The 72,089-nt window shown below is 44.0% G+C and overlaps 2 protein-coding genes and 1 long non-coding RNA gene across 3 annotated transcripts; all 3 read right to left on the bottom strand.

Annotated features, from left to right (window-relative positions):
- Positions 1-39,897: 39,897 nt before the first annotated feature.
- LOC120320752 lies at positions 39,898-42,031 on the bottom strand. The gene is made up of 2 exons (XR_005560293.2): positions 41,124-42,031; positions 39,898-41,064 (listed from the first exon to the last, which is right to left on the bottom strand). It is a non-coding gene; the product is annotated as an uncharacterized LOC120320752 (long non-coding RNA).
- Positions 42,032-57,137: 15,106 nt separating this feature from the next.
- LOC120320788 lies at positions 57,138-59,532 on the bottom strand. Its single transcript, XM_039371350.2, has one exon. It carries the CDS (start codon positions 58,654-58,656, stop codon positions 57,691-57,693), a length of 966 nt encoding a protein of 321 aa, XP_039227284.1. The 5' UTR covers positions 58,657-59,532; the 3' UTR covers positions 57,138-57,690.
- Positions 59,533-67,960: 8,428 nt separating this feature from the next.
- On the bottom strand, positions 67,961-68,401 carry LOC122319512 (protein lin-28 homolog B-like). Its single transcript, XM_043206854.1, has one exon. The coding sequence runs from the start codon at positions 68,399-68,401 to the stop codon at positions 68,045-68,047; it is 357 nt and encodes a 118-aa protein (XP_043062789.1). The 3' UTR covers positions 67,961-68,044.
- Positions 68,402-72,089: the final 3,688 nt, after the last annotated feature.

Raw genomic sequence — 72,089 nt, 5'->3', positions numbered from 1 at the left:
CTAAACTAATCTACATGTGATGTTCGCCGATCTTTCTCTCTTCGACGATTACGCTATATTGCAGCTATGCTGCTGCTCGCTTAACCTCCGACTTTCAACTGCTTTTGCTTGGGCTGCGCAGTCACGACAAATCAGAGGAATGGCAAATTTGCTTTCTCGTTTCTTTTGCACCGCTGGGCAATAACTTTGAAATTAAGCGGGTCGCCCAAAATAAACTTTAATTACTCAGAAGACTTTCGACCAGCCAATCTTTTCCCCTGAACTACAATGAGCCGACGACCCGTGACCAATAAACACAATGCGAAAATGCTCATGCGGGTGATGAACAGCTTGGGTGGTAGTCTCTCCGGCAATAACATTTGTTTTCCAGCGGCCCTCTATCCGGTCGCTGATACGCCAAACCCTAAGAAACAAAAAAAAACAAGAGAGAACGCTATAGTCGAGTTCCCCGACTATCTGATACCCGTTACTCAGCTAGTGTAAGTGCGAAGGACAGTTTTTGGCGGTTTGTGGGCGTTAGAGTGGGCGTGGCCAAAAGTTTTTTAGCGAATAGATAGAAATTTACAAGACTAATACAAAAATGAAAAAATATCAAAACATTTTTCAAAAGTGTGGGCGTAGCAGCTTTGGGCGGTTTGTGGGCGTTAGAGTGGGCGTGGCAAAAAGTTTTTTGGCATATCGATAGAAATTTACAAGACCAATATAAAAATGAAAAAATATCAAAACATTTTTCAAAAGTGTGGGCGTATCAGCTTTGGGCGGTTTGAGGGCGTTAGAGGGGGCGTGGCAAAAAGTTTTTTGGTAAATCGATAGAAAATCACAAGACTAATACAAAAACAAGAGAGAACGCTATAGTCGAGTTCCCCGACTATCTGATACCCGTTACTCAGCTAGTGTAAGTGCGAAGGACAGTTTTTGGCGGCTTGTGGGCGTTAGAGTGGGCGTGGCCAAAAGTTTTTTGGCAAATAGATAGAAATTTACAAGACTAATACAAAAATGAAAAAATATCAAAACATTTTTCAAAAGTGTGGGCGTGGCAGCTTTGGGCGGTTTGTGGGCGTTAGAGTGGGCGTGGCAAAAAGTTTTTTGGCAAATCGATAGAAATTTTCAAGACCAATACAAAGATGAAGAAATATTAAAACATTTTTCAAAAGTGTGGGCGTGACAGTTTTGGGCGGTTTGTGGGCGTTAGAGTGGGCGTGGCAGCATGATTCGACAAACTTGCGCTGCGTCTATGTCCCTGGAGTCTGTTTACTTAATCTCAACTTTCTAGCTTTTGTAGTTCCTGAGATCTCGACGTTCATACGGACAGACGGACAGACGGACAGACGGACAGACGGACAGACGGACAGACGGACGGACAGACGGACATGGCCAAATCGACTCGGCTATTGATCCTGATCAAGAATATATATACTTTATATGGTCGGAAACGCTTCCTTCTGCCTGTTACATACTTTTCAACGAATCTAGTATACCCTTTTACTCTACGAGTAACGGGTATAATGAAAAAATTTCAAAAGATTTTTCAAAAGTGTGGACGTGGCAGTTTTGGGCGGTTTGTGGGCGTTAGAGTGGGCGTGGCAAAAAGTTTTTTGGTAAATAGAAAGAAAATTACAAGACTAATACAAAAATGAAAAAATTTCAAAACATTTTTCAAAAATGTGGGCGTCGCAGTTTTGGGCGGTTTGTGGGCGTTAGAGTGGGCGTGGCAACATGAATCGACAAACTTGCGCTGCGTCTATGTCCCTGGAGTCTGTATGCCTAATCTCAACTTTCTAGCTTTTGTAGTTCCTGAGATCTCGACGTTCATACGGACAGACGGACAGACAGACGGACGGACAGTCGGACATGGCCAGATCGACTCGGCTACTGATCCTGATCAAGAATATATATACTTTATATGGTCGGAAACGCTTCCTTCTGCCTGTTACATACTTTTCAACGAATCTAGTATACCCTTTTACTCTACGAGTAACGGGTATAATGAAATGCGCTGCGTCTATGTCCCTTGAGTCTGTATACTTAATCTCAACTTTCTAGCTTTTGTAGTTCCTGAGATCTCGACGTTCATACGGACAGACGGACAGACAGACGGACGGACAGTCGGACATGGCCAGATCGACTCGGCTACTGATCCTGATCAAGAATATATATACTTTATATGGTCGGAAACGCTTCCTTCTGCCTGTTACATACTTTTCAACGAATCTAGTATACCCTTTTACTCTACGAGTAAATATCAAAACATTTTTCAAAAATGTGGGTGTGGCAGCTTTGGGCGGTTTGTGGGCGTTAGAGTGGGCGTGGCAAAAAGGTTTTTGGCAAATCGATAGAAATTTAGAAGACTAATGCAAAAATGAAAAAATATTAATATTAAGTTAAATAGTTAGTTAAAAATTCGCCAAGAAACGAAAAACCAAGCTCCAAAGTCTGGTCAGAACCATTTGCCGATTAAACGTGTGACTAGACCAGACTATGCTGATTTTAAGGGAAGAACTAAAATTTCGACTCGAAAACATATATCTTTCAATTAATAAGGCAAATCAATTACAAAACAAGAGAGAACGCTATAGTCGAGTTCCCCGACTATCTGATACCCGTTACTCAGCTAGTGTAAGTGCGAAGGACAGTTTTTGGCGGTTTGTGGGCGTTAGAGTGGGCGTGGCCAAAAGTTTTTTGGCAAATAGATAGAAATTTACAAGACTAATACAAATATGAAAAAATATCAAAAATATCGAATCTAGTATACCCTTTTACTCTACGAGTAACGGGTATAAACAGATAGAAGAAAGAAATTTCATCAGTCTTTTCGAAACTTAGGTTCATAAAAACGCCAGCATTCCAGCTATCAAAAAATGTTACCATTGAATATTCAGTCTCTCTGGTGAAGCTTTAGGAACAATTAAAGCTTACCAAGACAGCGAGGACAATTACGAAGGGAACAGGCCACTTAAAAAAAGGTTTACGATAACGATTGTATAATCTTTATGAGTAATATTTCAACACTGTTTAATGTTCCGAAAATGTCGCAAAGTATGCATCCTCCTTGAGAAACCTTATCGATACTGTTTCGTCGATTTATGGTTCTCTGCTATCGATATGAGACGATACAGAAGTTTCCAATGCAATGTTAATTTATTTCGACCCAGTGACCAAACAAAAATGATACGATTAGGTCGATTATTAAACTTTGCCGCTACTTGTAGCTATTGCAATGCAGCTCTCAGTGATGCAAAGGTTTGAGTTTATTAAGTCTGCCTTCATATGTATTAATTGTCTGCGAAAAGGCTATACTGTTTTTAGCACACACATTTTTCTGCATAGACACACAGTGACTTAAAACAGTTTAGCGTTGCCAAAAAATGAAAAGTCAAGAGATGGTTCATGAAGCGGATATGAAGTTTTATCTCATAGTGTGGAGGTGTACCCTTCTGAATCCTTAAGATTATATAAGCTCAACACCGTCACATATGGTACGGAACCAACCCCATTTCTGGCTATTCGATGCTTAAAAAGGTTGAATGAATCTGCAAGACCCTAGAGCTGTCGACGTAATTGGATCCGATTTTTAAGTCGATGGTGAATGCGTAGGCGAGCTAATGACAATTAAGTCTGAAAAGTCTGACAAAGTGATTTTCAAACTCACCTGAGGTCACTGCATCTGAGAGCACAGTTAAGTCGATACCTAACTCGGATTCAGATATAGATATATCGTGGTTGTATAGCGAAGATGCCTTCAAGTCATACATACTGTCAGTGACATCGAAGCTATTTGACCCCCTCAGCTTATTTCATTGTGATTAATGGAAAGACTCTATTGCAGAAATTTTGGCTTAATAAGTTAGATTGGGATAAGTCGATTCCGAAGCATTTGGAATAAGCTAAAAAGCAATCTGTCTCAACTGGATGAGATATTTATCCTGTGTTCGTGCAAACCGACTCGATGTCCCCGGTACAGTTACATGCCTTTGCCGACGCATATATGAGGGCTTATTGATCACCTTCTCGCAGATCTCTACCATTGAATCAAACCCTTATGAAATGTCCCTACCGAACGAATTGAATACTGGTCGGACTCTGATGTTACTCTTCACTGGATTCAATCTCATGCATCTTCGGTGTCGACATACGTTTTTAACAGTGTAGCTTTATAAGACTATAACAAAAGCCACTAATAAACTTGACCATGTTTCCCCTGGGAGTCTGATGGCCGACCTCAATAAGCTGCCTGACTTGTATGACCTGTGCTAATTCACATCCGCCGATACGCAGAAAACGTGAAACCATCATACAGATTGACTTCTCACAAAACCAACTGGCTCAGGTATAAAAAATATATAAGTTCACACATTGAGCTAAGCCCAAAACTGGATACTGAATCTGATATAGAGAGCTGCACGTGTGCATTGCAATCCATGCTTACTGCAGCAGCTCTTACTGCAACACCCAAAATACCAAATACTACAATTAATTCAAAAAAGACCAACGCACAAATCGAGCAACTCGTCCACGTAAAAAGATGCTTACGCAGAGAATGGCAATCGTCTAGAAATCCAACTGCAAAACAAAAGCTTAAAGTAGCCACACGAAAACTGGCCAACGCTCTAAAACAAGAAGAGGAAGACGATCAGCGCCGATACATAGAGCAACTCACACCAACAGGCACGAAACATAAGTCACTGTGGAGAGCCCACTCAACTCTTCGCCCACCGACTGAAACCGTTTTGCCGATAAGGAATTCCTCAGGCGGCTGGGCCCGTAGTGATGCAGACAGAGCCACCACATTTGCCGCTCACCTACAAAATGTGTTCACGCCAAACCAGGCTACTAGCACGTTCGCGCTACCGTTCTCACCCGAAAACTGCCATTAGCAACACACCCCAATCGTGTTTCGTCCTAAAGAAGTAATTAAAATAATCTAAGACAATCTCAGCCCGAAAAAATCCCCGGGCTGCGACCTTATAGCACCGGAAATGATCATCCAGCTGCCTCACTCTGCAGTTCGCTACATAACCCAGCTCTTTAATGCCATCACCAAACTTGGTTACTTTCCACAACGATGAAAGAGGTCGATTATCATAATGATTCCAAAGCATGTTAAGGACAACACAGTCCCTTCATCTCACAGACCAATAAGTCTGTATTTCGAAACTATCCCAGCCCATCAATCTGGATTACGCGAATGCCACGGAACCATTGAATCGTATAACAACGAAAATAAGAACTGCATTCGAAAATCGCAAATACTGTACAGCAAATACTGTACAGTATTTTTAGACGTATCCCAAGCATTCGACAGAGTCTCGCTCGACGGCCTAATGTTTAAACTTAAAACAGCCCTACCCGAAAGCACACACAAACTCCTAAAGTCTTACCTCTATGACAGAAAGTTTGCAGTGCGGTGCAACACTGCCACCTCCACTGATCATGTAATTAAGGCTAGAGTCCCCCTAGGCAGCGTTCTTGGGCCAACGGTATCCACATTTGCCGACGATACAGCTATCCTTAGCCATTCAAGGTCCCCTACCCAAGCTATAGCACAGCTGGCATTGCACCTCACCGACATTGAGAAGTGGCTCTCTGACTGGCGAATAAAGGTAAACGAGCAAAAATGCAAGCACGTGACGTTTTCGCTATACAGACAAGACTGCCCTCTGCTCTTATTGAACAATATACCACTCCCGAAAGCAAATGAGGTAGCGTACCTAGGAGTACAACTTGACAGAAGACTCACATGGCGCAGGCACATTGAAGCCAAAAAAACTCAACTGAAACTAAAAGCCAACAACTTACACTGGCTCATCAACTCTGGTTCTCCGCTCAGCCTAGATCACAAAGTATTACTCTACAATTCTGTATTGAAAGCTATCTGGACCTATAGCTCACAGTTATGGGGCAATGCCAGCAACAGCAATGTTGACATCATACAGCGAGCACAATCAAAGATTCTAAGAACCATCACTGGGGCACCATGGTACGTTCGGAATGAAAACATCCAAAGAGACTTAAATTTCCCTTCAGTTATCAATGCAATTACGGAACTTAAGGAAAAATACCATAGCAAGCTTTACTCGCCTAGCGAGAGGTTTAACCCAGCTCAGCAGCCGTTCCCGTCTCCGGCGAAAAGACCTACCAGCCCAGCGAAGAAATTTTTAGGGCCGTTTAATCATAGAACAGTTGGAAAAATAATGCAACTGTTCAGAAAAAAAATACTTGTTATAGTTAAGATTTTTAAACTTATTGTTAGTTCTTAAACAAGAAGATTCAATAAATAAAAGCAAAGTAATATAAAAAAAAGGAGAAGCTACATGGCGGCATGTTCCCACAAATCAGAACGCAGCAGATATTGTTTATAGGGGTTATGACGTCGACAGAACTGGACAGTCAATCTAGTTTACTGGAGCACTACTTTCTGAGGGACAACGAGAAAAACTGGCCCAAGAAGTTAAGGAACACTGCAGTCGGATTGACCGCTACTGTGCAATCTTCCTATTTGCTGAATGTCAATCGAGGGATTCTCGTCACACCTCAAACTGCTTAAAGTTTTCGCCTATATAAAAAAATGCTAAGACAAGAGTATAGTTTTCGAAGAAACTTTGTCACTGACTGGTTATAATAAAGCTTTCATAAAATTATCGAAATAGTTTAAAAACACTAGTATAAAATATAAATTGAAAAAGTTCGTAGGCGCTCCAAAGTTGGCCCAGGTCTTCAACGATTAAACTTATTCATTCATGAGGACACGGCCACTTGCTAATGCTCCTAAATCATACTATGTTAAGTTTCCCATGCCAATGACGATATGCTCCCAATTTGTACAGAGCTACGTCAGAAATCTGCACCATTCAAACTTTCGTGTCGGCCTTTGAGCGCTTGAAAGCATCCTACGACAGCTTAAACGCTAAATAACTCTGGAGTCAGACTGTTCTATTTTAAATGTAAGCCTCGACTGATGACACAAATTATGAGAAATCGACACCGTGCTCTCCGACCATTTGCAATATGAAGAGTTGATTTTTTTCGGCCAATTGATTTATTTTTATTAACTTTAACCTACTCCTACGAGCGATGGGCAACCTGCCGCCTCAACAGGGGCTGCTGCGACGCACGCAGACGAGGTACGGTCAAAGTCGTCGACTTTGTTTCGGAGGGCGATCCACAATTTGCTTAAGCCGTGGAGGCGTTCAATGGTGCCGGTGTTGGCTAAAGTAAGTGGTTTAGTTTTAGTGGCTTATTGTTTTTTTTTGTATGGAGTGATAAATTTGAATTCTAAGTTAGTTAAGGCGGAAACCTTCGCCAACGAGCTTCGTTAAGCTAGCCTCTAAGTTTGTCCATGTGGAAATACAAGTTAACCGACAAGCGCACACGTATTCTCTTCGTCGCCGCCGAATTAATTAAGTATTTTTGTCCCAAGTTTATCGGTATTTTAATAAACTTATTAAAAAATTTAAACGTCATGCAGATGGGACAGTACACTGCGACATCAACTTACGTCGACGAAGGAATCATCGTCATAAAAGACAGACATGCACTTGTTCGTGTGGACCACGGTACCATCGCTCACTTAAGAGGCACGCACCTGATATTATATTTGTTCTACACACCGCGAATATCAGCGATATCAGCACTACCAGCTATCCACCTCCTGGCATTGAATTGGTGGTAATCAGACTGGCGCAATAAAGTAATCATCAAAGCCAAGGTGTTATTAATTCGTGACGGCGACGATCTAGCCACAGAGGACGAACTGAGAAATGCCCTGAAGTCTCAGGCATTTAGTCTCCATCATTAGCGATTTGAGAAGCCCAACTAGGCCCCAAGCACAGCCAAGAGTTTAAATCAGGAATTCGTACAATGCGGGAATCCTGGACACGCAGATACTCCCAGAGCATTTTGTACCTTTGATTAGTAGAGAAGTTGCAGAACTGACGGCGGATGCGCTGATGACCCAGCGTGCGAGAATGCAAATAAACAGAACTCATAACCGACACACGGCCCCTGTCTGCTGCTGGAATCAGGAGAATAAGGCGGCTCGTCACGGCTGCCTCCTCGCCAGACGACGCTATCAACGCTTTAGAGCGCGAAGTCGTTTGCCGAACGTCAAGCTGAGTACAGAGCCCTTCAGATGGCAGGCAAGCTAGCTATACGGGTGTGAAAGCGGAAATACTTCCTCTGCAGAGAAGCTCGGCAGTGTTTCACTTGCTTGTGTGAGTAAAATCAATAAGAAAGTAAGTATGTGAGCGTAGTTGTGCTAGAAGACGATTTACGAGCAGAAATCAATTTAAATCTATGAAACGAATTTAATACCAGTCGACTTAAAATTTTAAAAGCCTTTAGTTTTCCAAAGTCCGCTTCTGGATCCCTTGACAATATATCAAACAAAATATCTTCTCGAAAATTGGTCATTCATATGATTTGTAATTTGTACTAATAAATATACTAAATCATTACAAAACTTCATATACAAAAACAAGTTATTATAATTATGGTAATTTAATACATAAATTAAAACAAGAGAGAACGTTATAGTCGAGTTCCCCGACTATCTGATACCCGTTACTCAGCTAGTGAAAGTGCGAAGGGGAGTCTGCAACACTGACGGTTTTTGGCGCTTTGTGGGCGTTAGAGTGGGCGTGACAAAAAGTTTTTTGGGAAATTAATAGAAATTTACAAGACTAATACAAAAATGAAAAAATATCAAAACATTTTTCAAAAGTGTGGGCGTGGCAGCTTTGGGCGGTTTGCGGGCATTAGAGTGGGCGTGGCAAAAAGTTTGTTGGCAAATCGATAGATATTTACAAGACCAATACAAAAATGAAAAAATATCAAAACATAGTTCAAAAGTGTGGGCGTGGCAGCTTTGGGCGGTTTGTGGGCGTTAGAGTGGGCGTGGCAGCATGATTCGACAAACTTGCGCTGCGTCTATGTCCCTGGAGTCTGTATGCTTAATCTCAACTTTCTAGCTTTTGTAGTTCCTGAGATCTCGACGTTCATACGGACAGACAGACGGACAGACGGACGGACAGACGGACAGACGGACAGACGGACGGACAGACGGACATGGCCAAATCGACTCGGCTATTGATCCTGATCAAGAATATATATACTTTATATGGTCGGAAACGCTTCCTTCTGCCTGTTACATACTTTTCAACGAATCTAGTATACCCTTTTACTCTACGAGTAACGGGTATAAATACAAAAAGAAATATTTTATGAAAATAATTTAACTTAAAAAAAATATATATATATACATATGTATATAAGTTAGCACAGACGGTTCTCACGGAGAGAAACTTCCGAATGGCTGGCCACCATATCCGGTGGCTTGCACGCGAGTTACCATAACAGCGACCCCCTTGACTTTCATCACAAACGTCTCCTCCCTGTGCACATCAAACAACGGGATCATAAGCACCGACGAATATAAATAGCGACATACACAAACATCCATAATCTTTCGACTCTACTCTGCGACCATCGACTAACGGGATAAAAAGCTCTAGCATAGAAGCATACATAATTATTTTTCCAATAAAGCTATTCATTCTGAGTTGTACCATTAAGTTGAACAGTTGATCATTTTAATAGTCGCAAAAAAAACGTCCTTACATTTAAAGGGTATATACAAGTAAAGAGGGGAAGGGAAATATATGCATATGTATATGTGTAATTCAAATGTACAATGTATTTAAGTAGTGCAAGAAGCGTAGTGCATATGTGGATATATAAAATAAGAGAAATGCATTACAAAAAAAAAAGGGATATAAAACAATAAAAATTATTGTTCAAATTTCACAATACCTTTGACGGAGTGATTGGCATGGATATACTTCAGCAAATAGGAGCAGCAATTAATTTGGTAAAATCACAATTGAGAACGACATTAACTCACTTACCCATTTGCTTTTAAAACAAATCGAGTCCTCAATTATATGTTTTAGAACCCGGGAGTGTAAAGATCATTCCAATGACAGTGAATTTGCAAAACGGCACATTTCTTACAGAACAAAAAAAAATTGCTCCGGATCTGTTTTCGACTAAAGGATTGTACCAGGCCGCAGATTACATCAGCTACATTGAAGTAGTAAATCATTCTGATTCCTTTAAACATATCGACTTGAGCACGCCAATAGAATTTGAAGAATGGGAACAAGACAATGTTATAGAATTTAATTTTTCCGATTATGTAATAATACAAGACAAGCCGGATACAAATTTTTTTAAACAATTACATCTAGAACACCTTAATACGGAAGACTATAAAGAATTAAAGAAACTTTGTTCAAAATTTAAAGACATATTTTATGATGAAGACACCAAATTAACTTTTGCCAATACAATAAAACATAGCATCCCAACTACGGATGACATCCCCATATACACCAAGCCATTCAGATATGGACACTTCGAAAGCACAGAAGTTCAAAACCAATTAAGAAAGTTATTGGACATGAAAAGTTCCCGCCGTTCGTTGACGTGTGAAGACGTGTTTTTAATCGAGCTCCGTTTCGGTTAATTAGAGTAAAGTGAATGGTGATTAATATAACAAATAAATAAATCGAAAGCGAAAGAGACGCTCTGTGCGATGCACCATCGCTCGAATACATATTCTGTGTTTGAAACAAACAAGTAGTTTTTTTTTACATCCTCAAACAAAAGACCGAAAACAAAAAAAAAAGCATATAAAAACAACAACTATGAGTCAGAACGACGTTCGCGCTCAGCGTCAACGCGAGCAAGACGACCGCCGGCTCTCATTGCAACGAAACAACGCTTACTTCTCATACGTCTCCGCGACTTCTGCAGACAGCGAGCGGTCAATCACCCCTAACCCGACGAATTTACTTTTGCCAACAACTCAAGAAAGAGCGCGTTCTTGCTCTCCCTCATTACTAGCTTCGTCACAAAACCCGCAAGCACCAAACACTTGCAAAATTTTATTACGCTTGCCTACGGTGACTAGTACTGTGACAACAACAACCACTGCAACTGCAATCACAACAACAACTGGAACGGTATCATCGGCTCGCTCAATTGCGTCGACGCAAGTACTTGCTTGCCCTGAGCCAGCGATCAAAACAAAAATGCAACTTAACGGTTCCGCTGTGCTAGCAGAAAACCAAACTATAAACAAGAACGCTGGGGCGACCATACAGACTGGAATGGATCGCTACATAACAATTAAAAGAAAACTCAGCCGTCAAAATAATAAAAATCAACAATCCGAAAATAAGGCAAAAATTACACGAGACGGTGTCACTAATAAAACGCCAGCAAACACCAACAGATTTGAGCTTCTGGCAAATTCTACTAATGAAAGTGCACAAACGGCAAAGTCATCTAAAGAGGAACCTAAGAAGGTTAAGCCTCCTCAATATACATTCGCGAAAAAAGCTCAAGTGCCTTAGTGAACAAAATAGCGACATTAATAGGAGAAAACTCGTTCTACATAATCCCCCTAAGAAAAGGGAACAATAATGAAACAAAAGTTCAAACTCAAACCGAGCCTAGCCATCGTCTCCTAACCAAATTCCTGGACGATGCAGGAAAAAACTTTTATACATACCAACTAAAAAGCGCAAGGGGCCTACAGGTTGTTCTCAAAGGGATTGAGGCAACTGTTTCGACCACTGAAATCGTAGGTGCGCTCAAGGAAAAGAACTTTAATGTAAAAATGGTCATGAACATACTTAAAAAAAATATGGAACCACAACCAATGTTCAAAATCGAGTTGGAGCCAGATAGCCAGATACTAAAAAAAAATAAAGTTCACCCAATCTACAAGTTACAGCATCGTACCAATCCTAGCGTTTCCTTCGCTACTGACTTAAGATCGGGAATTAAAAGCGTGATTCCAATAACACAAAAGTAAACTACTACGCGGGAAGAACAGGAAATAACTACTTCGAACGATCAAACGCAGCATATATCAACTGGCATTAAAACGATGATGATCTCACTCCAGCAAACCCTAAAAGAATTTATGACATTTATGCAAACCACAATGCAAGAGCTTAAGCAAAACCAAAATATGCTGATACAGCTTCTCGTGTCATCAAAATCAACATAATGTCTCCATTAAAAATATCTATGTGGAACGCGAATGGCTCGAACTTGCCCAGTTCCTATCCGAAAAAAATATTGACGTCATGCTCCTCTCCGAGACACATCTAACAGACAAGCACAACTTCCATGTTCCAGGATACCTATTCTACACCACAAACCATCCGGACGGAAAAGCCCATGGCGGCACTGGCATACTTATCAGAGGTCGCATCAAACACCACCTTCATAATAGAACTGAAACGGACTACCTGCAATCCACTTTCATAAGCATGCCATCTAGCATCGGCTTCATCACTCTGGCCGCAGTCTACTGCCCACCTCGTTTTGCAGTTTCTGGGGACCAATTCTTGGAATTTTTCAACTCACTCGGTGAGCGATTTATAGCGGCTGGTGACTACATTGCCAAGCACACGCATTGGTGTTCACGCCTTTTAAACCCAAAGGGCAAACAACTTTACAACGCGCTCATTAAGCCACGAAATAAGCTCGATTATGTCACTCCGGGTAGGCCTACATACTGGCCAGCAGATCCAAATAAGCTCCCGGATCTTATCGACTTCGCAATAATAAGAAAGATCCTTAGAAATAATATTACGGCTGAGTCACTTGCAGAACTATCATCAGATCACTCACCAGTTTTACTTGCTCTCAGGCATCGACCACATATAACTGAGCACACCTACAGGCTGACAAGCAACAGAACCAACTGGGCAAGGTACACGAAATATGTTTGTACTCACATGGTACCAACTCAAACAGTGTCTACCCATGAGGATATTGACCGCCTGACCGAATCGATGGAGGAAAATCTTGTTGCTGCAGCCAAGGCTTCTACCCCTCCAGACACACACAAAATGACAAATCATACCAAGACAACTCGCGAAATCGAACCGCTAGTATTTGAAAAACGAAGACTAAGAAGAGAATGGCAGAATCACAGATCCCCAAAGCCTAAGGAACAGCTAATAATAGCAACACGTAGACTAACCAGGGCACTTAAGCTTGAGGAAGCAAAGCCCACCAGCAAGAAGAACCCTTTGTGGAAAGCACACAAAAATATTCAGCCACCAGCAGAAAGAGTCGTTCCACTGCGAGGCCCCTCCCTGACCTTCAAGGTGTATTCCAACCAAATACTGCTAGCAACTCATTTGTCCTACCTGTAGCAATTAAAATCCAGCCACCAATAAATCCTATAACATTTAGTCAACGTGAGATAGCATCTATAATAAAAGATCTAGAGCCCAAAAAATCACCTGGACACGACTTGGTGACACGGTTCTGACCTTATGCATTCTCTTTAACGCTATTACGAAACTTGGATACTATCCCCAAAGGTGGAAAAAGGCGGTCATAGTGATGATTCCCAAGCCAGGCAAAGACAAAACGCAACCCTCATCCTACAGACCAATCAGTCTCCTATCGTGTCTCTCGAAACTGTTTGAAAAGGCATTTTTAAAACACCTAGCTCCCTACTTAAGAATGCGAAACACAATACCATCCTATCAATTTGGTTTTCGCAAAAATCATGGAACGATCGAACAGGTCAATCGCATCACAAACGAAATTCGTACTGCTTTTGAGCACCGGGAATACTGCTCAGCAAAATTCTTAAGCATTTGACCGAGTCTGGCTGGAAGGACTGATGTACAAAATAACAAAACTGCTTCCGCAGAATACCCACAAAGTGTTCGAATCTTATCTCTTCAAAAGAGTGTTCTCAATCAGGTGTAACAGTTCGACTTCATACGACCGCGTCATCAATGCTGGAGTTCCCCAAGGAAGTGCGCTGGGCCCCGTTCTTTACACTTTATATACAGCAGACATGCCTACAAACTATCAGCTCACAACCTCTACGTTTGCTGACGATACCGCAATACTCAGCCGATCCAAATGCCCATCAAAGGCAACAGAAAAACTTGACTGTCATCTTAAAACAGTGGAAAGATGGTTTGCGGACTGGCGCATTAAGATAAACGAGACCAAAAGCAGACATGTAACATTCACACTGAATAGACAAACCTGCCCACCATGTACCCTAAACAATACACTCATCCCACAATCAGACGTAGTAACATATCTCGGGGTTCACCTAGATAGACGGCTCACCTGGCGGCGTCATATAGAATCTAAAAGGACTCATATGAAGCTTAAAGCAGGCAATCTCCACTGGCTTATTAATTGCAACTCTCCGCTTAGTCTGGAATACAAAGTACTTCTCTACAATACCGTGCTGAAACCCATTTGGACATACGGCTGTGAATTATGGGGAAACGCGTCCAAAACCAACATTGAAATTATACAGCGAGCTCAGTCAGCGATTCTGCGAACTACGCAGCGAAAGCATCCATAGAGACCTCAACATAAACCTCGTCAACGAGGAAATCCAGATGAGAAAGAGTAAACATCAAGCAAAGCTCGCCGCACACGAAAATCCTCTCGCGAAGTCGCTCACGCGTGTATGTAGTCACAGCAGACTAAAGCGCAAAGATTCTCCAACCCAGCAAAGAAATCCTAGGGCCGTCTCTAACTAATACAACTATTTAATATTGTACTTAAACTAATTTATATAATAAGATTTGAATAATTATTGTTAGTCTCATAATAAGAGAAGATCCAATAAATAACGCAATAAGTTGGGGAAAAAAAAAGATTGTGCTTGCTTGTCCAGGTATAGGGTATTAGCGGCATGATGAACTTTACATTTTTTTAAAATACTTGGACTGTTAATATCTAGTTGACATTTATTGTAGTTTATTTTGGTATGCATTTTGTTTAACTTAATTTTGTTTATGTCTTCGAATAGATTTGAATTATAGCTTTTCTGATTTGTTTATTTTTTACCTGTTCAGTTGAAGATTTTTGTTGATAGACATTAAATAGGTTTTGATTTACAGATAATGAAATAATCTTAATATTAATAATAATTTTAATAAATGCAATTTATTTTTGCTTGAATATTGGTATTTAGAGGGGAATTTCATTATTCCACAATTTTATCTTACTTCTAACAATCGAAACAGTATTTCGGTATGTAGTATAGAAATATTTGGAATCTTTAACTTTTTTTTTTTTTTTGCTTTTAGATAAATCTGAATCTTAAACATATAAATTTCTTCATTTTTCTTTTGTTCATTATACCCTTTTTTGTTTTTAACGTAAATTTAGATTACAAAATAATTAAGGTTACATTTATACTAATATTATATTATTTATATAAACAAGTATATTTAAACGAAATGTATTATATAATATATGTATTTATGTGTTAATGACTTGTTTTTTGTTTATAATAATTTAATTTCATTTGTTTTTATTTCTGTAGTTGTCAGTTTAAAGTCTTATTTTGTTTAGGTCGTGTTCGATGTTGATGTGGAGTCCGGATCTGTAATTTTGCTACCCTTGTTGACTATTTTATTAATATTTCTTCTTATGAAGTTGATTTATGAAGATTTTGATTTTTCTTTGTTAGCAACGTTGGACCTGCGTCAGCGTGAACTATTTGTTGAGTGAATCTTGCCGTTAATTTATTCCTTCTATTTTCTTTTCTGTGTATAGTTTGATTTGCGGTAACCGGGAGGGGTAATTTTTGCCTGGTCTACTTGTTTCTTAATTTTAGGATATAGGTCTTTACGAAATGTATTTAATTTAGTCAAATAGTCATGATATTAAAAAGATGGGTGCTTCCCGAGAAAAGTTCGAATGGAGTTAATTTAGTAGCAGAATGGACTGCGTTGTTATATGTGTTTAATGTTTCTGATAAAATTTCCTCGTGATTGCATTCGAGCCTTTCTTTGGACTTTCGATCTATAATGATACTATAGATTTCGGTCAGTGTGGAATGCAACCGTTCAACTGACGCATTACTTGAAGATTGCTGAAAAGAAGTAGTGTGTATATCTATATTATATTGTGAACAAAAACTTTTGAAAAGCTTAGATTGAAATTCGGCACCTTGGTCGCAAATCAGTTTTTTTGGTATACCAAAATTTTGAGTAAATTGTAAAATAACCCTGTGGTATTTATACTATCCCTGGTTGGGATCGTATAAGCTGCTGCAAATTTCGAGAACTTATCTATTATTGTAACCACGTATCGGCCGTTAATAGTATACAAGTCCGTGTGTACTATATTTAATGATCCATCCGGGGTTTCTGTTATTTGATAGGCTTGATTAGGTGGGTTTCTGTCATATTTCAAACTTCTGCATACATTACAGTTTTGAATAATCTGTTTTACTTTTTCTGTTTTGAGTTTTAATGTCACTTCGTCCGCCCCTCTATGATTTGAATTTTCATGTTGCGTACGAATTTTTTCTTCTTGGTTGTCGAGGCCAATCAGGTCTGTTAACAATATCTTGCATTTAACAAGTTTATAAGTGTTACTGTGAGCAAAATATTGGGAGCACGCCTTCTGAATTAAATGAAATATTCTGTCTGTTGTATATACTGCGCAGATTTTGTTGGGTTTTAGAAAAATTTTTAATGTTTTGGCTATGCTTTCTAAGTTAAACTCTGGGTTTATGATTGTCCGTCGTACTTTATTTTTAAAATGGACTATTGTAAAGGACTTGGAGTTCGGCCCTTCTCCAAGGATCAATTGAAGTCTGAAATCATTAAGTGGTTTCTGTGAGATATGAATATTGTCGTTTGGTTGTTCTGAATGAAAGGTAAAACCCGTTGTGCCTTCCAGTGATTCGATGTCATTGCAGGTAATTTTGTGAACCTTTTTTATAAACCATTTTAAACTCGTATTCTAGTAGTTAAAGTCTCCAGCGGACAAGTTTACTGCCCGGTTCTTTAAAATTCATTAACCAAATCAGGGCTCGATGGTCCGTAACAATTTTGAATTTTTTACCAAATAGATATGGTCTAAAATATTTCATTGCCCAAATAATCGCCAGCATTTCCTTCTCTACTGTACTATAACTCTGCTCGGTATCGTTCAAAGTTCTGCTGGCGAAGGATACAGGTTTGTCGCTTTCTAAACTGCTTTGAGACAGTACCGCTCCCAATGCTACATTGCTAGCGTCTGTCGTCAGAATAAATTGTTTAGAAAAGTCTGGATATTGTAGGATAGGGTTATTACATAAAAGAGTTTTGTATGATTCGAATGTATCGACGAAATTTTGGTCAATTTCAACTGTCTTCTTTCCTTTCAATTGTGCTGTTAAGGGTTTGGTTATCCTTGCGAAATCACGAATGAACTTTCTGTAGTACCCTAGCAATCCTAGAAATGATTTAATTTCCTTCCTTGTTTTGGGGAGTGTAAATGTTGTATTGCTGTTAATTTGTTTGGGTTAGGACTTATGCCATCAGCTGATATTACATGTCCAAGGTATTCGATTTCTTTTCTTAAAAATTCGGAGTTTTTAACTTGCAGCTTAAGGTTTGTAGACTTTAGTTTGGAAAAAACCTTATGTAGATCCTGCATATGCTCTTGCAGTGAAGATGAGAAGATTATAATATCATCTAAATATATTAAACAACATTTGCCAATTAATTCCTTAAACACATTATCCATCATTCGCTGAAAAGTTGCTGGAGCGTTCGTTAACCCGAATGGCATTCTGGTAAATTCGTAATGGCCATGGCTTCCGCGGAAAAACCTGTTTTTGCCATGTCTTCGGCAGCCATTTCGATTTGGTGATAACCACTAGCCAGATCTAAAGCGGAGAAATATGTGGCCTTTCGTAGTTTATCGAGAACATCGGTAATAACTGGCATGGGATATCTATCTTTAACTGTTTTTTCATTTAGTTTTCTGAAATCTACCACTAATCTCCACTCTTTTCTTAAGTTTTTATCTTGCTTTTCAGGGACCAATCAAACCAGTGCGCTTCATGGGGAATAACTATCTCTAAAATTGTTTTTTTTTTTCGAACTTATTGCGTTATTTATTGGATCTCCTCTTATTATGAGACTAACAATAATTATTCAAATCTTATTATATAAATTAGTTTAAGTACAATATTAAATAGTTGTATTAGTTAGAGACGGCCCTAGGATTTTTTTGCTGGGTTGGAGAATCTTTGCGCTTTAGTCTTCTGTGACTACATACACGTGTGAGCGACTTCGCGAGAGGATTTTCGTGTGCGGCGAGCTTTGCTTGATGTTTACTCTTTCTCATCTGGATTTCCTCGTTGACGAGGTTTATGTTGAGGTCTCTATGGATGCTTTCGCTGCGTAGGTACCATGGTGCCCCAGTGATAGTTCGCAGAATCGCTGATTGAGCTCGCTGTATAATTTCAATGTTGGTTTTGGACGCATTTCCCCATAATTCACAGCCGTATGTCCAAATGGGTTTCAGCACGGTATTGTAGAGAAGTACTTTGTATTCCAGACTAAGCGGAGAGTTATGTGAGTCCTTTTAGATTCTATATGACGCCGCCAGGTGAGGCGTCTATCTAGGTGAACCCCGAGATATGTTACTACGTCTGATTGTGGGATGAGTGTATTGTTTAGGGTACATGGTGGGCAGGTTTGTCTATTCAGTGTGAATGTTACATGTCTGCTTTTGGTCTCGTTTATCTTAATGCGCCAGTCCGCAAACCATCTTTCCACTGTTTTAAGATGACAGTCAAGTTTTTCTGTTGCCTTTGATGGGCATTTGGATCGGCTGAGTATTGCGGTATCGTCAGCAAACGTAGAGGTTGTGAGCTGATAGTTTGTAGGCATTTCTGCTGTATATAAAGTGTAAAGAACGGGGCCCAGCACACTTCTTTGGGGAACTCCAGCATTGATGACGCGGTCGTATGAAGTCGAACTGTTACACCTGATTGAGAACACTCTTTTGAAGAGATAAGATTCGAACACTTTGTGGGTATTCTGCGTTTTGTTATCTTGTACATCAGTCCTTCCAGCCAGACTCGGTCAAATGCTTGTGCGACATCTAAGAATATTGCTGAGCAGTATTCCCGGTGCTCAAAAGCAGTACGAATTTCGTTTGTGATGCGATTGACCTGTTCGATCGTTCCATGATTTTTGCGAAAACCAAATTGATAGGATGGTATTGTGTTTCGCATTCTTAAGTAGGGAGCTAGGTGTTTTAAAAATGCCTTTTCAAACAGTTTCGAGAGACACGATAGGAGACTGATTGGTCTGTAGGATGAGGGTTGCGTTTTGTCTTTTCCTGGCTTGGGAATCATCACTATGACCGCCTTTTTCCACCTTTGGGGATAGTATCCAAGTTTCGTAATAGCGTTAAAGAGAATGCATAAGGTCAGAACCGTGTCACCAAGTCGTGTCCAGGTGATTTTTTGGGCTCTAGATCTTTTATTATAGATGCTATCTCACGTTGACTAAATGTTATAGGATTTATTGGTGGCTGGATTTTAATTGCTACAGGTAGGACAAATGAGTTGCTAGCAGTATTTGGTTGGAATACACCTTGAAGGTCAGGGAGGGGCCTCGCAGTGGAACGACTCTTTCTGCTGGTGGCTGAATATTTTTGTGTGCTTTCCACAAAGGGTTCTTCTTGCTGGTGGGCGATAGTTGTTCGATATATAGATGCTAGGCGTTTGCTTCCTCAAGCTTAAGTGCCCTGGTTAGTCTACGTGTTGCTATTATTAGCTGTTCCTTAGGCTTTGGGGATCTGTGATTCTGCCATTCTCTTCTTAGTCTTCGTTTTTCAAATACTAGCGGTTCGATTTCGCGAGTTGTCTTGGTATGATTTGTCATTTTGTGTGTGTCTGGAGGGGTAGAAGCCTTGGCTGCAGCAACAAGATTTTCCTCCATCGATTCGGTCAGGCGGTCAATATCCTCATGGGTAGACACTGTTTGAGTTGGTACCATGTGAGTACAAACATATTTCGTGTACCTTGCCCAGTTGGTTCTGTTGCTTGTCAGCCTGTAGGTGTGCTCAGTTATATGTGGTCGATGCCTGAGAGCAAGTAAAACTGGTGAGTGATCTGATGATAGTTCTGCAAGTGACTCAGCCGTAATATTATTTCTAAGGATCTTTCTTATTATTGCGAAGTCGATAAGATCCGGGAGCTTATTTGGATCTGCTGGCCAGTATGTAGGCCTACCCGGAGTGACATAATCGAGCTTATTTCGTGGCTTAATGAGCGCGTTGTAAAGTTGTTTGCCCTTTGGGTTTAAAAGGCGTGAACACCAATGCGTGTGCTTGGCAATGTAGTCACCAGCCGCTATAAATCGCTCACCGAGTGAGTTGAAAAATTCCAAGAATTGGTCCCCAGAAACTGCAAAACGAGGTGGGCAGTAGACTGCGGCCAGAGTGACGAAGCCGATGCTAGATGGCATGCTTATGAAAGTGGATTGCAGGTAGTCCGTTTCAGTTCTATTATGAAGGTGGTGTTTTATGCGACCTCTGATAAGTATGCCAGTGCCGCCATGGGCTTTTCCGTCCGGATTGTTTGTGGTGTAGAATAGGTATCCTGGAACATGGAAGTTGTGCTCGTCTGTTAGATGTGTCTCGGAGAGGAGCATGACGTCAATATTTTTTTCGGATAGGAACTGGGCAAGTTCGAGCCATTCGCGTTCCACATAGATATTTTTAATGGAGACATTATGTTGATTTTGATGACACGAGAAGCTGTATCAGCATATTTTGGTTTCGCTTAAGCTCTTGCATTGTGGTTTGCATAAATGTCATAAATTCTTTAAGGGTTTGCTGGAGTGAGATCATCATCGTTTTAATGCCAGTTGATATATGCTGCGTTTGATCGTTCGAAGTAGTTATTTCCTGTTCTTCCCGCGTAGTAGTTGACTTTTGTGTTATTGGAATCACGCTTTTAATTCCCGATCTTAAGGCAGTAGCGAAGGAAACGCTAGGATTGGTACGATGTGTAGGAAGGCGGCCCGATTGTGGCAGAGTGTGACTGATGTGTGTGGCCTGAGCTCGTGTTGATTCTCCATGTTTGTTAAGACGGTTCTTTAGTTTCTTATATATTACACAGCCACGCCAATTCGCTGTGTGACTTCCACCGCAGTTGCTGCACATTTTAACAGAGCTGTTTCTTCTTGTTCTTATGACAGTTCGCTGTGCTGTGGGCTTCACTACAGACTACGCAGATAGAGTTCAGTGTACAGTAAGCCTTAGTGTGGACATATTTTTGGCAGTTAGTGCACTGCACTGGGCGGTTGCGCTTGTGTGGCTCTTCTACTGTGATACGCCGATGCAATAGGAGCTGTAACTTGTAGATTGGGTGAACTTCATTTTTTTTTAGTATCTGGCTCTCTGGCTCCAACTCAATTTTGAACATTGGATGTGGTTCCTTATTTTTGTTAAGTATGTTCATGACCATTTTTGCATTAAAGTTCTTTTCCTTGAGCGCTTTTACGATTTCAGTGGTCGAAACAGTTGCGTCACTTCCTTTGAGTACAACCTGTAGGCCCCTTGCACTTTTTAGTTGGTATGTATAAAAGTTTTTTCCTGCATCGTCCAGGAATTTGGTTAGGAGACGATGGCTAGCCTCGGTTTGATTTTGAACTTTTGTTTCATTAATGTTCCCTTTTCTTAGGGGGATTATGTAGAACGAGTTTTCTCCTATTAATGTCGCTATTTTGTTCACTAAGGCACTTGAGCTTTTTCGCGCATGTATATTGGAGGAGGCTTAACCTTCTTAGGTTCCTCTTTGGATGACTCTGCCGTTTGTACACTTTCATTAGTAGAATTTGCCAGAAGCTCAAATCTGTTGGTGTTTGCTGGCGTTTTATTAGTGACACCGTCTCGTGTAATTTTTGCCTTATTTTCGGATTGTTGATTTTTATTATTTTGACGGCTGAGTTTTCTTTTAATTGTTATGTAGCGATCCATTCCAGTCTGTATGGTTGACCCAGCGTTCTTGTTTATGTTTTGGTTTTCTGCTAGCACAGCGGAACCGTTAAGTTGCGTTTTTTTTTTGATCGCTGGCTCAGGCCTTGCAAGTTGCAGTGGTTGTTGTTGTCACAGTACTAGTCACCGTAGGCAAGCGTAAATTTTGCAAGTGTTTGGTGCTTGCGGGTTTTGTGACGAAGCTATTAAGGAGGGAGAGCAAGAACGCGCTCTTTCTTGAGTTGTTAGCAAAAAGAAAATCCGTCGGGTTAGGGGTGACTGACCGCTCGCTGTCTGCAGAAGTCGCGGAGACGTATAAGAAGTACGCGTTGTTTCGTTGCAATGAGAGCCGGCGGTCGTCTTGCTCGCGTTGACGCTGAGCGCGAACGTCGTTCTGACATTAACAGTTACCATAACAGCGACCACCCTGTCTTTCATCACGAACTCGTCTCCTCCCTGTGCACATCGAACAAAGGGATCATAAGCACCGACGAATATCAATAGCGACATACACAAACATTCATAATCTTTCGACTCTACTCTGCGACCGTCGACCAACGGGATAAAAAGCTCTAGCATAGAAGCATACATAATTATTTTTCCAATAAAGCTATTCATTCTGAGTTGTACCATTAAGTTGAACAGTCGATCATTTTAATAGTCGCAAAGAAAATCGTCCTTACATTTAAATATAATATACGAATAAAAATCATATTTATACAAATAGTTGTATATGTATGTGTATGGATGCACATCGTAGCCTCCCACCATCTCGACCTAGGGCAATTTGGTAACTCGCGCAGTGAAAGAACTGCTGATCGCACATTCCAAGGGCAATTGCCCGGAGCCCGGTTGGAGCACTCGCGTAGCGAGTGACTGACACCGGATATCGGAATGCTGACCTGGCGCTTTGGAGACTACGCTGCAGCGAGGCAGAGGCCTCAAGCTGGGAAACGGGTAGCTCTTTAAGTAAGTCTAATTTTGCACTCCGGGGTTTAACAGTCTCTATAAATCAATTTAAACCCTTGCCTTAACGGGAGAACGGATAATAAAGGTAAAACTACCAACGAAGTAATTTGTTAACTGGCGCCCAACCAACTAACGATACCCACGCGACGTGTTAAAAAGTGCGAAAATACAGCAACAACACGCGACTAAAAATAAAAAGTGTAGAAGAACATTAACACATACAAAACTACAAAGGAGAACTACAGGAGGTCTCACAACAGAAAAAAACATCAGCGGTAACAGCTACAGCAACAACAACAATACCAGCGGTACCAGCGGCAACAACAGCAGCAGTACCAAAAACCAAAAGCCGGACCAAAAACCAAAAGCCGTCGGCAAACAAACCGCCACGATAAAAAAAAACATACAAAACTACAAAGAGGAAATGCATGGCCAAGCTATCGGAACTCTGAAAATAAAGGCAGAGGCCCAGCGGCCGCCGTGATAGTCTTATTTAACACTGTGTTCAATTTCCATGCGATAATGGCACGCTTAGACTTTATATAAGCGGACAAGACTCCGACACATGTAATTAAACAAGAATTAAGCTTATCAAGACAGGGAGAATTACCCTTACTCAAATATTACGATGAGGTAGAAAGGAAGCTAACAAATAAAACAGTTATGACACATGACGCGGCCACAGCAGCCGTCCTCAATGAACAACACAGATATGACGCTTTACATGCGTTCATATCTGGCCTAAAAATATCACTGAAAATAGCCGTTTTTCCGGCACAACCACAGGACTTGCATTCGGCATTGGCACTAGCTCAAGAAGCCGAATCGAGTAACGATAGAAGTGTTTTCGCGGCAAACTTTGCCCGGCATAATGAGGAAAAAAATTATAAACCGCAAAATCAGCGGCAGGCAGGGTGGAGAAACCCATCACAGCGAAATTCATATAACTATATTGAACAGGATCAACATCTAGGGGCAATTAGAAAAAATCGCCATTTCATAAAAACCCAAAGGGAAGGAAATCATCGAACAGGCTCGCTTAGACAGCAGTCTCGTCCGTATTTGGGAAACGCCAGCTTCCCCCACCCGAACCAATGGAGGTCGATAACTCATCTCGGTCCAGGCAGCCTGCTACTTGGCAAAGGAGCCAATCCACACGGACTCAACAAAGAATTAAGTATATGCCAGAACAGGGGTCAGGAAAGGAAAATTATAACCAGGTGGCACATGAGAGGGTTGAACAAATAGAAGACGACCTCGACACAGACGACGTCTGCAATTTTTTATGGTAAAATCCCTGCTCCCGTATATCACTCGTACGTTAGCAGGGAGGGAAATCAAATTACTTATTGACGTTGCACCATTCCCAGGGCTTAAAGGCATTGCGGCAGTAGAAAAACCATTTAGCGTTAGGTCAATTTATGGCCATAGAAGAATAGAACAAAAGTGCCAAAAGAGGACCATGTCAAGGACATACAGTTGATCCTCGGAAAACTGCTTGAAGGAGGCATGAGGGTATCTCAAGAAAAGTCGAAGTTTTTCAAAAAGAGCGTCGAATACTTGGGATTCACCGTGCCGCAAGGGGTTCTCCGAACTTCATCTGAGAAGGTAAAAGCCATAAAGGAGTTCCCCGTGCCAAAAACTCTTTTTGATCTCAGATCTTTTCTTTCTTTTCAAGTTACTACAAGTGTTTTATCAAAAACTTCGCGTTAGTCGCAGGCCCCCTAACGGGAATCCTTAAAGGCGAAAACGGAAAAACAAGCAAGTATCAGTCAAAAAAAATTAATATAAATATGACTGAAGAACAAAAAACAATTTTTAAGAGGTAAAGAGAGATACTGGCATCAGAAGAGGTTCTTCTTTCATACCCAGACATTAAAAAACCGTTCGACCTAACGACGGATGCATCTGGGTACGGAATTGGAGCCGTATTATCCCAAGACAAGCGCAACCAACGGGCGAGAGCTTCTCGCCATAGTTTGAGCGCTTAAAAACCTTCGTAATTACATATACGGCGTAAAATAATTGCGCGTCTACACCGACCACCAACCACTCACTTTCGCCATCTCGGACAAAAATCCTAATGCGAAGCTAAAGCGTTGGAATGCGATTATCGAAGACTATGGGGCGAAACTTATTTACACGCCAGGAAAAGAAAACCTGGTGGCAGACGCGTTATCTTGTCAGAACGTAAACGCATAAAAAGACTCATACGAGTCAGATGCATTATCTTGCCAAAGCAAAAGGGTGTGTAAAGACACAGACGAGTCAGACGCAGCCACAATACATAGCGACGAATCACTGACCTATACCATTGACACAATAGACAAGCCAATTAATTGTTTCAGGAATCAGATCATTATAGAAGAAGATATAAAGTCTCCAGTGAGTAACCTTATTCTCTTTAAAAAAATGAGGACCTTAATAAGATTTTCCGACCGGAAAAACCTTATAAACAACAGAGAACTGCAAGAGTGGCATTTTTTGCCACCCTAATCACACTCATCAAATTTGAGTGCGGGTGCCACTCACACCGGTCATCGCGGGAACTTACAAACACCCGCTCAAAATATTCGGGTGTCTGCAAACAACCTGGTGCCTGCGCACCCGAATCAATGCGCCACCCTACGTCGCGGGTGCCGGGCAAAACACCCGGGTGCCGGGCAAAACACCCGGATGCCGGGCAAAACACCCGGGTGTCTGGCAAAACAATCGGTTGTCTGGGTGTCTTGGGTGTTTCCATTCATCCTTCATTTTTTTAACCGTCATTTTGTTAACGTATAGTCGACACCCCAATAAACATAAAATCGGACAGACGCCAATTCCCTCTTATGCTGGAGAAATACTCCACATCGATATATTCTCAACAGATGGGACCCTCTTCCTTACGTGTGTCGACAAATTTTCAAAATTTGCCATTGTACAGGCAATCGCATCAAGGGCAATCGTGGACGTAAAGTCACCAATATTAAATATAGCCAACTTTTTTCCAAACACAAAAACCATTTATTGCGACAACGAAAGGTCACTAAATTCAGAAACAATCAAATCAGTCCTCCTCAACGATTTTAACATTTCTATCGCAAACGCACCACCTTTACATAGAACTTGCAACGGACAAGAAGAACGGTTTCACAGTACACTTGCGGAAATAGCCCGGTGCCTGAAAATAGAAAAAGGGGTAAACGACACGTCAGAGCTAATTCTATTACCAACTGCCAGGTATAACAGAACCATACATTCGGTAACGGACAAGAAACCAATAGAAATAATACACCCAACACCAGTAGAATTCGAGAAAAACAACAGCGAGAAAATTCAACAAGCACAACATAAGGGCTTGGAAACATCTAATAAAGAGAGGACAGATAAAAATTACCAAGTAGGCGATAAAGTTTTCTTATAGTCAAACAAGCGCTTGGGAAACAAACTTTCTCGGCATTGTTCTGAACAAACCATCGAAGCAGACCTGGAGACCACGGTTCTCATTAGGGGAGGGTGGTCCATAAGGGCAATCTACGCTAAACACTATAGCGAGATTATTGACATTTTTACATATTCTTCTTAGGCTACGAAATTATCTTTTATCTTTTTTACTTACGACTGGTAGAACAAACGCGACAATAAGACTCAATGACTACACGAACGCGGACTACATCCCAATAGAAGATGGCGAAATTGTCATCTGGGATTCTTACGGATACCTAAAGCACTCGACGAACATGACGACTTATGAAGACTACGCTGACCGGACAGAATGACGAAGGCATTTACGGACGACCACAGGACAACGGTTATAATGACGGAGCTAACACATATTCGCAAGTTGATCACAACTTTAAAATTTCACCATATAAATACTAGGAGCATAAATTTAATCAGGACTGCACTAAAAGTTATCGCCGGTAATCCCGACTTTAACGATTGGGAGCAGGTAAAATTCAATCAGGAACAGCTGTTAAGAACGGAGAAAGGGCAAACACAGTTAAACTTGAAATTCGAACAGCGCCTAAACGAACTTGCAGCTGCAACAAATCAAATCCAAAAATTCGAGGCAGACAGGGAAACCCACCTTTTAGAGATTATTTTAGCTAAAAATAGGATTGTAATTACAGATCTTGAGAATATTTTAATGGGCCTAACCCTGGCTAAACTTAACGTTGCAAGTCCAGCGATACTGGACGACTCCGATATTGGCGATTTTAAAGACAGACAGCCTACTGACATTAGCGTAATAGAATTATTAGAAGTATCTATCATTAATGTTTTTCAAAATTCTAAAATTTTACATTTCCTCATTAAATTCCCTAGTCCTAAGCTTAGGTGTAAAAAGATAACTGTCTTCCCAGTTCAGCGCCATAAGAAGATTCTAGACTTCGAAAGAGGAAACCTGGTAGCTGAATGCCTGACACGAAACATCAACATCGGCCAATGCAGGACGACAGTCGGTGCGACCTTCTGCAGGGAGCTACAAAACGGCACCCGCGACCAGCAGATAATTTCCGGAGCTATTGCGCACGGCTCAACGCTTCCGGGTCACTTGGATCCAATCACCATAGTTGACCACGGCACCCTCATCATAAACGAAGCCAATATGACCGTAAACGACGGTCAAGAACGAGAGCAAAAGGTATCAGGAACCCACCTGGTAACCTATTCCGATAGAGTGGCACTCACAGGAACCTGGTTCATCAACCACCTGGGATACTTGAAAAAGAAACCCGCTGTCTCGGCCATGGCCACGGTCAACATTACGGCCCACCAGAACCAGCTGGGTCTCCGATTTCTCCACGAGTTAAGTTTGAGGAACACTACAGAACTCACTTCAGGCTCCCTCCTCAGCAACTCACTCGCCGTACTCATCGCCTTCCTACTGTGCTCTACCGTCCGGCTCGGATACCACCACCTGAAGGTCAGGAGGCGAACAAAACTGGCACTGATGTGGAGCTAGCAGGTCACCGGGACGGCGACCACTTAAAAAGGGGAGAAGTTAGCACAGGCGGTTCTCACGGAGAGAAACCGCCGAATTGCAGGCCAACACGCGAAGCACTCGCGGAGCGAGTTACTGACACCGGATATCGGAATGCTGACTACGCTGCAGCGAGGCAGAGGCCTCAAGCTGGGAAACGGGTAGCTCTTTAAGTTAGTCTAATTTTGCACTCCGGGGTTAAACAGTCCCTATAAATCGACTTAAACCCTTGCCTTAACGGGAGAACGGATAATAAAGGTAAAACTACCAAAGAAGTAATTTGTTAACTGGCGCCCAACCAACTAACGATACCCACGCGACGTGTTAAAAAGTGCGAAAATACAGCAACAACACGCGACTAAAAATAAAAAGTGTAGAAGAACATTAACACATACAAAACTACAAAGGAGAACTACAGGAGGTCTCACAACAGAAAAAAACATCAGCGGTAACAGCTACAGCAACAACAACAATACCAGCGGTACCAGCGGCAACAACAGCAGCAGTACCAAAAATCAAAAGCCGGACCAAAAACCAAAAGCCGTCGGCAAACAAACCGCGACGATAAAAAAAAACATACAAAACTACAAAGAGGAAATGCATGGCCAAGCTATCGGAACTCTGAAAATAAAGTCAGAGGCCCAGCGGCCGCCGTGATAGTCTTATTTAACACTGTGTTCAATTTTCATGCGATAATGGCACGCTTAGACTTTACATAAGCGGACAAGACTCCGACACATGAATTAAGTTTATCAAGACAGGGAGAATTACCCTTACTCAAATAATACGATGAGGTAGAAAGGAAGCTAACAAATAAAACAGTTATGACACATGACGCGGCCACAGCAGCCGTCCTCAATGAACAACACAGAAAGGACGCTTTACATGCGTTCATATCTGGCCTAAAGCCTGAAAATAGCCGTTTTTCCGGCACAACCACAGGACTTGGATTCGGCATTGGCACTAGCTTAAGAAGCCGAATCGAGTAACGATAGAAGTGTTTTCGCGGCAAATGAGGAAAAAAAATTATAAACCGCAAAATCAGCGGCAGACAGGGTGGAGAAACCCATCACAGCGAAATTCATATAACTATATTGAACAGGATCAACATCTAGGGGCAATTAGAAAAAATCGCCATTTCATAAAAACCCAAAGGGAAGGAAATCATCGAACAGGCTCGCTTAGACAGCAGTCTCGTCCGTATTTGGGAAATGCCAGCTTCCCCCACCCGAACCAATGGAGGTCGATAACTCATCTCGGTCCAGGCAGCCTGCTACTTGGCAAAGGAGCCAATCCACACGGACTCAACAAAGAATTAAGTATATGCCAGAACAGGGGTCAGGAAAGGAAAATTATAACCAGGTGGCACATGAGAGGGTTGAACAAATAGAAGACGACCTCGACACAGACGACGTCTGCAATTTTTTATGGTAAAATCCCTGCTCCCGTATATCACTCGTACGTTAGCAGGGAGGGAAATCAAATTACTTATTGATACTGGCACTTCAAAAAATTACGTTGCACCATTCCCAGGGCTTAAAGGCATTGCGGCAGTAGAAAAACCATTTAGCGTTAGGTCAATTCATGGCCATAGAAGAATAGAACAAAAGTGACTAATTTCTTAGTTTAATGTACGGTCACATTTTTTTATACTTAAAGTTCTTAAGGACTTTGATGGAATCATCGGGCTTGACTTACTTAAACAAGTGATTGCAAGACTCGACCTTACCAAAAAACCTTCAAAATATTTCTCAACGCTCGACCCGCTTCACCAAATCGAGTTAGCATAGAAAGACCGAGAGAAAACAGCTTTCTCGATAAACAATGGCAAATATGAGTTTTGCAGATTACAATTCGGGCTTAAGAACGCCCCAAGTATTTTTCAGAGAGCTATAGATGACGTTTTAAGAGAAGGAATCTCGAAGATATGCTACGTGTATGTCGACAATGTTATTATTTTCTTAAAAACAAAAGAGGACCATGTCAAGGACATACAGTGGGTCCTCGGAAAACTGCTTGAAGGAGGCATGAGGGTATCTTAAGAAAAGTCGAAGTGTTTCAAAAAGAGCGTCGAATACTTGGGATTCATCGTGCCGCAATGGGTTCTCCGAACTTCATCTGAGAAGGTAAAAGCCATAAAAGAGTTCCCTGTGCCAAAAACTCTTTTTGATCTCAGATCTTTTCTGGTTTTAGCAAGTTACTACAAGTGTTTTAGCAAAAACTTCGCGTCAGTCGCAGGCCCCCTAACGGGAATCCTTAAAGGCGAAAACGGAAAAACAAGCAAGTATCAGTCAAAAAAAATTAATATAACTATGACTGAAGAACAAAAAACAATTTTTAAGAGGTAAAGAGAGATACTGGCATCAGAAGACGTTCTTCTTTCATACCCAGACATTAAAAAACCGTTCGACCTAACGACGGATGCATCTGGGTACGGAATTGGAGCCGTATTATCCCAAGACAAGCGCCCAATTACAATGATATCGCGCACTCTGCGCGATAACGAAAAAAATTTTGCAACCAACGGGCGAGAGCTTCTCGCCATAGTTTGGGCGCTTAAAAACCTTCGTAATTACATATACGGCGTAAAATAATTGCGCGTCTACACCGACCACCAACCACTTACTTTCGCCATCTCGGACAAAAATCCTAATGCGAAGCTAAAGCGTTGGAATGCGATTATCGAAGACTATGGGGCGAAACTTATTTACACGCCGGGAAAAGAAAACCTGGTGGCAGACGCGTTATCTTGTCAGAACGTAAACGCATAAAAAGACTCATACGAGTCAGATGCATTATCTTGCCAAAGCAAAAGGGTGTGTAAAGACACAGACGAGTCAGACGCAGCCACAATACATAGCGACGAATCACTGACCTATACCATTGACACAATAGACAAGCCAATTAATTGTTTCAGGAATCAGATCACTATAGAAGAAGATATAAATTCTCCAGTGAGTAACCTTATTCTCTTTAAAAAAATGAGGACCTTAATAAGATTTTCCGACCGGGAAAACCTTATAAACAACAGAGAACTGCAAGAGTGGCATTTTTTGCCACCCTAATCACACTCATCAAATTTGAGTGCGGGTGCCACTCACACCGGTCATCGCGGGAACTTACAAACACCCGCTCAAAATATTCGGGTGTCTGCAAACAATGCGCCGAATCAATGCGCCACCCTACGTCGCGGGTGCCGGGCAAAACACCCGGGTGCCGGGCAAAACATCCGGGTGCCGGGCAAAACACCCGGGTGTCTGGCAAAACAACCGGTTGTCTGGGTGTCTTGGGTGCCAAACATCCGGGTGCCGGGCAAAACACCCGGGTGTCTGGCAAAACAACCGGTTGTCTGGGTGTCTTGGGTGTTTCCATTCATCCTTCATTTTTTTAACCGTCATTTTTTTAACGTATAGTCGACACCCCAATAAACATAAAATCGGACAGACGCCAATTCCCTCTTATGCTGGAGAAATACTCCACATCGATATATTCTCAACAGATGGGACCCTCTTCCTTACGTGTGTCGACAAATTTTCAAAATTTGCCATTGTACAGGCAATCGCATCAAGGGCAATCGTGGACGTAAAGTCACCAATATTAAATATAGCCAACTTTTTTCCAAACACAAAAACCATCTGTTGCGACAACGAAAGGTCACTAAATTCAGAAACAATCAAATCAGTCCTCCTCAACGATTTTAACATTTCTATCGCAAACGCACCACCTTTACATAGAACTTGCAACGGACAAGTAGAACGGTTTCACAGTACACTTGCGGAAATAGCCCGGTGCCTGAAAATAGAAAAAGGGGTAAACGACACGTCAGAGCTTATTCTATTACCAACTGCCAGGTATAACAGAACCATACATTCGGTAACGGACAAGAAACCAATAGAAATAATACACCCAACACCAGTAGAATTCGAGAAAAACAACAGCGAGAAAATTCAACAAGCACAACATAAGGGCTTGGAAACATCTAATAAAGAGAGGACAGATAAAAATTACCAAGTAGGCGATAAAGTTTTCCTACAGTCAAACAAGCGCTTGGGAAACAAACTTTCTCCGCATTGTTCTGAACAAACCATCGAAGCAGACCTGGGGACCACGGTTCTCATTAGGGGAGGGTGGTCCATAAGGGCAATCTACGCTAAACACTATAGCGAGATTATTGACATTTTTACATATTCTTCTTAGGCTACGAAATTATCTTTTATCTTTTTTACTTACGACTGGTAGAACAAACGCGACAATAAGACTCAATGACTACACGAACGCGGACTACATCCCAATAGAAGATGGCGAAATTGTCATCTGGGATTCTTACGGATACCTAAAGCACTCGACGAACATGACGACTTATGAAGACTACGCTGACCGGACAGAAACGATGACGAAGGCATTTACGGACGACCACAGGACAACGGTTATAATGACGGATGAAATTTCACCATAAAAATACTAGGAGCATAAATTTAATCGGGACTGCACTAAAAGTTATCGCCGGTAATCCCGACTTTAACGATTGGGGGCAGGTAAAATTCAAGTTAAACTTGAAATTCGAACAGCGCCTAAACGAACTTGCAGCTGCAACAAATCAAATCCAAAAATTCGAGGCAGACAGGGAAACCCACCTTTTAGAGATTATCTTAGCTAAAAATAGGATTGTAATTACAGATCTTGAGAATATTTTAATGGGCCTAACCCTGGCTAAACTTAACGTTGCAAGTTCAGCGATACTGGACGACTCCGATATTGGCGATTTTAAAGACAGACAGCCTACTGACATTAGCGTAATAGAATTATTAGAAGTATCTATCATTAATGTTTTTCAAAATTCTGAAATTTTACATTTAAAATACATGTAAAAAGATAACTGTCTTCCCAGTTCAGCGCCATAAGAAGATTCTAGACTTCGAAAGAGGAAACCTGGTAGCTGAATGCCTGACACGAAACATCAACATCGGCCAATGCAGGACGACAGTCGGTGCGACCTTCTGCAGGGAGCTACAAAACGGCACCCGCGACCAGCAGATAATTTCCGGAGCTATTGCGCACTGCTCAACGCATCCGGGTCACTTGGATCCAATCACCATAGTTGACCACGGCATCCTTATCATAAACGACGCCAATATGACCGTAACCGACGGTCAAGAACGAGAGCAAAAGGTATCAGGAACCCACCTGGTAACCTATTCCGATAGAGTGGCACTCACAGGAACCTGGTTCATCAACCACCTGGGATACTTGAAAAAGAAACCCGCTGTCTCGGCCATGGCCACGGTCAACATTACGGCCCACCAGAACCAGCTGAGTCTCCCATTTCTCCACGAGTTAAGTTTGAGGAACACTACAGAACTCACTTCAGGCTCCCTCCTCAGCAACTCACTCGCCGTACTCATCGCCTTCCTACTGTGCTCTACCGTCCGGCTCGGATACCACCACCTGAAGGTCAGGAGGCGAACAAAACTGGCACTGATGTGGAGCTAGCAGGTCACCGGGACGGCGACCACTTAAAAAGGGGAGAAGTTAGCACAGGCGGTTCTCACGGAGAGAAACCGCCGAATTGCAGGCCAACACGCGAAGCACTCGCGGAGCGAGTTACTGACACCGGATATCGGAATGCTGACCTGGCGCTTTGGAGACTGCGCTGCAGCGAGGCAGAGGTCTCAAGCTGGGAAACGGGTAGCTCTTTAAGTTAGTCTAATTTTGTACTCCGGGGCTTAACAGTCTCGATAAATCAATTTAAACCCTCGCCCTAACGGGAGAGCGGATAATAAAGATAAAACTACCAACGAAGTAATTTGTTAACTTATATAATTAAATAATCGCAATACTCATATGGGTTGGAGGGTGTTGTGTGGTTCGAGAAATCCTAGAGTCCCTGCGGTACTATCGCGAGGCTATGCTTCGCAGGGCCAGGATGCGCTCATTTTTCCCTAGCTAGGATCCTGTTGTCTCTGTGCGGCTATCCGCAGCCTCTTCATCGCCACTGCAGCAGAGTTGCTGATCTGACCCCAGAACGACTGGTCTGAGATCATGCGCTCCCCTAGGGTAGAAGGGTCCGCTATGTCCTCCATGAAGCCTTCCCTGTCGCGGTCAAATCGCTGGCAATTAAAAATTATGTACTCAGCCGTCTCGTCGACGCCGCATTCTGGGCAGTGGATGTCGTCGTCGTGGCCAAACCTATCCAGATAGCTCCTGAAGCATCCATGACCGCTAAGCATTTGGGTGAGCCAAAAATTTACCTCGCCATGCCGTCTTCGCGTCCATGTGACCAGGATGATCCTAAAGGTCCATTATCCCTTCGTCGACTGCTGCCACCGTCTTTGCCTCTTTTCCAAGCTGTTGGTTCTGGCGTTAGCTTTTATGGCTCGCTTCTGGGCAAAGCTGCAATGTCCTGCAATTTTCTTGACCTCGTGGTATATCTCCTTCGCCTCCAAGGCCAGCAAGTCTATAGGCAGAGTTCCCGCTATAACTCGGGCTGCGTCGTCGGAGATTGCCCGAATGCCGGAGCACACCCTTAGGGCACACAGCCTGTGCCTCCTTGAACGTTAGCTTAGTGTCTAACAAAACCCCTGGGTATAGGATCGCTTGCTCCGACGTGACGGTGGTTTCTCCGACTCGAATGGTGGCTGTCTCTACCTGTTTGCGGCTAGATATAAGCACTGCCTCCGCTTTGTGGTGAGCAATGTCCAGACCGACCGCTAAGGGCCACTCCACTATAATGCCGATTGATGTAGAAGCTCTCGGCTTCTTTAACGGTTTTTGCTACGATTACCACGGCAATGGTAGTCATTGCGTTCCACAGCAGCGGCCCGAGTACCGAGCCTTGGGAGACCCCGCAGGTTACCCTGTGCTCAAGTGTGCCTCCGTCTGGGAGGACTTGACTATGCCCACCAGAGCGTTCGGTACCCCTAGGAGCTGTAAGGCTCTTATGGTGACGCCCCATCTCACCGAGTGGAATGCATTTCTAATGTCCAGTGTCACTACCAAGCAGTACTCCTTGCTGCCTCCGTGCCATATTGTGCCTTCAATTGCCTTCGAGGCGATCTCCTTGACAGTTGATATAGCATCCACGGTCGATCTCGCCTTCCTAAAGCCGAACTGCATTTGTGAGAGGTCCCCTGCAGCGGAGATGTCTTCGTGCAGTCTGAGGCTGATACAGCGCTCGAAAACCTTGCCCATGAGGTCGATCAGGCATATCGGTCTGTATGAGGATGGGTTCTCGGGAGGCTTGTTAGGCTGGGGAGCAGTACCAGCTTCTGTCTCTTCCAGCGCTCTGGGAAGAAGCCCTCTCGACTACTCTAGTCAGGCTGATTGCGCTTGCCACTGCGTTCTCACCAATGTCGGGGCTCCCAAATTCCCTCAGGAACGCGTCCCGCTATAGCGTCTTTGGGTTGAAATGCCTCTTCGCTGGTGGGGCTGTGAAAGACAGGTGGTGCGCCGCTTCGCAGTGATTGAGGTTAATCTGAACGATCTTCATTTCCTCAGTGGCTTGGTGCTCATAGAACATCTCCTGCTGCCCGCAATATGCTTAGCGTCGGCTCTCCTGGCACTGGTGCATAGGAAGCATTTGGCCTCTTGAATGCAGCTAGCAATCGTGTGCCCGGTTTTCCCGCCCTTGAGGCAGCAGTCGCTGCTTTTTGCAGGGCTCTTGCAACGTGCTGCAATATGGCCGAGCTCAAGGCACTTGAAGCACCTGGGTCTGGAGTCGCTCTCCTTGACTCCTCAGACTGTCCATCCAACATTCAGCTTTCCCTTGGCAAGGACCGCCTGTGCCTCGCTGCACGGCAGGCCCACTACTGCCGTTTGTGTGTCCCTGAAGGAAGGTCGGAGGCTTTTCAGCTTTATCGAGCTTGCCTCAACTTGGAACTGGTCCACCAACGCCTTTGACAGGTCCTCTTTAGCGACTAGTGGGTCCAAGTAGCAGATCGAAAGTAATTGCAACCTCGAGTCTTGCGTCAGTGCTCGCACAGATACGACTTCATCCAGCACTGCCTCCAGATCGCTCTTTATCAGCGATGCGCTCTTCTCTCCGTCCCTGCTTAGCTCGAGCAGGAGGTTGCCGCTAGCTGTGCACCGGACCTTGTGCACGTTCCTCCCCAACTCCTGCAGTTGCCCGTCGCTTCGCCTGGTGACCAAAGCCAAGACCTCGCTGTTGGGTTTTCCCTTCGCTTCGACTATAACAGCGTCGGGTCTCCGCGATAGGCGTGCCTTCCCACGGCTTGGGACTCCCGCTGGCTGAGCCGGGATTTGCTCCGCTGCTTTCGCCTGCCGTCTTGGGGGGCTCGCTCTCTCTTCCCCTTTGTCGTTTGGTTCGTTTGCGGGAAACTGTCCCTTTTTTTGGCTGGGGGTGGTCTGCTGCGACTTTTGCTCGGTTTTTCCTCGTTTGTCCCGACACTTGGGGCACCATGGGAGGACTTGGCGCTGTTGTACAGGCACAGGGCTGAGTCCACATAGCGAAACCTGAAGAGGTAACCCCGGAAACAGCCGTGATCGGTGAGGAATTGAGTCAAGAGGTAGTCCACCTCTTTGTGTTCGCAACCTGCCCACTCAACTAGATCTGGGATCAGTTGGTAGGTCCATCTCCCTTGTTGCGAGTCATGCCACCTAGTCTGCCACACTCCATGAAGCCAGTCAGTGATCTCTTTCCCGGAAATACCTTCTCGCTTTAGGTATTGGGCCTCTATCTCTAGGTCGATCGGGGGGATGCCCGCAAGAACATGGGCCGCATCTTCCGAGATTGTTCTGAATCCTCTGATCAGTCTTAGGGCCAGGGTCCGTGATACTGCACGCGCGTTGTCCAAGTAAGTCACTTTATTCGTGACACTCCTCCAGATGGGGGCAGCGTATAGAAGCGAAGATTTCGCGACCGCCACGAGCAGCCTCCTGGCCGTTATCCTGGGTCCACCTATATTTGGCATGAGTCTTGCCAATGCTGCTGCTGTCATCGCTGCCTTCCTGCTGCGTATCTCGCATGGTCCTTAAATGACAGTTTGTGGTCTATGAGAACTCCCAGGTACCTAAGGAATCAAGCTGACTCCATTTTGGAAACCGCTGCTACTGCCACCTCGTCTGCAGAACAGAGTAGCTCTACTTCGGTGGGCTTGCTAATGAACAATATCCCGTCATACATTATGTTCCACAGGATTGGTCCAAGAACTGACCCTTCTGGGACACCTGCGGAGACGTGGTGATTTCTTGGCCCGGCATCAGTATCGTACCAAAATATACGGTCCCTAAAGTAGCTGCCAATGATGATCCTGAGGTAACGAGGTATACCCATGTTGACCAAGGCCCCGAGGATTTTTGCGGCAGCCATAACTACGAGACCTGGGATGCTTTCGAGACCAGGGGCTTTGTTGGGCTTTATTCTTTTTACCGCTTCGATGACCTCACTGGTTGACAGTATGACTGGGTCCTGTGGAGTACCACCTTCAGCGGCTTTCAGTTTATTGCTAACCATTTTGTAGGCGATAGGCCCTGAAGCATTCTGAGCGTAGCTGGTTGAGGGAGACGTTCCACCAGTAGACCGAAGGTTTGCGTTTGCCATTATTATTCTTTGGCGGCTTCGCTGCATCGCATGCAGCTTCCAGCACCTTCATGAGCGCCGCCACCATGGTTTCCGCCTGCCCATTTGTTGGCTCCATTTGCTCGATGCTGAAGCCAGCATGTCCTTGTCCAGCTTTCTGATGTCCCATGCTTGGCCAAGGGTACTCCTTGCCTGTCGTTGTGTGATGCACGACGAGCGGGCGCTGAATGTGATTAGGGCATGATGGCTCAGAGTTACGTCCTCCTGAACCATCCAATTAGCAGTGGAGGCTAGACTTCGGTTAACAAAGGTGACGTCGATGAATGATGTACCTCTGTTGTTGATAAACGTCGGCTTGCCACCATCGTTCAGCTGCACCAGATCCAGCTGGTTTATAGCATCGATAACGGCCCTTCCTCGGAGGTAAGATGTCCGGCTTCTCCATTCGTTACCCAGGCGTTGAAGTCACCTGCAATAACTACCGGCTTGCGCCCTCTAGCGTGGTGTATTAGGTTGTCTAATAAGTCCTCGAAAAGGTCCGGACTGTCACTAGGCGGGGCATAGCAGCTATATAGGTGGACACCCTTCACTTAAGCGTACGCAATGCCGCGCATTGACACACTTTCCTGGTCCTCTATGTAGAGGTTTCTGCAGCATATGACTGCCGCCTTTCGTGTAGAGTCGAAAAGCACTCCTGAATTTTCCACACCAGGGGCGTACGGTTCACTTAATAGCATGACGTCAGCATTGCGCTCTTTCTGTCTCTATCGCTCTATTGGCTCTGTGCAGCTGCGCAGTGATTGACATTTAGCTGTAGTATGTTAATCATGGACGCGGCGACTAAAGACGCCTTTTGTTGTGCTCACTTTGAAGGTAGGCCATGTAAAGCTACCTGTCGGGTGATCTACATCGCTGTTTCAGATCAGGCAATTCGGCGGGTTGACACAGCCCTTCGCTTTGTGCCCTCGTTCGCCGCACCGGAGACAGCAGTCCGAGCGATCAGGCTCCTTGCAGTTGAGTTCCCTGTGACCGGGGCGTGTCCTGGATGATGCGACAGCGAGACCAGCCAACATTTACTGACCCCTTATTCAGGACGCCAATTGCGTCGCTGAGAGTAACCGTCGCCACTTGGGTCCCATCTCTCATTTTGCGCAACCCCACGCTAAGCGTAGTCGCGTGGACTATGGTGGCATCTACCATAGTCCACACCGAATTTTTGATACCCTCTTTGGCAACGGACGTGAAGCTGGGCGGAACAGGCTCGTTCACCATATACGTCTGCTAAGTCACGTCCTTGCAAACGGGAAGCTTCTTCGGGGGAGGCTTCACTGGGGCGCTCCTTTTGCTTGCTGCCGGGGTGCTGGCTGGTTTGGGATGCGCTTCCGTCTGGGTTGCCGTACTCTTTGCTGGGGCCTTCTTGACTTTGGCCTCCTGCAGCTGTATAACTCTCGCGATGCTGTAAGGAGCTGCAGCTTGTAGATCGGGTGCACTTCGTTTTTCTTTAAGGCGTTGATATCTGGTTTGAGGTCGGCCTTAAAGAACGGTTGCGGCTTTTTGTTTCTGTTAATAATGTTACTAACATTATTGGCACAGAAGCCCTTGGCTTTAAGGGCTTCTTGAATCTCAGAGGGGGCGACGTCAGGTTCGATTTGTTTTTAATACAACTTGCAGTCCCTTGCTGCTTATTAGTTGCTAGGTGTATAAGTTCATTTTTGTTTCCTCCAGGTACTTAGACACAGCTCGAAAGTGTTCTTTGGACTTCGTTTGATTTCGTGGATGATTCCTTTACTAAGCGGAACAATATGGAAACTATCGTCCCCTACAAGCGCAACAATTTTGTTGACCAGGGCGATTGAGTTTTTTCCCTAATATAAATTATTGGGAGCTATGGTTTCTTTTGTGTCCCTTGCCTCAACTCTGCTTGGTTGTTCTCCGCCTCTGCTATGATGGAAAAACCGTTATCATTCTGACCCCTAGATTGTTTGTTGGTTTTGTTGGTACGGTTGATCTTAGGTTTATTACCAACCGTGTTAAGTGGACTAAGTTTACACTTAATCTGGATGTAGCGATCCATACCGCTCTGTATAACCGAGACCGCTTGTTGCTAATCGAATTTTACAATTTTTGTTGCAATTGTATTTTGTTCTCCAGCTGTTGGCACCGAATGGCCATAATGTTAGTTGGTTTAGTAGTCGGTGGTTCTTTCACTGCGACTGCAAAAATTGTAGCACTGCTAGTTGATGGGGCTTCTTCCATCGAAGCCGGCGGTGGTCGGGTTTGACTTTGGAAGCTCCATGATGTAGGAGTTGGGGTGAGCAGAGTGGGTGAGTAAGAGCTCGCTCTTATGCTGTCGACGGTCAATAGAGCCGGGTTGATGATGACTTGCTCACTTCGTCGATATCTCGTGTTGAGAAGCAAAAGAAACAGGCATTTCTTGGATTTACAGAGCTTCTACGCGCGCTCTTTGGATTGCTGCTCATTTTTCGAGCCTATTACGCGTGGTACTTTTTATTTAAAATAAATATGCACTTTTCCTAGTCATAGCACTGTTTTTGGATTTAATATTCTTTGAGGAATGTATAATAACTTATGTAGTTACTGCTTTATTTAATTAAGAAATACAATAGAATGTTAATAAGAAGCCGTAAGCTTGTTGCGCGGCGGAGCTGAAGTCGAGAGTTGCTAGTCTGACAATATGAGAAGATATCGTCCTCCAGAAAAAATCTTGGCGTAAGTTCTTGTTTACGCCGTGTTGCCAGACTGGGCTTTAGTCTGGGCGCCACATCCACCTCCCCCCCAGTGACTTCGCCAGGTGGTGAAGGTAACAGTATAAATACTTGAGCTGCAGGTGCAGGGCTCGGTGGCGAAGGTGGCTGCAAAATATGTTGGTCAGGCGGTGGATCCTCGTGGTGGTCATGGCAAGCGTCAGCTTCAGCTAAGAAGGCAGACTTGAGGAGGTCGACTTATATGGCCTTCTCTTGTCCATGAACGCTGATAATGTAGAGCTTATCATCAACCCGGCGTATTACCCGATGAGGTCCCGTGTACGGCGGCTCGAGTGGTTTTTTAACAGATGCCACTCGCTTGAAGACGTGGTCCTTTCAAATAAAAACAGGTGGTTAAGCGTGATGCGCTGCAGGAGTAGGTCGGGCTTCCCTGATATGTTGACGTAGTTATCCGGTGAGTCGGTGCTCCTTACTGGTGGATACGAATAGTGGTGCCCAAATGCATTTCGGCTAGCGATGGCTGGAGGTCAACCTTAAACGCCGAGCGCAGCCCCAACAGAACTGTAGGCAGGAGATCCGGCCATGCTATGTGAGACTCACACATCAGGGCGGCCTTGAGGGTACGGTGCCATCTCTCCACGATGCCGTTTGACTGAGGGTGATATGCGGTTATACGTATCCTTTCGGCTCCAATTAGTTTAGCCAGCTCAGCAAACAATGCGGATTCGAATTGAGTTCCCTGGTCCGTTGTTGGGCAACCAAACATGCAGAACCTCAGCCATTTCATCGTCAGTTTGTTGGGCGTCGAATATCGCTTGAGCACTTGACGGCATCCTTATGGTGTTGATGCGTGAGAGGGCTGCTGCCACTGCGTTGTTTTCCCCGGGATTGTATACTATCTCTGTTGAGAATTGGGAAAACCAATTGGCGGAGTTGTCGAGGCGATGCTTTGCTTGCTTTCTGCCTGAAAGCGTATTGTAGTGGTTTATGGTGGGCTTGGATGATGAATGGACGACCCCCTAGAATGTGCTTGAAATGGATGATACTAGCGAAAATAGCCAGGAGCTCGGGATCATACGTGCTGTAGCCTTGCTCTGCCGGAGATAGTTTCCACGAGAAAAACCCGATGGGACGCCAAACGTTGACGACTAGTTGTTCGAGAGCAGAAACGATCGCTGTATCGGAGGCGTCCGTTTTAAGGGCAACAATTTTGTTGACCAGGGCGATTGAGTTTTTTCCCTAATATAAATAGGTGGGGGCTATGGTTTCTTTTGTGTCCCTTGCCTCAACTCTGCTTGGTTGTTCTCCGCCTCTGCTATGATGGAAAAACCGTTATCATTCTGACCCCTAGATTGTTTGTTGGTTTTGTTGGTACGGTTGATCTTTGGTTTATTACCAACCGTGTTAAGTGGACTAAGTTTACACTTAATCTGGATGTTGCGATCCATACCGCTCTGTATAACCGAGACCGCTTGTTGCTAATCGAATTTTACGGTTTTTGTTGCAATTGTATTTTGTTCCTCAGCTGTTGGCACCGAATTGCCATAATGTTAGTTGGTTTAGTAGTTGGTGGTGCTTTTACTGCGACTGCAGTAATTGTAGCACTGCTAGTTGATGGGGGTTCTTCCATCGAAGCCGGCGGTGGTCGGGTTTGACTTTGGTAGCTCCATGATGTAGGAGTTGGGGTGAGCAGAGTGGGTAAGTAAGAGCTCGCTCTCATGCTGTCGACGGTCAATAGAGCCGGGTTGCTCTTTGATGACTTGCTTACTTCGTCGATATCGCGTGTTGAGAAGCAAAAGAAATAGGCGTTTCTTGGATTTACAGAGATTCTACGCGCGCTCTTTGGATTGCTGCTCATTTTTCGAGCCTATTACGCGTGGTACTTTTTATTTAAAACAAATATGCACTTTTCTTAGTCATAACACTGGTTTTGGATTTAATATTCTTTGAGGAATGTATAATAACTTATGTAGTTACTGCTTTATTTAATTAATACAATAGAATGTTAATTAGATGCCATAAGCTTGTTGCGCGGCGGAGCTGAAATCGAGAGTTGCCAGTCTGACGATATCAGAAGATATTGTCCTCCAGGAAAAGTCTTGGCGTTAGTACTTGATTACGCCGTGTTGCCAGACTGGGCTTTTAGTCTGGGCGCCACAAATGTATTTCTTTGATTAGTTAGCGTCGTTTCGCACGAGATTTATATTAAGTTATGTAGTTACTGCTTTATTTAATTAAGAAATACAATAGAATGTTAAGTCTGGTGCTGACCAGACGGAACAGGCGGATCTCCGCCGCCGAAACTCGGACCCGGAACCTCTCGCTGCCGCGGTGCATCATGACGCAGCGGCGGCTGCCTCAGCGTCTCGCATTCCGGACCACCGGTTCCTCCTCGACCCCTTCTGGCCAATCCGCCTTCGGGATCGGTGTCCATCAAAGGGCATCCGACGTGGACGCCATCCGCACCCATGACGGCCGGGGAGGCGAGACACCCACCGCTTGAGCGGATGCCTGCCTCCGGAGTATGGGCTTCTGGCTGTCCACGGGTGATGGACATACCCATGGCCCCTTCTCCAGCTCCGCCGATGCCGCGGTGTTGGGTGTTGGTGGAGCCCAGCCGCCCTGGGCTGACGCTAACTCCTTATTCTCCACTGGCCATGTCCAGGTCACCGTGCGCTGCTGCCACAGGGTGCCTCCCTCAACAAACTCCCCATCCTGGGGACCCCATCCGGATCACCTGCGCCGAGTGGACGTACCGCGGGATTGCGGTTCCTCCTCCTGCCAGGGGAAAACATTCCAGGCTCGCTCTTCCGCCTCTGCCCTCTGGAGCTCCTGCCGCCACCTTCTCTCGGCCTCCTCCGTCCTCCTTTGCAGCTCGTGCATGGTCGCCATCGCCGCCCGGTGCTGCATGCGAATGCGTGCCGCCTTGGCGGCTTCGTGCTCCTCTCGGGCCGCCACCCGGAAGGATCCGGTCGTCTGCCGCGCTCCTGCCTCTCCTGAGTCTCCAGGTCCTCCTTTCTCCTGCGGGGTCCTCCTCCCACTCCAGCTCACTCTCGTCGTAGGTGACCACTGGTTCTGGGTCTTCGCCTCTATCGTCCTCGGCACCTCGCCTTGGAGTTCGGGTGGGCCGCTGGTTAGGCAATCGCCTACCGCCCTTGCCGCTCAGCGGGCCCTTCGGGACTCTGACCCAGAGTGGCCAGCATTGAGTACTGCTCCTTCGAACATGTGTTCATGGCGGTTGTCGAACTTTTTGTGTTTCGACCCCTCTGGCAACGCCTCCACTATACCTCGGTTTCGCGCCTCCTCTTTGGCGGTCACCATTATGTCCCTTGTGTCTTCCCACTCTCGACGCTTGACTTTACGGTACCGTTCCCTTGGGTTGTACCGTCTCTCCTCTTTCCTCAGGAACATTTTAGGCGTGCTTCCTACCGAACGGTTTCGCCGTTTTGTCTCCTCTGCCCTGAGCCGGTTCGGATCCTCGCTCCTTGGTGGTGGGTCTGTTACTCTTGCGAAAGTCCGCACAATTCCAAGCGGATAACGGTCGTTCTTTCGCCTTCCTTACCCTCTGTCCCGCTTCGCTCGGTTTGTCCATGGGCGCAATATTCCGGTTCGCTCGTGGTCTGCCTCCGTTGACTCTCGCCTTGGCCTGACGCTATAACGATCGCCGGACACTTTGTCTGTACCCGTTGACTCTCGCCTTGGCCTAACACTGGAACGGTTGCCGGGTCTCGTCCGCTCTCAGGTATTGCCGTCATTGTACATCCCGCTCCTGGCGACCTTCCCTACCCTTGGCGGTGGTTGCTGAGGCAGGATTCTGGTTCGCTCGTGTTCCGCTTCCGTTGACTCTCGCCTAGGCCTGACGCTAGAACGGTTGTTAGATTCGCAGTCTGCAGCCGTTAACTCTCGCCCTGGCCTGACGCTAGAACGGTTGTCGCGCCTAGTCCGTTCTCAGGTGCTTCCATCCTCAACCTTTTCGCCGTTCGTGACCTTATTCCTCCCTGGTGGTGACTCACGAGACAACGCTCTGGTCCGCTCGCGGTGCGCATCCGTTGACTCTCGCCTTGGCCTGACGCTAGAACGGCTGCCGAACCCCGTCCGCTCTCAGGTGCTGTCGTTTCCTTTTCCTTCCTGAATGCCTTCCCTACTTTCTTCCGAGGGCTCTGCATCCACGTTCTCGTCCACCTTCTCCTCTTGACCCTGCTGTTTCAGGTCGCTGACGTGTACCGAGCGTTCCTTTTTACTCCTCAGGTGGCGAATCTTACATATCACTGGCGATATGAAAACCACAATTTGGTACGGCCCATCGAACCTCGGAGCTAGTTTGGCCGCGAACCCTTCAACCGCCTTTGACAGATGGTGCTCCTTGGCCCACTCCATTTCACCAATCCTCGGCTTCCACTGCCTTCCCCGCAGATTGTAATGCCTTGCTTGGTCTTGGGACACCCTCTCTAGGTTCCTCCGCACAATCTCGAAGACCTCTCTCATCTTTTCAGCGTTTCCTTCTGGTGACTCTGGTTGCCTTACCGTATCTAGCGTTTCTCTGTCATAGAGTGCGTTCGGTAGCCTCGGCTCGCAGCCTTGTGTCAGAAATGCCGGTAAGTAGCCTGTGGAATCTGAAATACTGGAATTCACCGCCCGCATGATCTCGGGCCATCTTTCATCCCAATTCCTCTGGTTCTGTCCGGCAAACTGCGCTATCATTGTCTTCACAGTGCGGTTGACTCTCTCCGTCGGATTCTCCTGTGGGGTATACGGTGCCGTAAATTACTGCTTTATCCCCATGTCGTTGAGGAACTTCTTTAAAGCCCGGCTCGTGAACTGCACACCGTTGTCCGTGATCACCACCTTCGGTACTCCAAATCGTGAGACTATGCGTTTCCTGAACGCTTTCTGCAACGCTTCCGCCGTGGCTGTTCGCAAAGGCACCAACTCCGTCCACTTTGAAAATCTGTCGATCAGTACCAACAACATACTGTTTCCGTGCCTCGATCTTGGTAGTGGTCCAACGAAATCGGCGCACACCGTCACCCAGGGTTCCTCCGGGATCTGTGTCAACATCTTTCCCGCCGCCTGCCGCTGATTCGGTTTGAACATTGCGCAGTCCTCGCATTTCCGAACGTAGGCCCTTGCGTCTCTCTGCATTCCTGGCCAGTAGTACCTGCCTGCAAGGCGTGCAATCGTCTTCTGACTGCCTACATGACCGGCTGCTGGGGAGTCGTGGTTTTCGCGCAAGACAGTTTCTCTCAGCTGCCGCGGAACACATAGCTTCCAGGTCACTACATCTTCATTACCTGCTCTATGCGGAATCTGCCTGTAAAGGGTGCTACCCTCCCAAACGTAGTTGGGGACTTTTGAGGCTGTGCTTTGATCTTTTCTCGCCTTTCCTTGATCCAGCTGCACTCTGATTCGGACCCCTTGTCCTGCGTTCTTCTCAGCATATCGGGTTCTGCTGAGACCGACTCTGGCAGTGGCTGCCTCGACAACGCGTCTGCTACCACGTTCAACTGGCCTTTCCTGTATGCTACCTCGAAGTCGTACTGCTGCAGCTCCAACGCCCATCTGGCAATTCTTCCCGAAGGGATTTCTAGGCTGTTCAACCACTTCAGCGCCCTGTGATCCGTCACTACCTTAAAGTGGTAGCCCTCAAGGTATGGCTTTAGCTTCCGAATGGCCCTCACAATTGCCAAGCACTCCTTTTCTGTTGTCGAGTAGTTCTTCTCGGCTCCGTTTAGGGTACGGCTGGAGTATGAAATGACCCTCTCGCCCTCTTCTGTGTCCTGTGTAAGTATTGCGCCAATCCCGTAGTCACTGGCGTCCGTTTGCAAGATGAACGTTTTCCCGAAGTCGGGGCACGCCGAGACTGGGTCGGTAACCAATCTGGCTTTTACCTCCTCGAAGGCTTGCTGGTGATCCTGTGACCATGTCCACTTGGTACCCTTGCGGAGGAGGTCGTTGAGTGGTCTTACAATGCGCGCGACGTCAGGCACGAAACGTCGGTACCACGATGCGACTCCAAGGTATTGCCTCAGCTCTCGGACCGATGACGGTGGTTCTAGCTGGGCTATGGCTGCTACCTTTTCTGGGTCCGTGCCTATCCCTTGGCTTGTGACGCGGTGCCCTAGGTACAAAAGTTCTTGTTTGAAGAACTGGCATTTCTCCGAGTTTATCTTCAGGTTCGCTTTCTTCAAGCGGCGGAATACCTCCCTGAGGTTTCTCCTCTAGGGTGCGGCCAATCACGATGATGTCGTCTTGATACGAAAATGCCTGCGGCGACATTTCCGGTCCAATCACCTGATCCAGGCCCCGTTGAAATGTGGCCGACGCGGAGTGTAACCCAAATGGCATCACTTTCCATTGGAACAGCTTTTTCCCTGGGACCGTGAAAGTTCCCTTAGTTGGTCGAGGATGTAGTTTATTCGTGGCATCGGGGAGGCATCCTTTATGGATTTCGCGTTTATCTGCCTGAAGTCCACGCATAGTCTCCATTTTCCCGTTTTCTTCTTTACCATGACTATGGGTGAGCTGTACGGGCTCCATGAATGCTCTATCATCCCCCTCTCCAGCAGTTCGTCCACCTTCGCGTTGATCTCCCCTTGAATCTTTGGATTCTTGGGGTAGTATCTCTGCTTAATTGGTTTATCATCCTTCATGGTTATCGTGTGCTCGGCTATACTCGATGTTCCGGACATGGCGTGAAACTCCGCGAGCTCTGCTTCCAGGAATTCGTTCATGTCGTCCTCTTCGCCGTCCTTTTGGACTACTGCGACCGACAACTTCTCCTCGAGCCACCCGTTGTGTCTGACTCTGGCCGGTATTCGGATTTCATGCCCGGCGCACTTGATCTCGGCCCCGACTTGGGTGAGGAAATTCCACCCCAGCACCAACGCATCCACTATCCCTGGTAATATGAGGAGGCACATGACGAGTCGGCTGTTGTCGAACTTCACTTCTATTTCAAGCTTTGCGTTGATTTCGCCGCTCCTTCCATCCGCCAACCTAACCTGCCGTCGTATCCTTGTAATCGCTCCACGTGCAGCCAGCTTGTCCGCCAGCTCTTCACTTATGAAGCTTGCTGTTGCCCCGGTGTCGATCGTGGCCTTTTACGTGTCCCCACCGATCGTTACCGCTGCGGACAACTGCGGCTCCTCCTCGATTAATTTTCCAGTTAGTTTGGAGAGGAGGCACTCTGCGACCCCTGCTCGCCTCTTTGCAGCTGAGATCGCTGCCCATTTCCCGCTCTCTGGCAGCATTCCGAACTTCGGACTCCTATTTTTCTGCACATCCAGCAGAACAGCAGCCTCTGTTTTTGGCATCCTCTTGCCCAATGGTCGTGTCCACCGCACCAGCGACAAGCTTCTTGTGGATTGGCCACATAGGTTGGGTGTTGACCCGAGTTGCCCGCAAGTGTCGTTCCAGAGTGTCTCTGGGTGGTGACTGGCGGCCTCCATAAGGTTGTGTTGTGCCGCCCAGACTGACCCGGGGAGTCCTCACACCTTCTACACGTGACTTGTGTCGCGGCAGGGGCTTTGTTGCGGCTGTACTTGTGCTCTTCCGCAAAGGCTTCCCGTTCCCTGTGCTCGTACTCATCTGCCAGGATCATGAAGGCCTCTAGGTCGTCCACGTGGTAGGATCTCAACGCTATTCGGAGGTCTGGCGTGCAGTTCTCCTTGATGAGCTTCAGCGTTTTTTCTTCCCATACCCAAGGGGTCTTATCAGGGTCTGCATCTCGACCATGTAGTCTTTGAATGCCTCCCTAAAGCCTTGCTTTCTTTGCCTCACCTTGTCCGCAAGCTTCGTGAAGTATCCCCTGGGCAGGAAATACGTCTGGAAACTGTCTATGAACTCGGCCCAAGTCATCCAGTGCTTGTTGTTGGCTATGTACCATTTGAGAGCCTTTCCCTGCATTAATTCCGACATGGCTCGGGGAATCATGTTCAGGTCCAAACCGTACGTGTTTGCAGACCACTCCACCTTCTCCAGGAATTCGAGAGGCTTTTCTTCTCCGTCAAAACGAAACGACCATTCTCTAACTTGCTTCGCCACCTTTGCGTAGTCCGGCTGGATATACTGCCGGGCTAATCACGTTATTTGGGCGCCAGATGTAACGAACTGATTTTGTTTGTCTGCTCGTTACGGAATACGTGCGGCTAGCTCAGTAGAGTTTGTGCGTTCGTCCCACCAAATTTATAGAATAACGTGATCACCCGGTTACCAGTAATAACACTCGCAGTTTCGTTCTTGGATCTTTATTTGTGCTTGGACTTACAAAGGAATCTGCTTATCCGGCCTTGGTGCTGGATGGATTGTCCACCGGCCTCGTTCCGCTGTCTCGCCGCTCCTGTCGTCCTGAATGTGGCGGACCTTCGTTGTTGGGCGCTCGTCGCTTGGGCTGAGAGTTGTTGTCTTACGCAGACTATCGGCAGCTAACGGCTGTGATCCCCAAGGCAAACGCCTGTGGACAGCAACACGTCAACCCCACGTCTGGTTCGGACTGGTGGCGCCGATATCACGCCTGTTTGGATCGCACGGACACACCTAGGCGATCGCCTGGTTCAAGTTCGCGGTCTCCTACAGAGTTCTCCGGGTCTACACCACAATCCCTGCCGCTTATCCTGTGCCCTCCTTGGTTTGGTTTCGCCTGTTGGGCGCTTCTGGACTACTCGTGCTTCGTCGTACTGGACCTCAGCTACCTGAGTCTCAATTCGGAGACCTTCTCGTCCCGAACGCCTTGACGTAGCGATCTTGCTCCTTGTTGATTACCACGGCTGTAGCTCCTCTGCTGACTTCGTTCTCACGTTGTTGACTCGTACACTTGTTCTCCTCGACTGACTGTCCCGCTTCCAGCGTTTATATAGGCCTCCTCTAACGGTTCACCACTTTGGTCACCAGTCTCCGGATCCAAAGTCCACGATTTTACCGTTGGCCCGGTCCAAAGTTCGATGTGTCCCGTTATTTGCCTTTGAGCCTGTTGACTCTCCAAACTCTCTTCTCAGTAAGTCCAGAGTCTCCACCCTCTCTCTCTCCATTTCCCGAGTCTCCAAACTCTCTTCCTCTAGAGTCTCCAAACTCTCTTCCTTTAGAGTCTCCAAACTCTCTTTCTCCAGCCCACAGTCTCCAAACTCTCTTTCTCCGGGCTTCGCACTGCCGTTACTACACTTTGCCTTGATGCGTAACTGGCAACGGCACGCCCTCCTCATGCGATCACCATCCGCATTTGTGCAGAGTTTCAACTCCTCACACGGTATAAATTCTGTAGCTGCAGGTGCAGGGCTCGGTGGCGAAGGTGGCTGCAAAATATGTTGGTCAGGCGTTGGATCCTCGTGGTGGTCTTGGCAAGCGTCAGCTTCAGCTAAGACGGCAGGCTTGAGGAGGTCGACTTATATGGCCTTCTCTTGTCCATGAACGCTGATAATTTAGAACTTATCATCAACCCGGCGTATTACCCGATGAGGTCCCGTGTACGGCGGCTCGAGTGGTTTTTTAACATATGCCACTCGCTTGAAGACGTGGTCCTTACAAATAAAAACAGGTGGTTAAGCGTGATGCGCTGCATGAGTAGGTCGGGCTTCCCTGATATGTTGACGTAGTGATCCGGTGAGTCGGTGCTCCTTGCTGGTGGATACGAATAGTGGTGCCCAAATGCATTTCGGCTAGCGATGGCTGGAGGTCAACCTTAAACGCCGAGCGCAGCCCCAACAGAACTGTAGGCAGGAGATCCGGCCATGCTATGTGAGACTCACACATCAGGGCGGCCTTGAGGGTACGGTGCCATCTCTCCACGATGTCGGTTGACTAAGGGTGATATGAGGTTATACGTATCCTTTCGGCTCCAATTAGTTTTGCCAGCTCTGCAAACAATGCGGATTCGAATTGAGTTCCCCAGCCCGTTGTTGGGCAACCAAACATGCAGATCCACTGTGTGTACAGAGATGTCGCGACAGTCTCCGCGGTGATGTTGGATAGTGGAATAGCTGACGGCCATCTGCTAAAGCGGTCGATGATAGTAAGACAGTAGCGTAAGTTACGGATAGTGGGAAGCTCAATCAGATCGACGTGTATGTGCTTGAAACGAGTGTCAGGAACATCGATCTTCTCCACCGGGCTGCGTGTGTGGCGATGAATTTTAAACGGCTGGCAAGGAACGCATTGACGGGACCAGAGGGTGGCATCATGGCTAATTTCTGGCCAGACAAACCGCTGCTTAAGTAACTTTGCAGTTGTACGGCCGCTGGGATGCGCCAATACATGTACTGCATCAAAAGCTTGGCGTCTCAGACTATTGGGTAAATAAGGCCGCTCGCGTCCATCCGACATGTCACACCAGATGTCTTTTTCGTCGATGTTCCTAACTTGTAGAACAAGGGACGTGGTTCGAGGAAGCTCAGCCATTTCATCGTCCGTTTGTTGGGCCTCGAATATCGCATGAGCACTAAAGCTAGACGGCATCCTTATGGTGTTGATGCGTGAGAGGGCTGCTACCACTGCGTTGTTTTCCCCGGGATTGTACACTATCTCTGTGAGAATTGGGAGATAAAATCCAATTGGCGGAGTTGTCGAGGCGATGCTTCGCTTGCTTTCTGCCTGAAAGCGTATTGTAGTGGTTTATGGTGGGCTATATCGGAGGCGTCCGTTTTAAGGGCGAGGTGAGCCGATGAGGAAAGGAACGAAAAGCACACGGCACCTAAAATTCCTTGCTTGGAATGCATTTTCCGCATTTCGCGCTTGTCATTTTTGGTTGCGCCTTTCAGGTAGTGTGTGAGCGGGATTTGAGCCTGAGCTGCGTGTGGGATGAGGTGTCGGTAATAGTTGACCATTCCCAAAAACCGGCGCAATTCCATGATAGTTTGGGAAAATTGTTGGTTACTTGCGTGCGCTAAAAACGGGGCTTGAATCCGCTCACATTGACTTGGAAACCTAAGAAAATTACCTCTTTTTTTACCAAATTGGCACTTTTGAGGGTTAATTTGGAGGTGGTTCCTCTGCAAAATCTCAATGACTGTCTGGAAGGCTTCAAATGCGCCTCATGCGTTGTGGAGAACACACAATGCCACGAAGCATGCCGAAGAACTCGAAGAGGCCGAACGATTTAGTGACGGCTGTTTTTGTAATATCACCTGGCGCGACTGGGATCTGGTGGTAGGCACGCACCAAATCGATTGTGGAGAAAACCGAGCTTTCATGCAGACTTTGAAGAATGTCTTCCCCATGAGGAATCGGGTAGCGATCTAAAATAGTGGAAACATTAAGTTTGCGATAATCACCAGTAGTTCGCCATTCGTTCTTGGGGACCAAATGAATAGGATTGGCCCATTGGCTGCTGGAGGGATAAATGACTCCTTGCTGGAGTAAGAGATCGAAATCCCGGCCGCCTTTAATTTTTCGCCTGTTAGCCGCCTTGGCTTGTCGAATACAGGTGGGCCAGTTGTTTAAATGTAATGCGCAACCTCATTACGAATGCGGGTTGCTAAAGGCACATTAGGACGTGTGATCGGCACAAAGCGACTTAAAAGATTTTAGTACTGGGGATCTATTCCACTGAAACATTGCCCGTTGATTGTAGAAACGTTGTAGAGTTCTGCAACTTCTCCTTTGGTCGAAACAGCTTTTGAGGGATCCATAAGGCGTTTACCCTTGATGTCGAGGATGAGGCCGTGGTGCTTTAGTCTGGGCGCCACAGATTTAAATTTAAGTTCAAATTTGAATTTTACCGATTCGCACCAAACGGACAAAGTCAGGCAGCACAGTTGCTCTGTGCCGCCACTCGGTTTGTTCGATCGGTTGGCATTACTAGCTGGGCCACCCCCGAGTTTTCCGCGATCGGTTGGTAGCGCTATCAGCTTGACTTGGCACACTCTCCGACTATTTCTGACAGCGACGTCGTGAGAAATAGTTAAATTTCGAGCAGCGTTCAAAATCACGTCCGGTTAACTCGATATTATCGATGATCGAGGAACTATAAAAACTAGAATGTTGAGATAAAGCATGCAGACTCCAGAGACATATAGGCAGCGCAAGTTTGTCGATTCATGTTGTCACGCCCACTCTAACGCCCACAAACCGCCAAAAACTGTCTTGCCCACACTTTTCAAAAATGTTTTGATATTTTTAATTTTTTTATTAGTCTGTTAAAAATGTATTGATATGCAAAAAAAATGTTTGCCACGTCCACTGTAACGCCCACAAAACACCCAAAACTCCCACGCTCACACTTTTAAATAATGTTTTCATATTTGTTCACATATTTTTTAGTCGTGTAAATATCTTTCGAATTGCCAAAAACTTTTTGCTTCGCCCACTTGTGACGTTCAGCCGTGCCTCGGGTAGTCAGGGCTGGCCAGGGTCGTCCAGGAAATTTCTTTGTTTCAGGACAGTGGTGCTAGAGAGGAATCCCCGACCCGAGTCCCAGTGATAATGCGCAGAGTTAACCTTAACTAGGCTTAAATATAGACGCAGAGTTTATTCATTCCTTTTCTCGGTTACAATAATTACATAGAACTGTACGGGGCTCCCTCGGCCTAGTTTCCGTCTTCCACAGCGAGGCTCTTCGTACCTCGCGTCTTCGTCCGAAGACGCGGTCTTCCGTACGCGGCTGCTCCGAATTCCGTCGAGTACCCTGGAATCAACGTAAGCAGATGTTGTTGGACCCTGAAGTCGGCGTGGAGAATTATACGGGACCCTGAAGTCAGCGTAGAGAATTATATGTAGGACCCTGAAGTCAGCGTAGAGAATTATATGTAGGACCCTGAGGTCAGCGTAGAGAATTATATATAGGACCCTAAAGTCAGCGTAGAAAATTATATGTAGGACCCTGAAGTCAGCGTAGAGAATTATATGTAGGACCCTGAAGTCAGCGTAGAGAATTATATAGGACCCTGAAGTCAGCGTAGAGAATTATATGTAGGACCCTGAAGTCAGCGTAGAGAATTATATGTAGGACCCTGAAGTCAGCGTAGAGAATTATATGTAGGACCCTGAAGTCAGCGTAGAGAATTATATGTAGGACCCTGAGGTCAGCGTAGAGAATTATATATAGGACCCTGAAGTCAGCGTAGAGAATTATATGTAGGACCCTGAAGTCAGCGTAGAGAATTATATGTAGGACCCTGAAATCAGCGTAGAGAGTTATATAGGACCCTGAAGTCAGCGTAGAGAATTATATGTAGGACCCTGAAGTCAGCGTAGAGACGTAAGCCGGACCCTGAAGTCAGCGTAGATACGTAAGTAGGACCCTGAAGTCAACGTATAGACGTAAGCAGGACCCTGAAGTCAGCTAGGGTGGGGTATATACGTAGGGGTTGATCTTACTCTCCAATAGTTACCACTTGTTGATCCCGGTCCTGATCTTGCTCGCGTGCGCGCCTTGTTTGAATTTGAACTTGTTTATGATGATTATTTATTATGTTTTGGTTTTATCTATTATTATGTATTATGTCTTATTAATTATGTATCATGTATTAGGTATTATTTATTATTTATTATGTATTATTTATTATGAATTATTTATTATTGTGCGCGGCCGCGTCACACTCCCCCCTCCTTTGGGAAGGGACGCTTCACCGTCACATAATTGCCACGGTTTGATCTGATGCGCTACCACCTTTCTCCGTCTTTTTCTAGCCATCGCCGTTGGGTCCTTTTCTGTTTGTGCGCCAGGTTTGCCCTTATCTTTGCCATCACTTCGTCCGATATCCTGGCTCCGGTTGGCACCGTCCACCCCAACTTGTTGGTGGTCTCGGTGTGGAGCTCTAGTATATCCCTGTCCGGCGACGAAGATTCCACGGCTCTCGTCTCGTTGTCCTTCCGGGTTGGCGGAGTGCCCGCTGCTACCCTGATCGTGCCTGTTGTCGGTGTCGTACGGGCCTGTGCTGGTTGGTTCAGCGCCCGCCGCTCTCGGCTTCTCCTCGGGTGTTCCCCTCCAGCCCTCGGTAGGTGTGCCACTCTGGTCTGGCCCATTCGGACGTGTTCCGTCATCGACTGGGCCCTTCCTTCCTCGCCTCCCTCGGGCCGGCTCCGCCAGTGGTTCCCGTTGGGTGGTTGGTCACCCCGCTCAGGCCCGGTTGGACGATCTCCGTCTGCGTCGGTGCCCTTGCGGGATTACTCGCCCCCCTCCGGGCTGGTGGTCCCTCGGTCCTGGGATGATCGGTTGTGCCGCTTCGGCCTCCTTGGAACGTATCCCGTAGCGTCGTCGCCTCTCCCTTGTTTCGCCTCTGCTTCCTCCTCTCGTCTCTGATCCCTCGTCTCTCCAATTCTAGTCCGCTACATCTCAGTGTACTTTCTGCTCCTGCCAGAAAGTCCATCCCTAGTAGGATTCCGCCTTCGACGTTTGGTAGGATCATGAATGTTATTTCAAATCTCCGACCCCCGAACTCCACTCTCGTTGCAAACCCCCCGATCGCCTTCTGCCAGGATCCGTCCGCCAGCGATATTTCCGCGTTTATCCTGATCCACTGTCCCTCTTCTCATAGATCCTGGAACATGTTCCTACTTATCACGCTTCTCGTCGCTCCGGTGTCTATTATGCCCTTGGCACTCCTACACCCTATCCTGAATTGTGCTACTATTTGGTAGCCGTCACATCTCAAATCGCCTGTTGCTGGACCTATTCTTCTTGCCTGAGCTGCCAGCTTTACTGGCCCAGGCCTCCTCCGTTTCCCGCCTTAGCTCGGCAACACTCCGTTGTCCTGACTTCGTTCCTTCCGCACACCCAGCAGAACAGCCTTGGTGGGTTGCCGCATGTGCGGGCCGTATGACCGGTTCCTCCGCATCTCATGCATATTTCTGGCCTTAGTGCCTGTGGTCCTGCTTGCCCGGTTTGTGCTTCCGTTTGCTCAATTTCCTCCACTTCCTCGGCTAGCTTAAGGAACTCCGTTAGCGTTGTAAATCCGTTCCTCCTTGTGTACAGTTTTAGCTTGCTCCTACAGTTCTTGTACACCCAATCCAGCTTCCGACAGTTTCGTGAACCTCATGAGCTTCCTCAGGTTCATCGCGTATTCCCTTACTGGCTCGTTCTCTCCCTGTCTCAACTGTGCTATTTGGGTTTGCAACTGCTCCTCGTACCTCGGTGGTAAGAAGTACTCTAACAGTTCCGTTCTCAATTGAACCCAAGAGTCGATCTTTGTTGGTGTCGTGTTCCACCAATCTATGGCGCTTCCCTCCAGTATAAACGGCATTGTTTGGACCAGCTGATTGTGCCGTAGTCCGTATCCGGTGGCCCACTGCTCCATTTTCTCGAGGAATTCCAGCGGGTTTGTCGTCCCCTGGTATCTGATCCCCCAATTCCGCACTCTATCAATTGTTCCCGTTTCCATTTTTTCTTCCATCTTTGTCTCCTTCCCGTCGTCCATCCTTGTGTTTGTCTCTGTTATCACGATCTCTGGATGTCGGGTGGGGCTTTTCTCCTTCTTATACTTTTCCGCCAGCAGTGTCAGCTTCTTCTTTGTCGCTTCTGCGTGGTCTGTCCTCTTCGAAAAAACAGCCAATGTTCTCCGTAAATCCTCGCTTTTCCCTGACGGATCCAATCCGTATTCACTTGCGTATTCTGCTAGTTCGGGTTTTGTTGCCATATACACCCAACTAGACATCACTCTCCCGGTGTCGGTTTCCTCTAATCACCACTTTAGCCTGTTCGGGCGCCACCTGTGACGTTCAGCCGTGCCTCGGGTAGTCAGGGCTGGCCAGGGTCGTCCAGGAAATTTCTTTGTTTCAGGACAGTGGTGCTAGAGAGGAATCCCCGACCCGAGTCCCAGTGATAATACGCAGAGTTAACCTTAACTAGGCTTAAATATAGTCGCAGAGTTTATTCATTCCTTTTCTCGGTTACAATAATTACATAGAACTGTACGGGGCTCCCTCGGCCTAGTTTCCGTCTTCCACAGCGAGGCTCTTCGTACCTCTCGCCTTCGTCCGGGGACGCGGTCTTCAGTACGCGGCTGCTTCGAATTCCGTCGAGTACCCTGGAATCAACGTAAGCAGATGTTGTTGGACCCTGAATTCGGCGTGGAGAATTATACGGGACCCTGAAGTCAGCGTAGAGAATTATATATAGGACCCTGAGGTCAGCGTAGAGAATTATATGTAGGACCCTGAGGTCAGCGTAGAGAATTATATGTAGGACCCTGAAGTCAGCGTAGAGAATTATATGTAGGACCCTGAAGTCAGCGTAGAGAATTATATGTAGGACCCTGAAGTCAGCGTAGAGAATTATATGTAGGACCCTGAAGTCAGCGTAGAGAATTATATGTAGGACCCTGAAGTCAGCGTAGAGAATTATATGTAGGACCCTGAAGTCAGCGTAGAGACGTAAGCCGGACCCTGAAGTCAGCGTAGATACGTAAGTAGGACCCTGAAGTCAACGTATAGACGTAAGCAGGACCCTGAAGTCAGCTAGGTAGGGTATATACGTAGGGGTTGATCTTACTCTCCACCACTTGTTGATCCCGGTCCTGATCTTGCTGCTTTCCCGCTCGCTGGTGACGTCCACCTCGGTCGACTCCGACCACCGACTGATCATTTTGAGGTCAGCCGCCCGCTTTATATAGCGCTTGGCTTGTGTGCCCGTATGTCCGTATGTCCGAATTGCCTGACTTAGTGTGGCCAGGTTTCGGGGTTAGTGTGCCCCTCTAGTTATCTGGGCGCGCGTGCTCGCCTTGTTTGAATTTGAACGCCCACAAACCTAACGCCCACAAACCGTTAAAACCTGTCATTGTTGAAATTTCTCCTTTGCACTTCAACTAGCTGAGTAACGGGGAACTCGACTATAGCGTTCTCCCTTGTTTTTTCCTCTTTTTGTTTGCATTGTTTTTTACTCATGCCTGTGCGTGTGCCAAGTCCTTCTTCGCTGGCTGCTGGCTTTCCAATGTGCTAATGTTATCTTTAAAGAAAAATATTTAAATAATATATATGGTAACATAACATTCTACACCCACAACTCCCCAACTACAAACACTATTGTAAACACTCAAACACACATTAATGTCTAAGTATGTATGTAATCAAAGATCGAGAGCCCTTCGATTAGGCTTAGCTGTTATTTACGAACAGCATCATATTCCAAAGTATACACCCTGTGGCAGGCCACATTCGATTACTTGGCGAGCCAATTGAAATAACAAAAACTTCCGCCCACGCAATCGTCTCAGGATTCTCCAATTACTCAATTTTTTCGGGAGCTCCTTTCTTCACGGGAGAATAGACGTTTTTTTCTTTTAAATTTCGCTATTAAGCTATCCCATTCTGCCTATATACACGCAAACATGTCTCCATGAGTTGGTTCAGTACTGAGTACGCTATCAATTGCGATAGCTTTGCTAAGCCCACTTCAACTTCAAAGACTATTAACCAACCTAGTGATAATCTAGTGATAATCTATATTCCAAAGGCTCTAGTTCTTTCTATATTGGAATAAATAAAAAACGTTTAACATGTAAAATCTTTATTTTCTTTTATTTTCTGATCTTCACACTTCTGTTCGTCTGGCGCCTTCTCGAGAGAGTGCCCGTACTCCTTCGATCGTGCACCGTCGATTATAATATATCGAGTGCCCTTCTTATCGATAGTTACAGTGTTACCTTATTTTTAACTTATAATATTTACATTATTTAAATTATTTACATTCGGCCGACCTGACTACAGATCGACCACGATCTTTATAAACAAAGGGCAACAAGTTCGTTAACATTACTTATCCAAGGCTTAAGTCTAGCAGGTTCTAACACGCCTCTAAATGGCAGTTGAGTTAACTGGCAATCATCAATATCAACTACTTCGTATCGATCATTATCAAACACACGACTTATCCTATAAGGCCCACGGTACTTAGGGGCAAACTTCTTATTAATTCCTGCAGTAGTATCAACATTTCTGATGGCCACATAATCACCTACTTGATATTCACGAGGAGCTTTATGTTTTCTACTGTATGACTCTTCATTTCTTATCTGTGAATTCTGGATATTAACAGATGCGTTCTCACAGATGCTTACAAGATCTCTAGGTTCATCATTGAATTTATTCTCTAAATACTCAGAAAGCTCATCAACTACAGGTCCCTTTTGTACTACTCCAAACAATAAAACACTAGGCGCTACTTGAGTGCTACTATGTACTGCGTTATTGATGGCATATTCCACTTTATCAAGTAATTTGTACCAATCGGACTGACTAAGAGGTTCTGCTAATTTCCCTAGCATTGGCGTTAGCACCCGGTTTACACGCTCTACCTGGCCATTAGCCTGAGGCGCTCCTGTGTCTCGCTCTTGGCAAAAGGTGGTGAACTCAAGTGACGTAAAACAAGTACCGCGATCCGATATAATCCTATGGGGTCGACTATAAAAATCAAAGTATTTACTCAACGCATCTCTCGCTTCTCTTGTACTAGTCGTATTAACGGGAAAAAGTTTGACAAACTTGATAAAAGCATCAATAACAACCAGGAGATGCTTTCTCTTTGAAATGATACTCGGTAAGGGACCTAAATGGTCTATATGGAGTGTATGAAACGGAATACAAGGTTTAGGGATACTATGCAAGGTTCTGTTATGAATAGATCTCGGCACCGAATGCAAAATGCACGAAAGGCAATTTCTAATAAAATGCTCAACTTTAGTTCTCATTTCTGGAAACCAATAGGTCCTTCTTAAATCCTAAACACACTTATCTGCTGCCAAGTGACCTAGTTTTTTGTGAGATTTTCTAATTAGCTGTTCTTCCATACAAGCCGGTGCATACAAACAATAAGAATCGTCCACGTTCTTCCCTTAACTCAAAGTTACGCACGTTTCCTCTCTCTAGTTTCTCTCTCAAATGAACTATATTTTTATCCCTCATTTGCTCCGTTTGTAGAATTAGGTCTACATCATCAGGTGTTGCTCCTACAACTCCTAACGGTATTGATTTTAGAAAAGCGTCCTCACGAAACTCCAATTTATCATCCAATTTATCATCTACTACCATTCATGTAGTTACTGGCCGCTTTCTCACAATTTATTCCACCATTCTCTTCCTCTTCTTCTTCACGAAGGTTTTCTTCCAAAATAACACGAAGTCTCTCAAAGGGATCTTCACAAAGGTCATCAAGAGGCACCCTGTCAACAAGGTTGTCTCTACGGATTTCTAAAAGGCTTTGAATTATGCTATCTCTACTGTTGTCTCTAAGGTTGGTCTCTACGGATGTCTCTACGGTCTCAACAAGTTGGTCTCTACGGTTCTCTAGAAGTTGGTCTCTACGGCTGTCTCTACGGGATTCCTCAAGGTTTTCTAACAAGTCTTCATTATCGCCAAACTCACTATCTTTTAACAACTTGACAACTTCTATCTGTCTGCTTAAAGCGTCCACATGGGCCATATTTACACCCGGTCTTTGCATAATCGAATAATCGTAATTCTCTAACTCAAGGGACCATCTGGCAATCCTAGGATTAATAGCTTTTCTACTAAGAGTTTGCACTAACGAATTGCAATCCGTAATTATCTTAAACGGTCTATGCTCAAGGTATACATTATCGATATATATATAATAAACTTTTTTGGTGTTAGATTTAATGAAAAAAATATATTTTCCTTTTTATGATCTTTATTTGAATAAGTTTCACCAGAGGTCAGTTAAGAACTAATTTACAAAGGTATTCTTTCGGCCCAGCAAACCTTTTACAGAGGATTAACATAAGCCTTTTAAGTTCTACTTAGCTTTATATGTCAAGCTTAACAGATCATTAAGCTCGTTACCGTTAAGCGGTTCGTATCTTGGGGGAATGTTATTTATGAGGCTTTTGGAGAGTGAAGCTTTCCAAAAGATCGGCTTTAGCTTTTTTATATGAAGAGTGAATATGTCGTATGAAGAAATGAATATGTCACTCCCCCACCTTTTAGATATTAGCTTGTCCTCAAGCGATTATTTCTGGATATAAGTGTGGTACTGGATTTGCAATTTCAGCTATTTCTGTTTTTGTCTCTGTTTCTTGTTCGATATTTTTGTTAGTGGTTTTACTTGGTTTTAGGTAAGAGATAATAATTTTGTGTGGCGCTGTTTTACATTTCATATAAAAGTAAAATATGTAAATTAAAACTAAAACGGATATGAAGATTATTAGTATGTTTCTGTAAATTGTGTTACTCTTATTGTTTAACAAAATCATTTCCTTAATTCCTATGTGTGACATTGGTTCGATTTTTGTTACATTGTGTTCAGTAAATATTACATTTGTGTATTGTTGAATACTATTAGATATTGTAATTTGTTTTAATTCTGCTGTGCAGTTGGATATTTTTATAATTTTATTATTTTCAATATAAATTTCTTGACCGTTACAATTGTGATAAAGTTTTTCTCTGGTCATATTCCAGGTTATAAGTATATTTGGTTTAATGTATTGAATATAGGATTGTTTACGATATTTTTGAAAAGTACAAGTTGGTGTTTCGTGTTTTATTATGTTAGCTATGCAATGGTCTTTGACAATATTCTTTGTTAGTGTATTTAGAACGTAGTTGTTATGTGAGTAGAATTTGCCTTCAACATTTTCCTTAATAATTTGGCCATTATTGTCGGGGTAAGGTGCAATGATGAAAGTTGGTCGTTCAATTGAATTCATAGGAATGTGGGACATTAGGAATATTTCATTAGTAGGTACGTTATACCAAGCGGAAGTTTTTATGTTTATCAGATTTTTGTAATTAATGTTGCCAATATTTTCATGTTTTAGTAGTTTAGGATTAAATATTCCTAGTCGTGTTAGTTGTGAACCCATTTCAATGTCTTCGATATATTCGGTAAAATGTTCAATATTAAATATTAATAGATTCAATTTTTGTTCCTTTTTCAAAGAATTGGACTGGTTATTAATTATTTCTATGCCATTATTGAGACTGTCAATAACGTGGTTTAGAGTGCTGACCTGTACTGTGTCTTGTGAAAGAGTCGAAATTTGTTGTTCAATATGTTGTCTGTCGTCTTCGTCTAGTGTGCCAAAAAGATATCTTAATGTGGAACCTACAAAGTTAGCCAGTCCTCGTTTGTTTCGTTTTGAAATGCGTATGCGTATTTATTTCTCTTTCCATTTTCTCGGTTAAATATTTAATTTGTGTGACATTTTTAAATTCTTGTCATTGTTTAATTATACTATTAAATGTTTCTTCAACTTCTGTAATATTTATGGTGAGACAGTGATGCATAAAGGTGATGGGGATTTGTATTGTTCCAGATTCAAACAAGATAAATCCTTGATTGTTTTCTATTGGGTTGATTTCGATTGTTCCTGCTGTAGTTTGTGTCGCAATACAAGTTATTATGGTGATTATGAGTCCGATGATTGGGAGGTGTCGGTTTGCTGCAAGTATTTGCTGTCGTTAACTTTCTTTTTCTTTTTAAATTTGCTTTTGTAATGAATAACGTTTTGACCTCTATTATTTTCGTTATAATGTTTTTCGTCTAATTGTTCTATTCTGCCTGTTTTTTTAAAGGGATTCTTTGATTTTGCGCGTGTTAAGGGTGCTTGTCTAAATTTTGTGTCGATTTCGAAATCCTGTCGTTTTTTGTTAAGATTTTTGATTTTCATTTCTTTAATCATCTGGGTATCATAAGTAGGTGTGTCTGCGTAAAGAAGGATGTTAGCCGGTATCTGTCCGGTTGTGTTATGTTTAGTCTTGTGATTGTATATGTATAAAATTGTTTCCATTCGTGTTTCTTTATTTTCTCTATTGTTTTCAGTATTGATAATTCTGATTTTTTCATTTATGGTTTTATGAAGGCGTTCTATGTCTGCTATTCCTGTTTTACTTGTGGTAATATCTATTTGTATGTCTTCGTTGTTTAGCCAAGTTTTTAAAGAAGTGCTTATAAACGCGGAGTCCTTGTCTGCTTTAATTTTCTGTGGTTTTCCCATGTCGTTAAAAATTCTAGTAAGGGCTCGTTTTGCCTCTAACCAATCTCTACTGTTTGTTTTAATAAGTGAAGCAAATTTTGAATAAACGTCTATACAAGATAAATACTGTTCGTTGTCAATAGCATAAAAGTCAATAACATAAATTTCGCGTGGGTTATTTGTCTCTGGAGTTATTTCGAAAACTAGTTTTGTTGGTCTATGTTCCGTCTTTGCAAGGTTACAGACTTCACAATCATTGATAATGTTTTGAATTAGTTTATTATAATCGGGAAAATAGTGAGTTTCTTTAAATAATCGTATCATTTTTTCAATACCGGGGTGTAACAATTTAAAATGTTGAGTAATAATGAATTCTTTAAATTCAGAATAAGATTTTATGTCTTTTAACATTATGATACTTTTCAGAATTTTCACGTTACTATGTGGGTTAATGGTTTCTCGATATGCTTTTTGAAAAACTAAAAAGTCTTTATCATTTTCCAGGTAAATAACACTGCTATTATTTAAGAAGTATTTAATAAGGATATCTTTTGCTTTTGTCAGGGTCATGTCAGTGTATTTGATGGTCAGTTTTATTTTGGAAAAGTATTTCGTTGTCTCTACTTGGTCTACGCTATCTTTTATAAATTCAATTTGTCTTGCAAAATAGTTTATGGGTTTTTCTGTAATTTCAATGTAGGTTTCGTTGCTTTCTGATGAACTGTGTATTGTTGCTGCTGTTGAAATATTTTCTTCTTCGCCTACCATGTTTTCTTCAATTTTGACGCGAGATAAAGCGTCTGCTACCTTCTAAATATTTGATTTTGAAATTATATTCGCTAAGTCTATTCGCCAACGTTGTAGTTTTATGTTAGGCTCTTTAATATTATTTAGCCAAACAAGGGGTTTGTGATCGCTCAAAATCTCAAAGGGGACTCCATATAAATATGGGCGGAAATATTTGGTTGCCCAAACGATTGCTAGTATTTCTTTTTCAATAGTGCTATAATTTTGTTCATGATCATTTAATGTTCTACTTGCAAAGCTTACTGGCTTATTGTCTTGTGATAACACGGCTCCTATGGCGAAATTGCTAGCGTCAGTAGTGACTTGAAATGTTTTTGTGAAATCAGGGCAAATCAAAATTGGTTCGTTCATTATGAGTGTTTTCAATTTTTCAAATGATTTATTGTATTCTTCGTTTCTTGTGTCTATTTTAGCTCCTTTTTTTAGAAATATTGTCAGAGGTTTTGCAATCTTTGCAAAATCTGGAATGAACTTACGGTAGTATCCGCATAAGCCTAAAAAAGATTTGATTTCTTTTGGTGTCTTTGGGAGAGGAAATTTTTCGATTGCCTTAACTTTCTCTTTATTAGGTCGTATGCCTTCTGGACTTATAATATGACCTAAGAAATTTGTTTGCTTTTTTAAAAATTCGCATTTGTCCAATTGGAGTTTAAGATTGGCTTCTTTAAGTTTCTCAAAAACCTTTCTCAGTGAGTCTAGGTGTTCGTTCAGAGATGTTGAATAGATGATCACATCTTCTAAATAAACAAGGCAATGCTTATTTATGAGGTCTTTTAGGACGTAATTCATGCACCGTTGGAAGGTTGCAGGAGCATTTTTTAAGCCAAAAAAATGCGAGTGTACTCATAGTGACCGTGTTTGGTCGAAAACGCCGTTTTTGGTATAGACTTAGGGTCCATTTCGATTTGATGAAAGCCTTTTGCTAAGTCAATTGTAGTAAAATACTGGCATTTTCCTAATTTGCCTAGTATTTCGTCCATGTTAGGAATCGGAAATTTATCATTTATTGTTATTTCATTTAAATTTCGATAGTCCACGACCAACCTGAATTTCGGTTTGCCAGAGGCATCCATCTTTTTGGGGACAATCCATAATGGACTGCAATAAGGGGAGTCGCTTTCGCGTATAATGCCTTGTTTTAACATTTCCTCAATTTGCTTATTTACTTCTGCTTCGTAGGAAAACGGGTACGAGTATGGTCTTTTGTAAACTGGGTTTTCATGAGTGGTTTTTATATCGTGACGTATTATACTTGTGAATGTAAGGTTTTCATTTTTGGAATATTGAATGTCATTGAACTCTTTTAATAAATTTGTAAGTCTGTATTTTTCCTCACTATTTAAATGTTCTAGTCTGTATGTGTGTTCTGAGTCTATGTTGTTGTCCATGGCATAGTTTATTTCTGATGTAAAGTTGTTTTCTTGTAAGAGTGCATTAAAGTTTTCCGAAGAGTTCTCATCACATGGATCTAATTCTTTGTGAATGAATGTTCTTTCGTTAATTATTGTTTCTTTCCGAGAGTAGTCTATTAAACCGTTATTCTCCATTAGTATTTTTCTTCCTAACAGAATATCATAATAAGGTGAAAATGAATGAATATAGAATTTTTGCGTTTGTTCAAAAAGCCCGTTGGCTGGAAGGTCTACATATTTATTTAATTTAGAATAGCCTGTCATACTTCGGACAGTTATTTGCTTATCTTTAACTTGAAGATTGAAAAAGTTTGAGCTCATCAAGTTTATCGAAGAGCCAGTATCAACTATGCATCTATATCTGTGGTTATTAAACATGATCTCTATGTATTGGTGGGATCCCAGGCTGGTATTGGAAAATTTTCAGCTTGTTGATATTGCTGATCTGTAAACAATTCTGTCTGAGTATTCTGTAATTGATCTTCGTGGAACTGTTCGTCGTTATTAATGTAGTGTTCAGTTTCGTTATCGTAATCTAATTCGTGCTGGTGAAAATTTTCATTTGTCTGCATTCGCGATTGTTCGCTGCTTTCTCTAAAACGCTTATTTGGCACTCTTGGTTGTTGGGGAGGCTGATAGTAGTTTCGGGTGTCATTTTGACGGTCCTGAAGTAAGTCTGTTCTGAATCCGTTGTATAAATTTCTGTACTGATTAAGTTGCTGTTGTCTGGTCGGAGGAATTTGTCTATAAGGGGTTTGATTGTTTACGTTAGTGTTTTGGGTCTGTGTGGGATTTAATGGAATAAAGTGGCGAATGAATCGTTGGTTGGGGTGAGTGTTTTTGATTTGGTTAATGTTTGTATGTTTATAGGTGTTAGGTGGATTTGAGTTAAGTTTTGGCTGACTATCGAATGTTTTTGAAATTGGGTCTTCGTATAGACCTTCTTGTTGGGCGATTTGCTTTAGTTTTTGAACGGTTGAAATGTCATACCTCGCTAAGGTCATGAACAACCTATCGGGGAGTGAGCGTTGAATTGTATTTTTAATTGTGGTTGCCATTGCTTGTGTATAAACCACCATATTATTTCGGTCATTCTCTAATGCTAACTTATTTATAATTACGCTGGACTTATCTTCTAATTGTTCACAGAATAGACGTAAGTTACCCTTAAAAGGTGTCCGATACAGTCTTCCTAGTAGATCCTCCAGGGGCGTCTGAGTCTTGAATTCCGTGATTAGGGCGCCTCTTAAAGATGTCCATTCGTTGTGCATTCCAAATTGGGTAACCTTTTCCGCATCTCCGACAACTTGAAGTTCGATGGCTCCAAATATAACCGCCTTCTGTCGAGCGTCGTTTGAAGGGTATAAGTTCAACAGGTATTCGATACGTCTGATGAACGAGCTGAGATTCGTTGGGTCTCCAGAGAATTTCGGTACTTGGCGTATTTGCCGAAGTAATTGAGTCATATTTTCCGCTGGTAATTCCATTTTAGTTTTATTTATAAGTTAGTTTCTGTTCTTGTTCACAGACTGCTGCAGTATGTCGAGACTTATGCCTTAAGTGAACTGCACTGTTTTAACTTTTTATTGTTTTATACAATAGTAGCGGTCGCACTTTTAGTGGGCTACTGTTTTTGTTCACTGACTGCTACAGTATATCGAGACTTATGTCTTAGTGAACTGCACTGTGCGCCTTTTAATTGTATTACACCTTAGTGGAGGTCCCACTTCACGAAGCGGTCCACAAAATTAGGTCTTTAAATTAACTCCGATCGCACAGGTTCTTGTGCGGATACCGATTTTAGTCACTTTAATCGAACCGAAATCACTTTGTTGCGGCCAATTCGCGGGTACAATCAGAAAAGGTTACTTGGTCGTACAAGTTTCCTCTTTTCACTAGATTGTCAAAGGATAACGAGTTTACTATGACTTTTTTTCAGTATCCTACCGACTGCGCCAATAAACTTTTTTGGTGATAGATTTAATGAAAAAAATATATTTTCCTTTTTATGATCTTTATTTGAATAAGTTTCACCAGAGGTCAGTTAAGAACTAATTTACAAAGGTATTCTTTCGGCCCAGCAAACCTTTTACAGAGGATTAACATAAGCCTTTTAAGTTCTACTTAGCTTTATATGTCAAGCTTAACAGATCATTAAGCTCGTTACCGTTAAGCGGTTCGTATCTTGGGGGAATGTTATTTATGAGGCTTTTGGAGAGTGAAGCTTTCCAAAAGATCGGCTTTAGCTTTTTTATATGAAGAGTGAATATGTCGTATGAAGAAATGAATATGTCACTATATATATATTATCGCTAGTGTTTCCAGCTCAAAACTATGGTACCGGGATTCTGCCGCAGTGGTTTTACCGGAATAAAACGAAATAGGATGCATTTTTCCATCATCTTGTCGCTGCAATAGTATAGCTCCAAATCCATGGGCACTGGCATCCGTATGGAGCTCGGTTTCTCGACCAGGACTGAAAATGGCTAAAACTGGGGGATTAGCTAAAGCGTTCTTTAAATCTTTCAACGCTTTTAATTGCTCATCATTCAGTGGAAAAGGACCCCCTTTCTTCAACAACTCTGTCAAGGGTTTAGCTATACGCGCAAATGACAGGACGAAACGTCTTAAATACGAAAAGAATCCTAAACAGGAGTGAAGACTATGAACATTCTGCGGCACAGGGAAATTTCTCAAGGCTTCCAAATGCGATTCACTAGGCTTTATCCCGTATTTACTGACACTGTATCCCAGGAATTCGCATTCCTTCTTGTTTATCTCCAAATTATATTCGCTTATACGATTCAAAAGTTTTAACAAAATCTCTAGGTGCTCATCTACTGTCTTAGTCGCAATAACAATATCGTCCATATAAATTACTAGGCTCTTCTTTCTTATAAAATCTGAAAACGTTTCTGAAATAAATCGTTGAAACACTGCCGGGCCATTTTTCAATCCAAAAGGCATCCTCAAATACTCATATTGTCCTTGAGGGGTAACAAATGCTGTATACGGCACGGATTTTTCTGCGGGTTTGATGAAACCCGCTCTTCAAGTCAATCACAGAAAAACAACATTTCCCTTCCAAATACTCTAGGCAATCTTCAATAAGGGGCAAAGGGAAATGCATGTTCAAACCACGGTAGTCAACGCACATTCGAATTTCACCAGACTTTTTTTTCACAAGGACCAAAGGTGACGCATAAGGTGAGGCGCTAGGACGTATTACTTTTTTCTTAAGCAAATCATCGATGATTTCCGCTACTTTCTCCCTCTCAAAATAAGACAAACGTCTCGGAGAACAGTAAAACGGAGTGGGTGCAGTGTTATAATCGTATTGGATACTAGAATAATGAGATTGAATAATTTTTTCACACCTATTTGCAATTTCCAACCCAAACTCAAAGTCTATCTCAAATGAATCCTCTAATGATGGCTCAATGTCAGCCAAAAATCTCTGCGCATCACTGTCAGTACCCAAAATTTCTACAGAATTTTCATTATCTAAACCAGAGTTGTGATTATGACTTAAATTTATGGGATTATGAATAGCTGTACTTAAATTATTTGTATTGTTCATTTTAGCGGTGAAAAGGGAAGAGTCTTTAGATTTATAAGTATCATTATTGATTTTTTTATGAACTAATTGAACGTTCATTACCTTCAGTGCGTCTCGACCAATTAATACAGGGAGTGGTAATATTTTGTCATCAACTATATTTAAGAGGATAGAATATGTTTTCGCATAAAACTTAACAGAGGCTTTCAAAATGCCCCAAATCAAAATTTTAGGTCCCCCTAAACCAGAGTACTTCGATTTCTTTGAACTTAAAACAATATTTTTCGGAATTAATGACTTACGAATTAAGCTTACCGGGCTGCCGGTATCAAATAGACTTAAGATAGAAATATATTTTCCCTTTTCACCTCGCAATTTTTTGAATCGCTGCCAAGATCTCTGATCCAGACTTCTCCTCATCCTGCAGCACTGCCGGCCTGGTTGACACCCCCCGCTCGGGGCATTGCTGGTACTTATGATCCACGCTAAAGTACTTGAAACAGGCCCCCTCCGGCCTCTTCGGTTGTTTGCACTCTCTAGCCATGTGTCCCATTTGCCTACAATTGTAGCAACGAATGTTATTGGGCATGGACACACGGACTTGGGGCGTCACCACTTTTGTTTTCTCCGCCGACTTTGAAATTTGGGCCGTCATCTTCTTGAATTTGTCGTAGATCATAATTTTGTTTCGCAACTCCTCCAAAGAACTACAATAATCCATTGCAGACGCATCTCCGAATTCATCTCCCAAGCCTTTTACGATGAATCAAATAATATCTTCTTGTGCCAACTCTACTTGTCGCGCAATGCCGCACATGGAGAAAAAATACTGGAGAGCACCCTCGTCAGGTAACTTCTTCCTGGCTTCCAGTTGCTTGAACACATCGAATGCAGTAATCTTGAGGTCAAAAACGGCTATCAGCTCTGCTCGCAGACTCGGCCAATCCAAAGCTGCCGTTTCGTTCAAAAACACTCTTGCTGATCCAGACAGTACACGTTTGGCGAAGATAAAACGTTTTTTCTCCGGCACGCAATATATATCCATTATATTCGAAAAGTCGTCGATCCAACGAAGCACAGGGTATCCATTGTCTTCAGAAAACGATTGAATTAGGGCATCCAAATCACTCATATCAATGTTGTCTTCTTGAGCTGATTTATTTTGGCCCAACGCGTTTTCTAAATCAGCCACTCGTTTGCGCGCAGCGTACAGCTTTTCAACTTGCTGCAAATGTTGTATTTCTGCCTCGACGTCCGCCATCACTCGATCACGACGCTCCACGTTCGCAGCCGCCACATCAGAACCTTCCAGAATTTCATCATACGCCGCATTTCGAACACGAGGCTGCACGTTCGCAGCTGCACTACCAGGAACTTCTCCAGACGCCGCCACTTCGTCACTGCTCGCCAACACACTATCGCCGTCTCTTTCTTGCTCATGTTCAATTTCGCAACTAACACCAGCGTCGCAGCCCGATCTCGAACTTTCGGCTACTTTGGGCGAGGTTTTATCTATATTCAACTCCTCCAGGTTTAGCTTATCCAGTTCCAAATGCTCTAGGTTTGACTCCTCCATGTTCAGCTTCTCCCGTTCGTTTGCTTTCTTATTGTCCATAATGGTTTTCGCCGCTGCACGGAGTTGATATATGGTGGCGTCTTCTTGGAAAAACAAGTTTTCTCGCTCTAGAATAACTTTCAGCTCAGGTCTCGTCCTTTTTAATATTTCACTATATCTCATAACAAAGGCGTTCTATTTTATACGGGCCTTGACCCCACACCTGGTATGTAAAATCTTTATTTTCTTTTATTTTCTGATCTTCACACTTCTGTTCGTCTGGCGCCTTCTCGAGAGAGTGCCCGTACTCCTTCGATCTTGCACCGTCGATTATAATATGCCCTTCTTATCGATAGTTACAGTGTTACCTTATTTTTAACTTATAATATTTACATTATTTACATTATTTACAAACAATACATAAAAACCAACTGTGTTCTTTTTTTTATTAAACTCTCAGTATGAATTCGTAAATGGCGCAGTAGGTTGGATAAAAAGGAAATAGCTGCCAGTATAATTAAAAAAAAAAAAGTATCGGAAAAAAGATAAAACTTTCTTAAGCTATTTATTTCTCGCAACAGCCATTGAAAAAGCTCAATAGCTAAACATTTGGTGACCCATACATTGCTATAAATATCAAGTGCAGCCCGCTCCGTTACGAGCATTGACTCCGCTTGCATTTTCGACATTTATTTTGCGCTCATATTCACGCTGAACCGCTGAAAGTGACCAAAACAGGGTTACCTTCTTAAAGCGCAAAGCCAATGCGATTACAAACGTCGCTGTCAGAGGAGACGTTAAGCGGTTACGACGAACCCACTCTTACGGTGAGGCTGGAGCAGATTGATGAGCTGCAAAGTGTCTTCAATGTTCTGCATACAGAACTAGAGGAATTGGATTTTGACGAAATTGGCAGTGAAATGAGTGAGAGTTTCGATGAATTCATCGTAGAATTCAAGGCTAGTGTGCGCGCGGAAATAGCTAAACGCAATGTGCATTTCGCGTCGCACTCGACGCTGTTGTGTAGTGTAGTGTGCAGTGTAGTGGTCATCAGACGCAGCCGCGACCGAGGCCTGTCGCATAATCGACATTCCAACATTGAGAAATTTCAGCATCTGCGGTCATGTTTGAGGGATTCGGCGCTGGAAACTATCTGATCTCAAACGGCAATTACGAAGCGGCTTTAGAGTTGCTTCAAAAAAGGATTGATAATCAGCGTCTCGTTTTTCAGGCACACATCACCGAGATTCTGGGTCTAAAATTAATACGGAATGGTTCAGTGGCATCGCTTCGGGTATTGTCGGACGAGTTTAACGCTCACATCCGCTGAATGCGGCGAGCCAAGCTAAAGGGGAGGAGCGCTTGGAGGATCCAGTCCTTGTCAACCTTATTCCGTCGTGGGAATCGATGGCTGCATTCCTGGAGCAGCGATGTAGGACTTTGGAGGCCGTGGATTGCGTCATGGCCTATGTGCCAGGCGTTCAGGTGGGCAGAAATCGTTCGACGCTATTTGCTACCACCCAAAATTCTCTTGGTTGCATGCAGTGCCATAGTGCAGAGCATACGAGGGTCGTTTGATAAGTCCGTGACTTTTTGAATAAAATATATTTTTTTCGTCAAAGAAGCGTTTTATTTCTCAACATAATCTCCTTTTAGCTCTATACATTTAGTCCAGCGTTTTTCGAATTTTTTTATTCCTTCCAAATAATAGGTTTTCTCAAGGCCCTCAAAATAGTCGTTTGTTTCTGTGATGACCTCTTCATTTGACCCGAATCTCTTACCGCCGAGCCATTTCTTCATGTTTGGAAACAAAAAATAGTCACAGGGGGCTAAATCTGGAGAATATGCTGGATGGGGTAGCAGTTCGTAGCCCAATTTATGAAATTTTGCCATGCTGACTACACACGTGTGCACCCGTGCATTGTCCTGATGGAACAGCACTTTTTTTTTCGCCAAATGCGGTCGTTTCTGCTTCAAATCAATATCGAATCTGTCCAAAAGCTCTGAATAATATTCGCCGGTGATCGTTTTACCCTTTTCAAGGTAATCGATGTGAATGATACCTTGTGCATCCCAAAAAACTGTGGCCATGACCTTGTTGGCCGACAGACCCACCTTGGCCTTCTTTGGTGCACGTTCACCCGGAGAAACCCACTGTCTTGATTGTTCTTTGGTCTCTGGTGTGGTGTGGTGGATCCATGTTTCGTCTACGGTAACGAAACGGCGCAAAAATTCGTTTGGATTGCGGTTGAACATCGCCAAACACTCCTTTGAAATGGTCACACGGTTGCGCTTATGGTCGTGTGTGAGCAATCGCGGCACCCATCGCGCGGAAAGCTTTTTCATGTCCAAATATTCATGTAAAATGTGATGTACCCGTTCAGTTGAGATGCCTACAGCCTCAGCTACCTCACGCACTTTCATTCTCCGATCATCCAATATCATTCCATGGATTTTGTCGACGATTTCTGGCATGACGACCTCTTTTGGGCGACCTGAACGTTCGGCATCACTTGTACTGGTACGACCACAACGGAACTCAGTAAACCATTTCTTAACCATTGAAATTGATGGTGCAGAGTCCCCATAATATTTATCAAGTCTTTCCTTGCTTTCGGTGATGGATTTTTTACGCAAAAAATAATGCTTAATTAGCACACGAAATTCACTTTTTTCCATTTTCGTTAAAATTCACGAGATCGTCTGCTTTCAATGCCTATAAAACGCAAACCAAAAAACGCAGCTTTCTCAAAATTTTACAGTCAGCTGTTAATCGATAACTGCTTACAGGAGCAGTGTTGTATTTAGAGCAGGTGCGCGGCAAATACAAAAAGTCACGGACTTATCAAACGAC

This window comes from Drosophila yakuba, chromosome 2L, assembly GCF_016746365.2.
Source record: "Drosophila yakuba strain Tai18E2 chromosome 2L, Prin_Dyak_Tai18E2_2.1, whole genome shotgun sequence".
Classification (NCBI taxonomy): domain Eukaryota; kingdom Metazoa; phylum Arthropoda; class Insecta; order Diptera; family Drosophilidae; genus Drosophila; species Drosophila yakuba.
Note: the sequence above shows the minus strand (reverse complement) of the source record. Positions and strands in the feature narration are given on the sequence as shown.

What these genes read in the sequence shown, in the direction of transcription:
- LOC120320788 (XM_039371350.2), bottom strand. Translation starts at nt 58,656, where the DNA reads ATGAGAACTAAAGTTGAGCATTTTATTAGAAATTGCCTTTCGTGCATT.
- LOC122319512 (XM_043206854.1), bottom strand. Translation starts at nt 68,401, where the DNA reads ATGGATTATTGTAGTTCTTTGGAGGAGTTGCGAAACAAAATTATGATC.